General features: G+C 34.2%; 3 protein-coding genes, 1 long non-coding RNA gene and 2 pseudogenes across 4 annotated transcripts; 1 reads left to right on the top strand and 5 right to left on the bottom strand.

Annotated features, from left to right (window-relative positions):
* Nucleotides 1-2,656: 2,656 nt before the first annotated feature.
* Nucleotides 2,657-3,628, bottom strand: LOC120205376 (B-box zinc finger protein 32). Its single transcript, XM_039205265.1, has one exon. It carries the CDS (start codon nt 3,477-3,479, stop codon nt 2,817-2,819), a length of 663 nt encoding a protein of 220 aa, XP_039061196.1. The 5' UTR covers nt 3,480-3,628; the 3' UTR covers nt 2,657-2,816.
* Nucleotides 3,629-11,761: 8,133 nt separating this feature from the next.
* Nucleotides 11,762-12,472, bottom strand: LOC120205371 (Werner syndrome ATP-dependent helicase homolog). Its single transcript, XM_039205263.1, has one exon. The coding sequence runs from the start codon at nt 12,470-12,472 to the stop codon at nt 11,762-11,764; it is 711 nt and encodes a 236-aa protein (XP_039061194.1).
* Nucleotides 12,473-26,856: 14,384 nt separating this feature from the next.
* Nucleotides 26,857-29,875, bottom strand: LOC120205375. The gene is made up of 4 exons (XM_039205264.1): nt 29,324-29,875; nt 28,067-28,462; nt 27,791-27,984; nt 26,857-27,382 (listed from the first exon to the last, which is right to left on the bottom strand). The coding sequence occupies exons 1-4, from the start codon at nt 29,766-29,768 to the stop codon at nt 27,137-27,139; spliced, it is 1,281 nt and encodes a 426-aa protein (XP_039061195.1). The 5' UTR covers nt 29,769-29,875; the 3' UTR covers nt 26,857-27,136.
* A 2,894-nt stretch (nt 29,876-32,769) lies between these two features.
* LOC120205374 lies at nt 32,770-36,712 on the bottom strand (annotated as a pseudogene).
* Nucleotides 36,713-50,254: 13,542 nt separating this feature from the next.
* On the top strand, nt 50,255-65,107 carry LOC120205372 (annotated as a pseudogene).
* On the bottom strand, nt 64,328-64,824 carry LOC120205373. The gene is made up of 3 exons (XR_005524024.1): nt 64,712-64,824; nt 64,480-64,662; nt 64,328-64,338 (listed from the first exon to the last, which is right to left on the bottom strand). It is a non-coding gene; the product is annotated as an uncharacterized LOC120205373 (long non-coding RNA).
* Nucleotides 65,108-72,089: the final 6,982 nt, after the last annotated feature.

The raw sequence follows: 72,089 nt of genomic DNA, 5'->3' as shown, positions 1-72,089 counted from the left end.
TCTCTGTCTCGAAATATGTCTTTTCTTTCATCGATGGAAGTCTCTTCATCATTTGAATTGTCGAATGGAGCCCTTCATCTTCAAGAAACACAAATGTCCTGACCAATAAAATATATAAAAATATTTTATAACTTTATCTTTTAAGATTTAATAATATAACAATTTTTTATTTGTTTGGGTGAATACAAGGTGATATCTGTTTAAACACTCTCAATCATTTGATATTGAACATACATATATAGTGCTCGAACCTGAAATTTCAAAAAATAACAATTCCTTAATCACTGAGATAATTTAGTTCGTACATAATATAATAATTTGATTATTATAATAAATCAATAAATATAAATTTACTAATAATATAATAAGATGGGATATAATTTGTCCTAACTAAATTTTATCACATCTTAAAAATGAAATAGTTCCTGGGCCTAAGGAAATCACAACCAATTAAATCAAGAGTCTCAAGTTTCCTCTTCATTTCTTTTTCTTCCCAATAATCAAATAATCTTGATTAGCCATAGGTAGTCACTGGACTATTGGTGACTTTTTAGTTAAGCTAGTCGAGTTTAAAAATTATAAACTAGTCACTTAAGTTATCAAAAGTCAAAAAAATGATCATCAACCATTAATTTATATGTGTAGACACTCATTTTCTTATTATTTTTTCCTCCAAAAAAAATAGACATAAAAAGAAAATTAACTAGAGTTCATCTCCTAGGAGGACTCTTCCACCACCACATCCTTTAAACTAACAACAACCTTATCCCATGAAATCCAATATCCCACTACAACTCAACTTCCCCAAGAGTCCCATAAAATTTGAACTCTCACCATCATCTCTCATATATCCCTATTTAAACCCATCTTCACACCTTGTAAAGGGGAGGAAAATTCTTGAAGAAGAAAAACCTGCGAAAAGAGAAAAGGAAAAGCTCCATGAATCATGGGAAGTAGAATGCCAAAGCATCAAGCCGGCAAGTAAATCTTCAAATCTCGGGCGAACCAACATTCAACAGCAAATTTTTTTTTTAACTGGAAGAAGGTAACAGAACCGAAACTGTTTTCATTGTATCAACACAATTTTGGAGTTTGCATGGTTGATGGTTGAATGCTTTCAAATTCGGTGAAAGTGCTTGTAACGAGCGTGGCTTTATTTCTTTCCTTGGGTAGGATGATCAAATTCTGTATTGGTTTTTTTTTATGCATTGGAATAATTAAAATCTGCATTATCTTCATTAAACAAGACAAGAAAATCATAATTTATGGCTTTGCATTCCCTGGTTCATTTGTTTAAAACGTGATTTCCATCTCTTCTTGGCTAGCATGATTGATCTCATTTTCTTGATTTTAGTTTTTATGGTATTAATTGGTAATTAAAACATTAGCCGAAGTTTAATTAGTTTAATTTTACCAATAATCGTAATTTGATTTGGTTAATTAATTGGTAACAAACGTGACTTCTTCTTTGTATAATACGCAGGCTTTAACTTCCATAATTAGTTTAATTAATTTTAATTTTCTTTGAATTCATGATTTGGTGCTTTTTGTATTCCCTGAACTACTTGCATGAAGAAAACGTGACCATTGATTGCCATTAAGCTCCATGTTTTGATGGAGGTTTTAATTATGGTATTAATTTGGTTAATTCAGACGTTAATTGTTTTAATGGGGGTAGACTAACGTGATTAGTTTCCATGTTTGTTAATAAGTTATTAATAATTAGATCAGAATTTTTGGAACGTTTTGTTAATTGATTAATTGCTTTGTTAGTTTGGATAATTAGTTTTAAACTCACATTATTTATTAATTGGTTTTAATTGACTTTAATTTTGACACCTAGACGCTCATATTAATTATTCTTATTCGTAGTTGGACTATAGGGAAATAATTTGATGATTCAGTAATTATCTCTCTTTTTGACCTTAATTAAGAATTTGAATAATAATTTTGATGCATGATGTTGAAATTGAGTATGTTTGAATCAAATATTTTTGACTTTTTTTTCAGTAGTAATTCCAACCAATCAGAGGTAAGTAATTCGAATCGAATATTTTAAATTTAAATTTAAATTTTTAATTTTCGCAATCAAAGACAATCGGCAAATTAATTGGTACCGAAAGGGCGATTTAAGGGTGCTAATCCTTCCTTGATCGTAACCGACTCCCGAACTCGACACGTTTCTAGTACAACGCATATCAGGTAAGATGGTGTCCGATCTACCTAAATATCATTTTAAAATGATCGATGACGACTCTAACCCAATTATTTCAAGTCGAAGCCCAATTTCGAGTCCAACCAAAAGACGGTTACGACAATATAATTTTAGCATAGTATGATAGCTAGGGATCACTATTAGTTATAGATTAAAAAAACATAAATTCATCCAATTGTACTAGAACATTATTCATGATTAAATGGATGTTCCTTTTTTTTCACATATGTATAGGAGTAAGGAGGGATAAAAGATAATAGGTTATCACAATACCAAGTTGAAAATTTCGTAGGACCTCCGAATTATAAAATATTTCCGTAAAATTTGATTCAACGACCTCAATATTAAAAACCTTGTGCTCCTAATCAAATATTAACTTATAATTACCTAAATACTTTAAACATTAACTATTAAAAAGAACTGAGTTTCGAACTCATGGAATTGTAAAATTTACATGTTCTTGAAATTATAACACTGATTTCATCATGCTGATGGGTGTGAGTAATAAAAGAACAACAACGTTTAACCTAATTAAAATTCCTAAAACTAGTCCAAATTAAAAGAAGAAGAAGAAAAGTCAAATTCATCTTCATTTCGCCATTCAAACATTGCATTCAGCCCATCCTTCTTCCAAGTCCGGTTTGATTCTCTTCCTCAACCTCATCGCACGTGCCAGCCTCGGTTCCACGGCCACGATCACCTTAGCCGGCACACCCGACAGCTCCTCAACCCTCCTCAGGTTCCGCCACGACGCCACCGACGTGTCCCGGGTTGTCCTCAGCCCCAACCAAAACGCAGCTGCTAAGCTCAGCTTAAACGGCAGCCCCTTCAACCGCTCTAAACAAAACCCTAACGCGGACGCCGCCGTAGACACCACGGAGTGTTGTTTCAAACCCAACTTCTTGCACCAAACCGTCAAAACGCCCTCCATATCATTTCTATACGAAACCTCCGACTGCGAACCGTACGATCTTGATTTTACGCAAGCCCTTTTGGGTTTAGAATCGTTGGAAGAAGATTCACTGGTGGATAAACAATCAGCGGAAGAAAACGAGGGAGTCGAACAAGGCATTGGGTCGTTGGGTTTTTCACAAGAACAAAAATCCTCGCATTTTTTGCAGAGAAGTCGACGAACATGACGAGCCACAAGGAAGTTGGCACTGTGAACCTTGAAATCGCAGTTCCAACAAAGAAAAGCAGAGTCGGCAGAGCAGTAAACGGAGGCTTCTTCTTTGCAAAGCTCGCAAAGGCTGCCGGTCTTCATGTTCGATCAGAAAACAAAGGAAAGGGAAAGGTATAAGAAGAAGAAGAAGATTTAGAGGGGAATTTGAGGAGAAGATAGAAAAATAAAGGGAAAATGAGAAGATGTTTGGGGGAGAGAAAAAGGCGGTGGAAATAAAGTGTGTAAACGCATTGGCAAACATTTTGCGTTAAGAGATTTAAAAACAGAGAATTTGTGTGGGTTTTTCCTTTTCCTTTTATTTTTTATTTGTGTGGTTATTATATTGTTTATTAAATAAATGGTAATTTTTTAAAATTTATTATTGCTTTTCTCAAAAGCATCGCGTCTGATATTTCCCATCCTTTTTCTACTTGTTTTTCTGCCTCTCGTAATTATTTTTTTACACCATTTAAATTAGTATTTATTGCACAAATGATCTCTTTACTTTGAAACAAGTTTTATTTTAGCTCCTAAAATTTGAAACTTAACGATTTTATTCAAGTTTAATTCATTAAAGTCATAATGTTAAAAAATATCTTCAACGTTTGATTAGATAGTCATTTCTACTTCTAATGTTTCATTTTATTGCAAAAAGGTCACTAACTCTTGACTATATAATCTCTTTTACACTTATTCTTTTTTCGAATATTTTGACCCTTAATATTTTATTTTAGGATAAAAAACTTCTATTTTAGACCGTTCATCATTTTTGACTAACAGATTTCATCTATGAAAGAATTTTTTTCTCTAAAATAAAATATTATTGGATAAAATGCTCTAAAGAAAAAAATTGAGGCCAATGTGATTATTTACTGAAATGTTATAGATTTTTTTTGAACAAATTTAACTTTTGGTTTCGTGTGATTCATTACAAAGGAGTGAAGGTGTTTGGTTTTTTTTGGGGGGGAGGAATTGAAGAAGTTGATAACCTAAGTGAAAATAACTAAAATTTAAGAAGGATATATAAAATAAAAGCAAATTGAAAGGGTGGGGCATAAATATTAAATAAACTTATAATATAAAATAAAAGCAAATTGAAGAGGTGGGGCACAAATATGAAATAAACTTATAATATAATATAATATAATATAATATAATATAATATAATATAATATAATATAATATAATATAATATAATATAATATAATATAATATAATATAATATAATATAATATAATAATATAATATAATATATAATATAATATAATATATAATATAATATAATATATAATATAATATAATATAATATAATATAATATAATATATATGTGGTTGGACTGCAAAAATATCTTTGAAGTAGGTAGAAAAACTGCAAAAATATCTTTGAAGTGGGTAGAAAAGCAATGAGGGAGTCCCAGCGTTGATACAAATCAATCCTGACCAAGAATTGCCAATGACTTTCATCACACTACCACGTGTTCAATTTTCTCAACTCTTCTACCCAACTCGTGTCTATGAAACCTCACACACAACTTGGATCCTTTCTCTTTTGTTTTTGGTCACCGATCTACTTTATTCCTAATCATTAAATCTACCTAATATTGTTGGATATAATAATAATCGATTTTGAGCACTGTTGAATTTAATTTAACTCAAAATTTTAAAATTAAGTTTGATTTGATTAAAAATAATTTTAGCTTAAAATGTTTTATGAGCGAGTCGAAATTAAAAATTGAAACTTAAATCGAATTTAAAAAAATTTAAACTCGAAACATTCTCATACAAAACTTGAACATCAATTTTAAGTACTTGAAAGTCTTATATTATATTTTTTATAGTTATATATTTATCAAATTAATTTTTAAATTAAATCTAATTTATTTTAATTTAAATAAAAATAATATTTAACTATTAATAACGTTTATTACAATATTGACTTTAATAGCTTATGCATATTATCTTATTGTATGTTTATATAATAATTAAGGTTATCAAATTATCTTAGTATTAAAGAGACATGTTATTTCTATAAATTTTAAATTCTAACGTAATAAGAGTATTTTTTATAAAAACGGCCAATGTCACAGCGACGAACAAATATAGTTGGAAGTGAATGGGAATTTCCATATTTTATAAGGAAGTAATATTGAACATTCAAAATAGAGCGGACCCCGAATGGAAAAGGATTGGTTATAATAAAAACGCATGTCCCACGAAATAGGCGATGAGGACGTGGGAAGCTCTGCAGCGACAGAGTGTGGTGTGGTGTGGTGTGGAGCCAGAGCAACAAAAAATTATTAGATAGAATTATTTTATTATGTTATTCGTTGTTTTAATTAATAAAATTTATTTAGTTTATATTTTTTAAAATAAATTTTTATATTTTTTTACATATAAGTAAGTAGATAATAATTTAAAAATTATTTTGAAATGAATAAATTTTATTCACAAATATCTTAATAAGTAGTATTAAATAATAATTTTTCAATCACAAGGGAGTCCTATTGTGGCAGATCACCCACACGTGTAGAGAAACGGGTGATAGACGACCACGCAGTATCTACCACTACCGGTGCTTCTTGCTGGGAAGATGGCGCGGATTGAATGATTTTCTAGGGCCACCCTTTACATCAAAAACCAATCATCACCTATTGATTTATAGGCCTAACCAATTAGCCACGCGAATGTCTAAAAACAACGGGTAAATTACACATTTCCTCACTAATTTTTACTCTCTCCTATTTTCCTCACCCAACTTTTAATTTTTCTAATTTACTATCTAAACTTTACAAATTAAATCATTTTGCACACTCCCATGTTATCTCTCTAACTTTTGATGACATGTCATTTTATTATTATTTTTAAATATAAAATAATTAATAAAATAACAAAAAAATTGAAGGTGGTCGGATACCACTTTGGCCACCGTTGACCACCGCAATGGTGGTCGTTCAGTCTTAAATTACATGGGTCGCTTCACTTCGACACCGTGAGTCCGAATTGACCTCCATTTTGTCGGGACTTGTCTCAAAGTCCATGAATTTGAGATTTAAAGTGAGGAAGCCAAAAAGTTTCAATAGAGATTCACAAGTTTTGGAACATTTTTCAGTGAAACAATCACCATATTCGGACTCAGGGGGTCGAGATGAACTGACTCATGAAATTTGGGATCGAACGACCATTATTAATGATGATGGATGGTGGCCGAAATGAAAATGTGTGGTGAACCGGTTGCAAAGTAAAGAGAAAATGGGGGGAAAGAAAAAGGGAAAATAAAGAAATAAATAAGAAAAAAAGATTTATAATGGATTCCAAACGATGTTTTTAATGTATATTTGAGTTTTTCAAAATGGCGTCGTTGTAATGCTTATGTCATTTTTGTCATGTCATAACACCATTAAATAGTTAACGATAAAGTGAGAAAAATGATTCAATTTATAAAGTTCAGTGAGCAAATTAAAAAATAGAAAGTTTGATTAGAAAAATAGAAGAGATGGAAAATTCAGTGAAGAACGGTGTAATAATGTGTGCGATCGATCATTTAAAAAGTTTAACATTTTAAGTTGGTTGAAACTTAAATTATTATAAAAAATATAATATTTTTGGTTATTAATTAAAAATGTGATGAAAAAGGTAACATTTTAGGTCTAATAAAAAAATTATTAAGAAAGTAACATTATAGGCCGTGGCGGAATACAAGAGAGACTAGAGGGAGCCATGCCCCCAATATTTAAAAAATAAATTTAGACACTTCAAATTTTCAAAAGTTTAATTTGTTCCCAAAATTTTTAGAAATTTAGATTAAACTTTAAAATATTTTAATGTTCTTAATTAAATCCCCTCACATAATATTTAAAAATTCTCATTAAGCCTCTCAAAATTTTAAAAATTTTAGTTAAACCCTAATTTTTTTTGGACCTTCGTGAATTTCCGAAATAAATTAATACTCTTTTAAATTCATATTATAATTTCAAAAGTTGAGGTAATATTTATTTATTAGAAATTGATGATATAATCTCCGCTTGTGCCATGGAGGACCATTGTTAATTCCGAATAAATTGATATTATTTTCAAAAATTGCATCATAATGAATCATTATTTAAATAAAAGCTTGAAATCATAAATTTCCAAATTAAAATAAAGTGTAATCGATCAGGTACTAATTTTAGGCATTGTAAGGGTGTTAGTCATTCTTCGTTTTGTTTCTTGATTTCGCAGACCAGAACTGGTGTTTTAGTAAAATTAAAATTTTATTAAAATTATCTAATTTTATGGGTCCAATATCACTTTAAAAATAATTGATGTCCACTCTATTTTTTATAACATTTTCAAAAAACCCTCATCAGTCCCAGTAATGACATCTATGATTACACAACCATCGAACTTCCTTTAGTGGTTGAAGGCCTGAAGCTGAAACTGAACTTTATGTCGATGAAAGCCATAAGCATTTTCATGGAGCTCGTGCGTGACAGAAAATTACACAGTAAAGGTACAAATGGAGGGTGTGACACAAGCACTAACCTACGATCTCAAACATTTGCAGTAAGCGTTGCACATTGCTCTGCTTCTATATGTACTTGACGAGTAGTACTAGCAAGCATAAATATTATGCTTTTTGAATTGACATTCGATTATATGCAGTTTTTCAGTACATTCAGAATCAACTTAATTTAAATATTTATTTTATTAGAGTTTTACTAATTCCTCAATCTGATTCAGTGGCTAAATGATAGATTTCTTAGTTTAGGGTTCTAAGTTCAAGCCTCTCTAAAATTAAATTTTGGTTTTTATTTTAATTAAATAAGGTAGTGATATTCCCTGTCAACACCGTCATTAACTTTTAATAATTGATGAAATTAATAAAAAAAGAAAAACCAAAATAAAAATAAAACATAATATTAATAACACCTTTACTGAAAAAATAAGTCGAGTTTGGGGTTTTTGGGTTTACTATGGAAAAATACCCGAAATAAAACACCTTCTATTTATTAGTCATGTGTTTTGAATTTTCCGTCCAACAACAGAAAAGTATAATATATTACAATCACAATTTTAACTGTACAAAATTTTGATTAAAATTTAATTTACAAATAATTATTTAGTAACATATTATATAATTTTACAATTAATATATAAAGTAACCAGTCTGGAGTGAATTTCCATTTCCTTATTAATAGTTCGATCATCGTTGCATCGTTCGAGCTCGGATTGAATGCAAGCCAAATGGTGCAAAGGCTTTCTTTTTCCCCTTGAATATGTGCCCATAAACATCCATGTTCCAACCATTAGTAAATAAGAGAAGTCATGAAGTGTATGTATGATATTACCTTCAACAGCCCAGTTTTCTCGAACAAAAGCATGGAATTTGGGATTTTTAATCCACCCCGCCAAAAACTGGAATGGGCGGGGAGCCGTTAGGATGGAGTTCCTGCCGAATGAAGGAGCACTGACTGATGATCAGATTTGAGACGCGGAAGGTGTTGGATGAGCGTGTTCGGAGCCAGTTTAGACCACTCCTCGTTAGCTACCATGCGATCTAAGCTTTCATGAACCCCTCCTCTTGTCCACGTAAACTGGGGTCCTTAAAATCCCAGGTCGATAAGATTATGGTGGTGCAAAAACTCATGAAAATGTCTACACCCATAAGCACGTATCGCACCACCTCTCTTCTCGTTGCTCGACAAAATATCATTGAAATCGCCCGTAATAATCCACGCCATGTTTCTTGGATCCTGCACATCGTATAAATCCTTCTACAAAGCAAGACGTTTCTTCTTGTTAGGATTACCATACATTATAACAACAAGAAAAGGGTTAGTGTGATTATTTAAAATAATTTTGGCAGTGATAACTGGGGGTGGACAACCACCACTTCCACTTTAAAGGTGTTATTCCAAATGATCCAGATCCCTCCCGAGAAACCGGTAGCTTCAACTCTAAACGAGCTATTGAAACCAATCCTCTTGATGACTTGATACGCCTTCTTAGCGCTAATCCGAGTTTCAAATAAGGCAACTATATGTGATCTATGCTCATATGTATATTCCTTCAGAATCCTTGGAAACATTTTATTGCCACAGCCCTGACAATTCCATGACATTAGTCTAAAATCCATAATCAAATGGATTAGAAAAGTAACCTTAATTATCAATGCCCATGGCATCGACGTTCAGTGGCGTTGTCTGACTTTGATTCTTGGGGTGTCCTTGAAGGTTTTGCACCACTTCATTAACAACTTCACGGATGGAATGTTAACTTTGAGTATCAGCTTCAAGTCTGGGTCCTTTATTTTGAATTGCGTACAGAGCAACTCTGCCTTTAGAGGTTCTCGATCTTTTGTTACTGGGTTACGATGTGTTTCCAGTGTCATTAGAACCAGCAGTAGACTGATCTCTGTTGAATGTTATCACTTTATGATGGATTGGATCAATCGAAGAAGGCTTCTGATGTCCTTCCATACCTAAAGAATTAACGAAAATGGGGTTAGTGTTGGATTGGAAACTCGCTCCATTAATACTTACCATTTCAGCTTGTCCAGTAATGTGATACTGGGATAATGAAGATAGTTGCATGGGTTTAGGAGAACTTTCCATGTGCATGGAGTTATTTTCTTGTCCCTTATTGGGAACCATATCAATTTGAGCATATTTGGATTTGGAAATCAAAGGAGTGGGCTCTACCAAAAGATTGACACCTAACTTGGATTATTCAAGGAATTTTTATGACTCATCTGGGAAATAACTTTGTGGTTGTGTAACTCTATAGTGGTGGGTCTAGTGTGAATGATATTAAGGATCTCCACATGACCTGGGTTAAAGGTAGAAGTTGACTGGAATTTTTTTTAATAGTGGCCGAAGGATCCGTTGAAGATTTGTCCTGATAATCAGCACTATTATTTCCTGAATTAACTAGGGCCCATTTCGAATAGAGCTAGCCGTTAGGATCGCAAATCTCGATCCAGTTTCCTTCTGATTACCAGTTGTGGTATTAGCGCTAGCGTTAGCCAGAGTCTTGGCATAATATGTAGGATGATGCCGACAGCGCCTCTCCACCACCATCCAAGGTCCATAATCAGCGTTCTTTGAGCATACCTGGTTAACTTCGGGTTGATTACTAGACCTCGGGAGATGATTCTCCTTACTATTATTAGTCGTGGTATGAGGAACCTCCGAAGATAGAGCAGAGAAGCGATGGTCGGATTTGTAGAACTACATACAAGCCTCCTTCAGGTGTCCGAATTGACCACAGGAAAAGCAAATGAGTGGCAAGTTTTCTTATTCCACAATTTGATTTTTATATCCCATAACAACCTTAGAAATGAGTGGTTTAGTAAGGTTAATATAAACTACAACTACGTCGATGGCTAGTCTCGTTATGAAAATCAAGTTTAGCAACCTTACCAACCAAACTCTCAATACTATGAAGAATTTTCTTGTTATACAAATATTTGGGAAGCCCAGGGAATCAGATCCAGGCAATGACAGATGTTGGCTAAGGATGAGACGTTCGGAAATCCATTGTCCAAGATTGAACGGTGAGGTATTGGCCATAAATAATCCAGGGTCCCTCGGCCAAAACCTTAATGTAGTCTTCCTCATTCTTGAACCTATCCAAAAATATCCATTCTCAAGATCCATTAGGATGAATGGCTGAGACGGATGCCACAAACCATATACTTTATTAGAGAGGGTACTCAGCCCTATGTTCCTTCCTAACAACTTCAGGATCAACGTGTTGGCCATGCTGGCTTCCATCTTCTTATACGTACGTTCAGAGAATTGTATAGATGGTAAACTAAAACGAGTGCCAGTGATAATGTCATCATCTTCGATGACAAAGTAATCAAGGTCCTTAGTAGCAGTGTTAGCTTCACCGGTCAATATAGAGGCGTAGGATTGGTTTTGGGTAGATGGATTGTCTATGCTCATCTCTTGCAATTGTAAATCAGCCTCCGGATGGAGGAGAAAGGGGACGGAAGTCTCGGTTACCACATGGCCTTTCGGTTCTTCGCTAATAGGATCAACAATAGCCATCTCCAAATCTTGAACGTCGGCATCATGTGGAGGCTTGAGGCGAACTTTTTTGGTGATGTCGGAATCCGCCATAGTAACACGTAGGAGTTTGTCGCTATTCATTTTTTAGTACTAATTATATTACTTTCTTTTTCAACACTTCCCCTCAAGTTGGTGGTTCAAAAATGTCTTTAACCCTAAAATGTCTTCCTAATATTTTATTATAATGTAAAGTGGGTCACAAACAGGAGCATTTGCAATAGAAAACGACTTTGTAGGAATCAATTGAAGCAAAAGAACAATGAAAGAACAACACCATTCATCATTTCTTTTCAGTTAAAGCAATTGTTCATTCCATCAAAGATTGGTCATCTACTTCTTACCTTTCTTCTTGTTGTTGTTGGACTTGGATTCACTGCCATGATTCATATCATACAGCTTGAATGCAATACGGAAATAGAGATGAGCATCAGCAGTGGAATGCAAGACCTTGGCATCAGTCAATTCACCGCTCGTCTTAAACCACTCAGTCATCTTCTTAAACCTCACATGAACCCCATCTTTCCCCAGCACAGCCAAAACCAGCCCATCCAAATCATACTTTCCCCCGATGTTCAGATCCACGGCGTTCTGTATCTTAACCCTAAAATCCCTCTCCAAACGACTCGCCTTCGCCTCAATGCCCATTCCGACGACGACAACCCTGGGATTTTCGAGGAAGGAAATGAGGAACTTGGGACGCAGGTCACCTGGGTGATACAAGAGGTAAATAAGGCAGTGGGCGCCAATGCAGAGGATGATAAGCCCGTAGTAGCAAGTGTGGCGGACACGGAAGTAGTGCTTGTACTCAGGTTTGAGTTCGATGGAGAATCCGACGACGAGTTTATTGGGGAGGCAGCTGTTGTTTCGAATTTTTATGGCTTGTTTGAGCCACTTGGTGACGGTCAACTCGGAGGAGGTGACGATGGTGAGGATGCGGTGGTCGCTACCGACCTTGACGGTGTAGGCGTCGTAGATGTAGTAGGGGTCTCTGATGTCCTCCATCTTCTTCACGGAGAAGATCTCCATCTGTTTCAGAGCCATTGAAAATTTTCCTTTGTTTCTTGGAATTGATGAAAAACAAAATTCAGGAATCAGGATGAATCTTGCTTTTACAACTTACCTAAATACTTTCTGTTATGAATCTTTATCCATTTCTGTTATGAAAAAGAAAATATGTTTAATTAATCTATAAAATTATTACAAATAATTAGTTTATTTTAAAACAATTTAATTAAAATTAAAAAGTAAGCTTTTCTTTCAGATAAATAGTTATTTCCAGTTATACATAAAATAATTATGATTTATAGATAACTTTTTTTGTTTTTATTTTTTTATGTAATATATTTTTTTAATTATGAGTCTGAACTATTTACTTATATTCATCCAATAATATTGAATTAATGTAAAATTATAAAAATTACAAAAGGAGTGAATCTTACCTCATAGATATATTTAGATATAGATGACTCTATAACGAACGTCAATATGTAATACTAATTTCTTTTTATTTTTTCAAGTAAAATCTAAGAATCATGAGGACTCGTCGCACAATTAACATTTGAATTCTAAGTTGTGCCATTTTTCTCTTTATTTACTTATTAATATTATTATCCTTTTTATTATTTCTTTATTTTATCTTAAAATAAAATCTGTCACCGTATTCTTTATATTTTCATGTTAATTCACCGAAAGATTTATGAATGACAATTACCTACAAAAATGTTAAAATATTAAAATAAACTTATATAATTTAGTGAGAGAGTTTAAATAATAATTACAAATTATGGATAAAAGTTAACTCAAGAACATATAATTGATACTTATTCATACAACAATTCATATCAAACCACAAAATTTTCACTTTAATCATATTTTCTTGTTTATCAAGCAATTGAATTATATCATTTTAACAGTTAGCCCATTGTTCAAACCGTAAACTTAATAGGGCGTACCCTCCAACATTGCCAAAGACCCATTACATATACATATATATATATATATCTGACATCGTCAATAGATCAAAGTCTTACATAAACTCGTACATGAATTCAATGAAATTTATGATATGCCATGTATCTGACACTCGATTTAATTTTCAAAGAAAATATATTAACATGATTAAACTTGTTTATATTACTATCATGAATTTGATAAATATAATCAAAGTACAGTACTGTTGAACCCTAAGCTCCACAGTTAGTTTGAATTATACATCAGAATCTATTTCAAAACTTATCATATCAGAAGACTTAATATGCTTTCATTCAATTTCAACATATACATAATTTCATAGTCATTTCACAACCAAATCATTTTAGTCATAATTAAGCTTACCAAACATATATTTGTCATCCAACATTGCTCTAATTGATTCAAACATGCATTTTGTCTTAGCCATCAAATATTATTAGAAATTAAATCGAATTATAATACACGATATCATAATCAGGGACGATTACACTCATAAAATATTATTAAAAACGCCGTTATATGACTGAAAAAACGTCGCTAAAAACCTATTTTGTTGTAGTTATTAACCAAAAATTAAGATAAATTTGTAGATAATGTGAATAGCTTATGTTAATTGTGTTATAAATACACTATTTTAGGTTTAAAGTCATTTTCATTAGCATTTTTAAAATTATATTTTAATTTGTAATTAATATTATATGTAGGTTTAATTGATATAATCTTAATAATTTATTAAAAGTCTATGCTTCTTTTATACCTACAATGAAAAGAAGAAATACAGATATAATACCATATCAATCAATAATATTGTCAAAGTGTATGATTAATACTATATCACATTAAAACAACTAATGCTACCTATACATTAACACTAACTTTAACCACCCATCTGTTCTCCTCCATCAAGTGTAATACAGAAGAATTAATCCTCATTAATCATCATTCACACCCTGCCAAAGTCTACTGTGATGAGCCTAATAAGTATTTTTCAAGTGATCTTAGTATCAAAGAGAGTGTTATTCTTCTTGAAGTGACAATTGAAAAACGATTTATACGAACCCATTAAATGACTATAGTGATTAAAGAGAGTGTTATTATCTCTATAGATTCTAAATTTAAGCAGCTTTCTTCGACTACAAAATATGTGTTATCAATGATTGAATTTTTCTTTAAATAGTTACTACATTGTAATCACCTAAACTATTAAAAAAGATTTCCAGATAAATCCTAATAAATATTTTTTTAAAATATTTAAGAATAGGACTAGCCTGGAAAGTTAGGCTAAATAAATATAATATCTAAAGAATAACCCGGATTTTGGTAGCCCAAAACCCTTGTTCAGAGTTTATATAAGGGGATGATTTTTTTAAAAACGTTTTATTTTATTTTATATATGTAATCTTATTAATTTTTAATATTATTATTTTTCTTTAATAAATATTTTTAAAATCATAAAATTTAATTAATTTACCTTTACAATATCAAATCTGAATTAATTGTTCAACTACTTAAATAATAATAATATAAAGTATTCCATCAAATATTTACTACTAAACATTTTTAGAAGCAAATTAACTTATAATTTATTTTTCTAAAAATACAAATAAAGTTTAGCATAAACTTTTTTTTATAAAAAGTGAATAACAAAAGCCGTCTAAAGTCTAAACTCTAAGTTATCCTATATTCTTGAATTAGCTTATAATATATTTATTAAATTATTGGTTTAAATATTTTGAAAACTCCTTATATTATTTAGTTTTTAAAATTTAGTCTCCATATTCTTTTATAAATTTAAAGAAACAACCAGTTTCTTTTCCGCGGTTACCACATCTCTTTCTCTGTTGCAGTCAAGGGCAGTTTTCATATTTTGCGTCAAGGGCAGCTGTGGTGGTTTTACCCGGTCACTCCTTGTTATTTTTCTTTTTTCCTTTTTTGGTTTATAATTGTTCGATTTTATTAATTTTCAGTTGTATTTTATTGTATTTATAATAATATTTTATTTTGACACATTTTCTATTAAATAGTATCATGGCTACTAGTGTATTCGAACTTCTTGTGCAAGTTTCTTCTGTTTGTCTTCTTGATCTACGATTCAACATATTTCTTTGGTTGATTGCTTTTTCGATGTTTGGTTTCTTCGTTCGTTTGTATATGACATTTTATTGGCTTTAAGATATATGTATCCGATGAGACTACGGTTAAGGAAAGATTGGTTTTTCATTCGTCCGCTTTGGATTGTAACACCCCAACCCATACCCGATCCGACTATGAGTCTGAGATGTCACATTGACTTTTCAAAACCTTTACTTGAACAAAATAGTGAATAATTTTAAAACTTTTACTAAATACAATTAACTAATTTACATAAATTAGTATCATATGATTTTACAAAACCAATTCGAGTATATCGGATTCAAATCTTTATTTACATGTCAAATCCATATATTTTCTGATCTGAACTTTGTAAAGGAGATACTGACCTGTCTTGCTCCGCATTGCTCTCTATATTCTTCTCGAACCTACGTGTGAAACAATCACACGCTAAGTCGATGACTTAGTGAGGCAAATAAAACATATAATAGAAATCATAAAACATTCCATATAACAAACCACATGATCTTGTACTTATCATTTCTGTATATCATATCACACATATATCATTTCACCAAGAAACACCCATAAATCTTAATTCCTGTAACACATTTCCTATCACTAAAAGCATATACATTATATATATTGTATTTATGTTATCTCTTTGATTAGCCCATGATACACTTGTGAGAACTATAGATATGTGAGTCTATAGAGGTTGTGCACTAATGATGTCACCACAGCTTGTATAAATGCATCGAAGTGTCGCATAGAAATGCACCGTAGTGCCACGTAGAATTGCACCAAAGTGACGCGTAGAAATGCACCGTAGTACCATATAATAATGTACATAAGGACCACATATCATTCCTTAAGAATCATATACATATACTAAGGACCAAGTATGTGTCTCAAAGACCTCATAAATGTCCCAAAGAATATATATATATCCCGAAGGACCGCGTAGACCCTCGACTCTTGGCATGCCAACTATAACCCTAGCTCTCATGACACATAACATGGGCATTATCATTTATTTCATTTCAAATATTCACATAAACATGTAATTCACTTTCACATATCACGTATCACATAGCTTTTCACCTTTACTTGTATTCTTTTTCACATAACTCATAGTCATATCACTTAGATTTCATATACATCTAGTCACATAGATCACTTTTGCATAGCTTATATCAACATATATACACAGGAATCAAATGGCATATACCAAATCATATATATATATAGTTTATGCCATCACATTACTTATACTGACATGGATCCCTATCATAGAGCTTAGTTCCCTTGTACATGTTATCACACCGGCATATAATCTTATATCAATTCTATAGGTACAAGCTATTTATCTTTATCTCATTTTCCCTTTGTATCAGCTTACATGCTTTATTATACTAACATGTACAATAATATATAACCCTTATCACTTATCTCACGTAATTTAATTATGAATTATTCTATCCAGTTAATTTAGTTCTATATAGCTCCTATAACCTTCTCATAAGGTTTTATAGTTCTTCATTTTATAACTTCTATATCATAGTTTTCTTTTAAGCATATCACTTTTTCATATAGTGTTTATCATATAGGTTCGTATCATCGTTATGCTCATGTCCCCTAATTTATATATACCATTTTCATAAAGTCTTTTAATTTATTATCTTCTGATTAATATATTATTCTCTTAAATATTCTCATATTACTCTATAGTCTGGTCTTATTTAACTCATCACCCATCTCATGTAGTCATAAATATATTATACTGATTCTCATAATTGATCATCTATACCCTGTAACATGTATGGTCATATATCATATAACTTATTTCATTTCTCATGCAATCATATAGATCATTCATATTAGTTCTTATAATTGATCACACTGCATGTATTCACACAAATCATTTAACACATATTGTAATTTATATCATATATACTCAAATCAAACATATACATATGATCATAAATTTATACATTCTAATATAGGAAATAGACTCGTCACAAGTCTTATTTCCATTAAACATCATAAACTAACTTGTATGCACTCACCTGGCCTCATTTGCTTTGAATCAATCCTAATCCTTAGTTTGTTCCGGAACAAGCTTTCATTATATATCTACATAATAATACATTTATACTTATCAGTATGCTAATTAATATATTCGAAACTATTACTCCCTAGACTAAGAGAAAAGCCAATTTCATCTTTTAATGAAGGTATGCATCGATGCGCTGTACAGTGTATCGATGCATTCCCTAACGATGCATCGATGCACTACTTGTGCATCGGTGCACAAAATACATTCGATGTTTGTATTTTAAAAGAGTGCATCGATACACCTTCAAACAATTTATGGGTTTCAACCTTGATGCATCAGTGCACTATGAATATGCATCGATGCACTCTGCCCATAATCCTCTTTTTGAACCCGAAAATTCATTCTTTTTGGATTAAATCCTTCATATTCATCCCTTTTCATATTCCTAGCTTACATATACATACTTAAACTCCTTAATATTCATTTATCTCATCTTTAACCTCAAAATTCCATCTTTCATATGGAAATCAATAATCATACCCAATTTTCCATGTTATCCAAACTTAATTCTAACACTTCTAACTTCTTATTCTTATAGATGACAAGTCAAATTCATCCTCCAAATTCATTTAAACCTTCTTATTCAAAATTTCACTTAAAACCCCATTTTCTTTAATCTCTTCTAATATCTTCATCTTTGAGTTTTCACTTATCTTTAGATTTCTTTAAGCTTTCTTACTTTCCAAAGAATCAAAACCAACTTAGAATTCAAATAATAATCAACTAATAAAAATTCTCACCTTTGCTCTTGGCTTCCACGCGTGAAGAAGAAATGAGAAGAAGAAAACTCTGGAAACTCATTTCCCTCATTTCCCACGTTTTTATATCCCCTAAAAGAGAAATAAAAATCTTCTCTTAGAAAAGACCATAATACCCTTATGACTTTCAAACTTTACTATTAAATCCAACCTCAAAATTCTCCAATTAAAATTCTGAACTTTTAACTTATTTCGAAATTGAACACAATGCTTTCAAAATTCACCTTTAGGTTACTAGACCGATATTGAGGATGTTACAAATCTTCTCTCCTTAAGAAAATTCGTCCTCGAATTTTCACTGCACATCTTGATAAGAACATATGTTCTAATGTTTTCATGTTGTTTCCTTTACTTAATCTTTCCTGTCACTATCAGAAAACTTACTTTTCATTCCTTTAGTTCTTCATATACCTTTTCCCTTATACATCCATATCATATCACTTATCAGGTATACAATAACATCATTTCTAATCACTTAAAATCATAAATCAATCAATTTACTCATCAATCTCTAATTGCCTTGCAATCATACTCCAACTTTCATTCTATCATCACTTGACTGTCTCTTAATTTCTTTAATCATATAAATCATTCTTTATTTCTCTGATTACTTCTACTTGACCAAGAATCATAACTTTAAATCTTCATCTCGGATGATTAAAACATACATTTTGCAGAATCAAGCAATCTTTCACATCCTCTGACAAACCTTTCTTACTTCTAATCAACTTATAATTTATACTTCAACATAACTTTTATCATATATGATCATTTAAACTCAATCATTTCATTTCCTTATTCGATTACTTTTCCCCAATTTAAAATATTCTTATAGCATAGGTCATATCTTTTCTTCAGACTCTCATACTCGTTTAGCTTCCTTTGGATACCCAAATCCGTATCTTCTTAACTATACCACATTTATGTTATCAGAATATACTACCATATTTAAATCCACATCAGACTTGATTTACTTAACCTTACATCTTTTCCAAATCTTACAACTTTATCACTTTTACTATTACAACTCATCAATAGCAACTGTTCAATCTAGGGCACAAGCCCTAATCAATCAATCAATCAATCATATACATCATTTCTATTCGAAATTATCTCAACAATAATTTAATTAACTTATAAATCCACCTTTATTCTCATACACCATGTAATTTTCATTATTCATACTTAACATTCTAACTTCTTTGTTTTATAAACGGATTAATGATGTATCCATTCTTAAATTATTCTTATCAATCCTTAGCTTTACTCAAACATACAAATCCTCACTTCCTTCACTATATCACTTTACTATGATCACAATATACAACTGTATCCAGATTCACTTCATATTTGGTCATCATATCCTGACAATATCTTACAATCTTATAACTCTAATACATTTCATCACACAATCTTGTTAGCCAACGCTAACTCTTTCCATCTGGAATACAAACCTTTATCATATCCACCTGAAATACAAACCTTTATCATATCCACAATCTTACTTATACACAATACTACCCTTTTGATTCAAATTCATAACTCTGATTTCATTCATCTTATAAACATATCACTGATGCACTTATTCTTGAACTCTTTTACAATTCTAACCACATCATTTGATCCTTTAACGTTATTATGGTGACACTTGTTCACCATATTCTAGCTTGTCCACTTAGAAACGAAACTACTCAATTTAACTTCTCCATTTTCAAAAATGAAACCCTTCTAATCATTATCTTCATGTCATTTAACCCAAATGTCTGTAATAACAGAACCTTCCTCAAATCCACCCTTGAACTCGGGTGCTCTTCACTTTTTTCAATTACTTCGATACATTCATTCTATGAGTTAAAGAAGTGGAAAATTGAAAACACATCAAAATATTATCCAACACCATGAAGATATTTTCTAATCTTGTACAGGCATTCCCTGAGGTTTTTTTTTCGCTCTTCTCCCTCCTTGGCCAGGACAGGTGAATGCTATTACCTTCAGGTCTATCGCCTTGTGCTTCACTTTTGAAGCTCTCATTATCAAACATCTAATATAATATAACTATTGAACTCTATTAACAAGGCAACACACTCCTTACCGTTCAGACCAGAAACTTTTTCACTTCGTGTTGGCATGTACTTTTTTTTAAAACACTGTTGACTTCGATTTAAGCCTAGAATCAGCTAAACCGTAACTCTGATACCATTAAATGTAACACCCCAACCCATACCCGATCTGGCTACGAGTCTGAGATGTCACATTGACTTTTCAAACCTTTACTTGAACAAAATAGTGAATAATTTTAAAACTTTTACTAAATACAATTGACTAATTTACATAAATTAGTATCATATGATTTTACAAAACCAATTCGAGTATATCAGATTCAAATCTTTATTTACATGCCAAATCCATATATTTTTTTATCTGAACTTTGTGAAGGAGATATTGACCTGTCTTGCTCCGCATTGCTCTCTATATTCTTCTCGAACCTACGTGTGAAACAATCACACCTAAGTCGATGACTTAGTGAGGCAAATAAAACATATAATAGAAATCATAAAACATTCCATATAACAAACCACATGATCTTGTACTTATCATTTTTGTATATCATATCACACATATATCATTTCACCAAGAAACACCCATAAATCTTAATTCCTGTAACACATTTCCTATCACCAAAAGAATATACATTATATATATATTGTATTTATATTATCTCTTTGATTAGCCCATGATACACTTGTGAGAACTATAGATATGTGAGTCTATAGAGGTTGTGCACTAATGCTGTCACCACAGCTCGTATAAATGCACCGAAGTGCCGCGTAGAAATGCACCGTAGTGCCACGTAGAATTACACCGAAGTGCCGCGTAGAAATGCACTGTAGTGCCATATAATAATGTCCATAAGGACCACATATCATTCCTTAAGAATCATATACATATACTAAGGACCAAGTATGTGTCTCAAAAACCTCATAAATGTCCTAAAGAATATATATATCCCGAAGGACCGCGTAGACCCTCGACTCTTGGCATGCCAATTATACCCCTAGCTCTCATGACACATAACATGGGCATTATCATTTATTTCATTTCAAATATTCACATAAACATGTAATTCACTTTCACATATCACGTATCACATAGCTTTTCACCTTTACTTGTATTCTTTTTCACATAACTCATAGTCATATCACTTAGATTTCATATACATCTAGTCACATTGATCACTTCTGCATAGCTTATATCAACATATATACACAGGAATCAAATGGCATATACCAAATCATATAAATATACATATATATAGTTTATGCCATCACATTACTTATACTGACATGGATCCCTATCATAGAGCTTAGTTCCCTTGTACATGTTATCACACCGGCATATAATCTTATATCAATTCTATAGGTACAAGCTATTTATCTTTATCTCATTTTCCCTTTGTATCAGCTTACATGATTTATTATACTAACATGTACAATAACATATAACCCTTATCACTTATCTCACGTTATTTAATTATGAATTATTCTATCCATTTAATTTAGTTTTATATAGTTCCTATAACCTTCTCATAAGGTTTTATAGTTATTCATTTTATAACTTCTATATCATAGTTTTCTTTTAAGCATATCACTTTTTCATATAGTGTTTATCCTATAGGTTCGTATCATCGTTATGCTCATGTCCCCTAATTTATATATACCATTTTCATAAAGTCTTTTAATTTATTATCTTCTGATTAATATATTATTCTCTTAAGTATTCTCATATTACTCTATAGTCTGGTCTTATTTAACTCATCACCCATCTCATGTAGTCATAAATATATTATATTGATTCTCATAATTGATCATCTATACCCTGTAACATGTATGGTCATCTATCATATAACTTATTTCATTTCTCATGCAATCATATAGATCATTCATATTAGTTCTTATAACTGATCACACTACATGTATTCACACAAATCATTTAACACCTACTGTAATTTATATCATATATACTCAAATCAAACATATACATATGATCATAAATTTATACATTCTAATATAGGAAATAGACTCGTCGCAAGTCTTATTTCCATTAAACATCATAAACTAACTTGTATGCACTCACCTAGGCCTCGTTTGCTTTGAATCAATCATAATCCTTAGTTTGTTCTGGAACAAGCTTTCATTCTATATCTACATAATAATACATTTATACTTATCAGTATACTAATTAATATATTCGAATCTATCACTCCTTAGACTAAGAGAAAAGCCAATTTCATCTTTTAATGAAGGTATGCATCGATGCACTGTACAATGTATCGATGCATTCCCTAACGATGCATCGATGCACTACTTGTGCATCGGTGCACAAAATACATTCGATGTTTGTATTTTAAAAGAGTGCATCGATGCACTACCTGTGCATCGATACACCTTCAAACAATTTATGGGTTTCAACCTTGATGCATCGGTGCACTAAGAATATGCATCGATGCACTCTGCCCAGAATCCTCTTTTTGAACCCGAAAATTCATTCTTTTTGGATTAAATTCTTCATATTCCTCCCTTTTCATATTCCTAACTTACATATACATACTTAAACTCCTTAATATTCATTTATCTCATCTTTAACCTCAAAATTCCATCTTTCATATGGAAATCAATAATCATACCCAATTTTCTATGTTATCCAAACTTAATTCTAACGCTTCTAACTTCTTATTCTTATAGATGGTAAGTCAAATTCATCCTTTAAATTCATTTAAACCTTCTTATTCAAAATTTCACTTAAAACCCCATTTTCTTTAATCTCTTCTAACATCTTCATCTTTGAGTTTTCACTTATCTTTAGACTTCTTTAAGCTTTCTTACTTTCCAAAGAATCAAAACCAACTTAGAATTCAAATAATAATCAACTAATAAAAATTCTCACCTTTGCTCTTGGCTTCCACGCGTGAAAAGAAAGGAGTAGAAGAAAACTCTGGAAACTCATTTCCCTCATTTCCCACGTTTTTATATCCCCTAAAAGAGAAATAAAAATCTTCTCTTAGAAAAGACCATAATACCCTTATTACTTTCAAACTTTACTATTAAATCCAACCTCAAAATTCTCCAATTAAAATTCTAAACTTTTAATTTATTTCGAAATTGAACACAATGCTTTCAAAATTCACCTTTAGGTTACTAGCCCGATATTGAGGATGTTACATGGATACTCTCCAAATTTTCCTCCTTTATATCTGGTATTCGGAGATGTCATAGTGGTCTGTCTTTGTATGTCGTTGCCTCAACTGTTCATGTTTTTGCTCATCAGGCTGTCACTAGTCGCTTATCATTATATTTTATTTATGATTATCCTGATTATATATTTGATATTGTTTTACATAATACCCTTTATAACTAATACAATCTACGTACCTTTTAAAAAACTATTAGTCACCCTCTAACTTCTGTTAGATTTTGTTTTTAATTGTTGATATTGTGACTATAAAAAATAAAATAATCTTTGCAGTCTTTATATTTATAATTTTATTAATTTGATACTTAATCTTTAAAAATAAATAAAAATCATCATTAATTAAATAATACATTTTTTCAATAATCTAATTTGTAACTTTTTAAGGTTTAAATCGATAAAAGTTATAAACAAGAGGACTTAAACTCTAGTTTTGGGTCCAAATTCCAATTTACCTTTTTTTAATATGTTTATTTCTCAAACTCTAGTTTCCCCCTTGCGCACCACATTATTATTCATCTTCTCTGTCGTCGATCACTGGATATATCTGATTCTTCTCTATCGTCGATCATGAGGCATATTTGATTCTTTATATCTAATCTACTTTTTTCGCCTGTTCTTTTCCGTCTTCTTTGATTTCCACTCAGATGATATTCTCACAGGTTGGTTCTTCACCCCAATCCAATCTTATCACTATACCATGTTGGTATGGTTACTGGTTTCCTTTTTTCCCCAAGTTATCTTCCTTCCCATAGCTTGAATTTTGTCCTATGATCATTGTAACATGATGAATTTCAAGTGATTTAGGATTCATTGCATCGCATATAGGCATAGAAATGAATCATAATATACTTTTATATAATCTTATTATGCATAGTGATAATTGTAAGGGGGTGTAGCATATATCATATGGCTAATGGAATATTTGAGGTTGAACCATTGTTGGATGGAGTAGATAGGGAACTGAACTCTATGTTGTTCATTATAGTTTATAATGATTAACACAGCCACAAACGTTGCTCTCTCTGATTCAAGTTTCAGTATTTTAGTGATTCTCGATGGCTGATAATCGGAATAGGAATGTCAAGCCTGTAAGTCACAAGCCACCGACGGTTGCTGCTGCCAACCCCTTCACTATCAATCTGGATAACTTCAGCAAGCGGTTGAAGATTTTATATTTGCATTGGAATAAACACAGTCAGCCAGTACGTTTACATGTGTGTGGCCTGTGATACGTTGCATGGTTTCAAAAATTGAGTGCCCCACGCATGAATACTATTCAGGCCTGTCTATGTACAACATATATGCCCTAACAACATTTTCGTTTAAACGAAAACAAACTTTTCGTTTGGTTCTCGGGAAAGTAACAGAGAGAATTGCAAACGAAGATTTTGACAGTATCTTTAATCGTTCTTTACAATCAATTTTGGTAAAAAGACCTCGTAGATTCCTCATAATTTTTAAATTTAATAATTAATCCGTATTATAAAATATTTTTAGAATCTCATCTTAAAAAGTAACACAGTACTAATCTGTGGGACGATTCTAGTGCTCTGCTCATTTGGACTCCCCCTGTTTCGCAGGTACTTGAAACCTTCGGCACTAAATATTTTGTTGGTAGGCTATGAAATTCCAGAGACCCTTATGGTTTTCTTGAAGAAACAAAGCCATTTCTTGTGTACCCATTATGAAGTTGATTGTTTCATGTTCATTTGGTGATTGGCGACAGAAAAAGATAAATAGTAATGGGGTGTGTGACGCAAGTGAGAAATTTAGGTTTCAGCAAAACATATTGAAAAAAGGAATACAATAAAATGTTATCTCTAAATTATTTAGGTTTATAAGAGAGTTTATAATTAGTATTTTATCTGAAGTTTAGAGTTAAAATAAAATTAAACTCTTTTATTATCGCGTCACATCATTAAATTAACGATATTTAATGTTCCCGTTAAGTTAGTGTTTAAAACATTGTGTTGGCAAGTCAGTGTTTAAAAGCAACAGTGGTGTCCGTAGGCATCACTAAAATATGATTTTGTAATATTTCAGTCAATATATTGACGTCCAACTCGGACAAAAGTCAATTTTTTAACATAAAGTGATGATTTTGGAACATCTGAATAGTTGAGTGACCATTTTATAACTTTTAATAGTCAATGGACTCAACAAAACATCTTATAATCGTGAGATCATTTTATAACTTCTAATAGTCAAGGACTCAACAAAATAATATTCTATAATCCAAGGATTATTTTTGTACTTTACCCTTCTTTCTAATAATTCACTGCAAAATTCTGAGTTACCTTCAAAGTGAAAAATTGTGTATGAAAATCCTGACAGATTATTGAAAGTGAAATCCATTTTGTAGTGAAAATGAAATCAATAAAAAACCATTAACCGGCATATTTTTACTTGGCATAACTGAACCAAAATACCATATATCTACTTGTGAAAAATAACATCACAATTATTGAACTCTCTTATTATTAAAAATTATAAAAAGGTCTTTTGATTATATGATATTTTGTTAAGTGTCTGTCTATTAAAAATTATAAAATGATCACTCGATTATTTGTATGTTCAAAACTTGCTCTTTTCCATTAAAAAATTAAAGACCATACGAACTGAAAGTTATAAAAGTACGAGGGGATAAAAACATTTTTCATTAGAAAATACATAAACAAATCTAAAATATATTATAATTTTAATTTTTCAAAAGAGACGATTACCCCACCCGCCCCCTCCAATCCATCCCTATTTGGATTATCTAAGAGGTTTTATGTAGAAAAAAATGAAATGGGAAAAACATTTGATTATCATTGGCCATGTAAAAATTTCCTATGTTGAAATGTAAATTATATTAATTTTTTATCATGTATTTAAAATTTACTTTTAAAAAAAATACATTTCATATATAAATTATATTAAACTTGATAAATAAATTATATCAATCCCTTAATATGTATTTAAAACTTATTTTTTAACAAATATTCATGTATAAAAATATTAATGATGAGCTACCATGACTTTTTATTTGATTTTATTATTATTTAAATTGATACATTTCATCAACCTTAATCCAATTAAAAATGAACTCTTCTCTTTTTGTTAAGCTGTCCCGTTCAAATAAGTAATTATTTTATTATAAATCAAACTGAACGATGAGAAAACTAAAACAGAAGAATAGTTTACCGAATATATTACTTAGCAGACAACATTCATCTGAATTCTGAAACATGTAAAAGGTTGATCAAGTTCAAATGTCCTAAATACAACTTAAACACAATACTTGCTTAATGGACAACTAAAGTTACCTGGGAAAATATTGCAGCAAGGCCACTCTACTTTTCGAAAATTTCGGTTACTAGTGTCATTGAACAGATCAGTAGATTACAAGTAGTTTAATCAACAAAAACCGGAAAAACGGCAATGCAGCATGTTAACAGCATTCCCTGGAGAAAATCAGTAGGGGTCTTTCAGCAGCTATCCGTCCATTAAACCGCTCTGTTGATCAAACAGCAATCAGCATGGGAAGAGGATGGGTGACGGGTCTCTCTGCAACTTCCCGTCGCACAGATCTAGTTTTTTAATCTTTTCTTCGCACCAGAACAACTGCTCTTTACTGATCTTTTCCATTCTGAGAACCCGGGATATAATCTTGACGTCAATGAGACCAAACAACAACGGAACATCTTCAGGTGTTAGTGGCCAGGATTTCTTTTTCCACCCTTTCCTCTTTTTACGCAGTTCCTTCAGCTTCATCCCTTTCTGCAGATAGAAAATAAAACATTGTAGGACATCATAGGTTATAACGAGCAAATCCATATGGTTGGTCGTATGAACATCGCCATTTCCTTGACCGATGAGAGATGCATGTTTGAATGTGTCGAATATGGTGCCAGGCACAAACAAGGAAAATGAAGAGTCGATGCAACATATTCGAATACAAATAATGCAGGTGATGGATTAGTAAAGTGATGTCTGTAGACCAAAAAACTTGCATAGATCAAAGCAAGCAAAGCAAATGAACTACTGATAATGAAGGGGCAGGAGTTGATCTGCAATTCACATGGAACGTGATAGTCCATATAGCTAGTTCGAAGTGTGGTACTGCAGGCCGTGCTGTGTAATCAAGTGATTCTAGGAGATGAAATGGATAATGTAGAATGAAGTTACCTTTTCTAATAAAGATTTAACTTGTTGAAGAGGGGTAGCCATCGGATTCTGATTTCCGAACAAAGTATGTTTTTTCTTGTCAATTTTTACAAACAGATGGAATGTAAGGATTACGCTCTCAATAATCCTGATGATATCAGGAGCAAAGACCAAATAATCTGATTCATCTTCCACCTTAGCCTTTTGATCCAAACCTGAAATGATTCGGAAAATTAACCTAGAAGCAAAAGATATCAAATTTTCCTACTTTTGCCTGATCGATCCTCAAAGATTTACCTTGTATGTTTGGAATTTGAAGCAGCTTAGGCAAAACATGCCTAGCACGGGCATATATTTCAGCTCTAGGACCATCCTGAAAAGGTTCATTTTCGATGAACCTTTGTAATAAGACGTGGAACTGTTGAAGGAGCTGAGCACTGTGGTTGTAACTAGCGGGATTATCGGGTTGGCACAAAACTAATTGGCTAAGTTGTGTGTATTGGCAATGAAATGCTTCCCATGTTAAGCTAATTTGAGCTACATATGCTACCTCAAGGTCATGATACGGATCATTCGTTGATTGCTGCATGTGCCTGGTTTCTTCATCGGGTTCTTCGATCTTCTTCAAGGAAAGGCAACTAAGAGGTGATGCAAGTTTCTTAGATCCAGATTTTGGTGAAGGATTTATAGAGCCTGTAAGCCAATTGATTATTTGCAATGAGAATTAAGGATTTAGCACTAACAATAAAAACTACAATGCTAAAACTAAACAAAAGGGTGAAAGCGACTCCCAAAAAATACGAAAAAAAGAATGACACATCTATTCTATGCAACAGCACAAGTAAAAAACTTTTATGCCCCAATGATCCTACAAGTTAGTACTATACTTCTTGGAGGAAAAATTTTTTGAAGAAAAAAGGACACTGCCAACAAATGTATTCATTGTTTCTGCATCTACCTGTGCTGTATGATCTCATCAAGACAGAAAAATGTATCCGATTCATGGACATAAATAAGGTAACAGCCTGAAGGCAAAGAGTGAAGTAGGAAAATGATAAAATACAAAAAACGACCGAGTATGACAGCAATTAACCTAGGATTGATCCCTATTCCCAACATTTAAGTGAACCATCACAAATCAAAATGTATTGAGTTCCGGGAAAATACTTCTAGATCTGTAGGATATAATAGAAATTGGTAATTTAGAATAAGGTCAAGAAACCTGGTTCTGAGTCTAAGCAGATGGCATCGCTCAATAACCCAATACTCAACATAGTTGCATTCCTCGCAAGATGGTTCGAGTTTACTGATTTAACAATATTGTTTCTCAAGTAACTTGAAGGAGACTCATCACACTAAGACTTTATATATTTGGGCATCCTAAATTGTTCTTCATGCTAGTGCAAAACAAAATTCAACTTAGAATTAAAATTTTCAATCAATCAGGAAACAACATATGCAGCTAACAATATGTTCATTCCGTATTAAAGGTTAGTAGCTCGCTTCATACGGTATAAGATTCAACAATGCAACAGAGAAAATGGAAATATTTACCAGCATTCTTGACCTGCTGTGCAATTATCCTATCAAAGAACAGCATTCGCTCGCAATACTTTTCATAAACGGCATCAAACCCACCCCACCATTGTCTGCCTTCTGCTTCCACATCCCTCCACTCACTCGAGCTGGTTTCACCAGCCTCAGCTTCGTCCTCGAGGTACAGCTCCTCTTCTTCCTCCTCCGGAATCAACACCATAAAACTGTTTCTTCTTAGTTCTTTCAATCTCCTCTTCACCTCATTCGTTATAAAATCATCATCATCGTCATCCTCGACGTCGGCTGCAGTAAGAGCAGGTTTGGAAGATCCATTTACACCAATGTCACCACCACCATTATCATTCTTCGGTTCTTCTGGTTGTGTCACATTATTATCCGCCAAACCCTTCTCAGGATCTGGCTTGTGGACTTTCCTAAACTTCTTAATTTTCAAAAAATCCATCTCTTACACTTTCTAGCAGCCAACTAAAAATTAAACCTCTAGATCCCAGAATTATACCAAGATACTTGGCAACTTTTTAACTAAACAACAATATTCTGATTCCAGAAAATGTAAAAAGCTTTGGTTAGAAAAATGTCAGACCTTCAAGCCAAAATGCCAAGTGTAAAAACAGTTACTTGAGCCACAGAATGTCTAGAAGTAAAATCCAGACTCTTTGAACATAATTTAAGCAAGCAACTGATGAACTAACCCTGAAGATCTCACCTTAAAACAAGAAAATCAACTGAATAGCTTCTTAGATGCAATTGATACATGAGAAGAAGCAATTAAACAGGGGAGAAAAAAAATTATTCCTCCCTCAAAACCTTTAAAAACAGCAATGCAGCAGAGACATTCACTTCAAAACTTCCATTAAACCCTTAAATCCTCCCAAGTTATGTGATTTCCTCAACATTGAAGCTTTTGCAAAGGAAGCACGTCACTAAGCAACTAATCAAAAAATACAAGCATAAAAACCCCAAAGATCGCCTTTTTACTAGGATCCAAGTCCCCAGCAACAGAATTTACAGTGACGAAAAGTTCAAACCCGACACCCCCAAAGCCATGAAAGAAAAAAAAATTGAAATCACAAGTGTTTTACTTCAGCACTTCAAAATAAAAGTCAGACATTTGTAACCGAAAAATACACTTGATGGAAAAAACCCAACAAAGTTTCCAATCACAACAAACTTAAATCAACCACAGTTTTAACCCACTTTTTTTAACAGCCCAAAAGCTTATTTTATATTTAATAAAAACCAAAGACCCACGAGAAAAATCTGTGAACAGTGAAACATAAGCTACATATAAACACAAGGTTGCCTTTTTGAAAGAGAAAAACACTGCAATGTGTACTAGTGTGATGAGTGAGGAGGGAAGAGTGATATTTCTCTTTTTGGGGAGTAGAAAAGAGTAATAAATGTCAAACAATCCTAATAAATTGTTCTTTCATCTTCACTTTCTAGCCTTTTCAGATGCAAATGTAGTTCCGTTTATAAATTAAATCAATCAAGAATTAAATAATAATTCTGGGTTAAATTAGAACATTTCTTTATATAAAGAAAAGAAAAGATAAGCACGAGAGCCAAGAAACAGTGAGGGAATATTGTCAGAAATGAGTAAGAAAAAGCACCAACTCTCTCTGCAACTAAACCAAGGCCCCGCCAAATCTGGGCTTCTTTGATTAGTGCGCCTTTTTCCTGTTTCCCCATTTTACCCTTCCTTTCTTTGTTTCCAAAAAAAAAATTCCCTCCGCCAACTTTCTCAATCTGTTTTCGGACTGCATTGCGCTGATGCTGCTTGGATTTGATTCTGTCTACTCAATCCTCGTCTAACTTGATGCAAAAGTTTTAAATCTTTTAAATGAAATTAGTTTTAAATTTAAATATTCCAGTTTCGAATAAAATACAAAAATAATTCAGGGTTATAAAATATTTTTTATTTGGTATAAGAGTATTTAAGCTCTTTATACTTTTTTTAAAAAATATGTCCTCAAATTATTTTTACATTAAATATAACACTCAAATTTTGAAAAAAAATCTAATATGATTCTTTAACCAACGATTTATTTCGTTGACTTACAATATTAACGTGTTGATTTACGGTAATTGATGATGTGATAAATAATATAAATTAAATTTTTAATTAAATTCGATGACCAAATTTATTTTTTAAGTTCAAGGGCTTTTTAATTTTTTTAAATAAAAATATTTTAAATTTTATATTAAAAATAAATATAATAAAATATCAAAAATTAAATTGCTAAAAATTAAAAATATATATTATTATATTTTACACTAAATTTAACCTGATTTTTATTTATATAAATTTAAACTCGTTTATACTACACAAATTTTATTTTATATATTTACCTCTAATTATTTTAAATTCCAAATGCCTTTCTAATTCATTTCACTAAGGGATCGTTTAGTTCGGGAAAAATATCATTACCAGTGAATAATCTTTTTTCAGAATCACATGCTCACATTTAGTTTAAAAACATTCATTTCCGAGGTAATGACGTATTTCCTATAATAGCAATTTTGAGTCTTTTTTCCGAGAATGTCAATCCCTCCAATTTTTTTTTTTTATGTATTAGCTAATTCTCTCCCCTTAGAATAATGATACCCCTGAATTTTTTTTCTTTTAAAAATAATCATTCCTTTTATTTGTAATTACAGGAGTATAAATCTATTTTTTATGCACTTGTTATAAAATAATAAGATACATATAAAATAAAAGTATATCAATTTTTTACTTTTTATTATGTTTACTTTTTAGGATTATTTTTCTATGTACATTTTATTATGTTTACTTTTTAGGATTAATTTTTATAAAAACTTATATAATATTTTTTATGTTGCTATTAGTTTTGTCTAATTATTTAATATGATATTCTATTGTACAACTCATACGTGTAGTATGAATAAAATAAAAAAATTGTATCGATTAACACATACATATACCGGTGTAAGTACGTACATATCACAATATCTTAATATCTAAAAATAAACATATAATTATACTGACGTAAATATGTTTCTATATTTTATAAAAATAATAAATAATAAATATATATATATAATAATTTTCTATGAACTCTCGTGTAAATATTTTGACTTTAATATTGAAAATTCAACTTATTAAAAAATATATTTCAAGGATAATTTGGTACAACATACATTTTTCTATTTTATATTCTTTCGACCAAACACTGTAATCTTATATTCCTACCAAACAACATAATGCAACATTACCAAACATAATATAACATTTTAGTAACATGTTGAGTAATATAACATTTCGTAATTTTATTCCCAAACATAATATTATAATCCGTGAATTAAACGAGGTTAAGGGTAAGATAGTTGTAAGTCCTAAAATTCAAACCCAAACCTATTGGATTACACCTTAAATAGGTGCATGAACCCACCAAATAAAATTCCAAAATAATGAGGAAAAAAGTTTTTCTTTCAATTTTATGGTATACATTCCAATATCGAAAAGCATATATTTTGTAAAGCAATAACAAACATTACAGAACAATGGCAACAACTGTAAGGTAAAATATTATACTTTAAAGGACCATACTCTTCTAAATGACAAAAGCAATATATATGAATTAAAAACAACGAGGAAGATGTATGGATTACAATTTCAAAGCAGCAATTGCTTCAGGTTTGAAATCAACCCTCAAACTCAGAACTCTCCTAACCTCTGCTGGGGTCAGTCTCCAGGTCATAGGTCCTGCGTTTTCGCCCCAGAAATCCAGAATCTCTGAGACCTTTTCCAAGTTGAGGATGGTTGCCATCTGCGTAAGACGAGCGAATTTGTCTCTCACGGTCCTCTGCGTCATCCCTGAAAAATGGCTTACCAAAGCTCGGGTATCTCTGTCAAGCTGAAGACCGCCAAGTTGACTAAACCGTTTCTGCATCATAATCACTTCCAGGCCTTCCAGCCTCTTCACAATGAAATCGATCACCAAATGCACGAATGAATCATAGTTGTTTGTAGTCATTAGGGGTTGAAGCCAAGCCACATTGATTTCAACAGAAGTCTCTGTACCCATGGATCATTCACCTCATTCTCAGCATAGTCACTCTCTGATAGCTCATAGCTGATGGATGCTACACTGTCTAGTACTGGACGGATTTGAGGTGTCACAGTAGCCACTAATTGTTCCATTCCAGCATTCTGGGCTTGCTTGAAAGTGTTGCTTAAGTCAGACAACTCAGACAAACAAGATTTTACCCTTTCCCTTTCAGTTGGTGCAGGAAAGACCTGAAGAGAATGAAAACAGCATATAAAATCCAGTACTGCGCACTTACCCCCTGTTTTATTTTAATTTCATTTATACCATGCTTTATTGACTCATTTCATATCATGGACCAAAGAAAAGAAGTTAAATTCAAAATCGGCAGGGTATGCCCAGCAAGAAGCAAAGAATTAGCACCAAAAGCTAGCCCAAGAGAAACAGCCTTAGAAAATTATCAAGTTCTTACTTGCATTATATTCAACAAGATGACATTCTCGTACTACTCTTCAGGAACTTTTGGATACATTAGCGCTAACCATTTTACTCTTACAATGCACAATTATAAGATAGGTTATGTAGCTTGAAACATTAGGGAAACAAGTTCAATTTTGAAGCCATTGTTGCAAGGGGCACAAGGCACACTCTAGGTGCTAGAACACTAATATTGCCAGAGTGAAAACTGCCAAAAAAGAGTGTCCTCCTGGGTAAAGTAAGGCGCAATATGTATGTGCATATGTCTGTGTATGTATATAAAATAAGCTTAAGATATATAATTATGTCAATGGACTCTGAATGGCCCAATATATTAGCAAAACATGCAAAATTTCCTTTTCCTTTTGCTAGCCAATATGCATGGTTCAGTTTTGGTCCCATCTTGGCTGCTGAATACTCAAAATTAAGAAGTAGAGAGGTTTGTATCATCGTCTTTCTTATTAGTAAACGCAAAATTAGTAGGAAAAAAGTTACAAGTAAAAGAAATTAAAGACCACCAATCAAGCAGGATTGTTTTTGGCTTCTATTGCCTTGCAAAAAACACGTCACACTTTCTTGCATATCATTCAAAAAGGAACATTGAATCAAACCTAGAGTATGGTCCTGATGATTTGCATGCCACCTTTAGGCGGAAGACTTACTGTTAACCTGGGGTTCTATTGCCAGCTCCTATGTATCCCAGAAGTCAGCCTAACACTTGCAACAAAACTCCCTAAGTTATCAGAACATTAGCCAGTTGATACAAACATGAGATCATTATCCAACCCACCATTTGTGGTTAAAAAATATAAATTTTAAATCCAATGTAAAAGGAGATAATAACGGTCCTTTATGAATTTTGTTTTAATAGTTAATTTCCTCTTTTCCACTCCTTTCTGAGTTTCTAAGAACATTGCCCCTAAATCTACGCCTTCTTAAACAGTAATGCTTCTATGCAATAAGGAGAACCAGCAATGTTTCACAACTCGTAACACTAGAAAGAAATATGCAATCTACTTCAAAAAAGTATACAAAAAACTTGAAAAATCAATAATACGTATGCAGCAGCTGACTGAAACACAAGCAATTCGATGCACGACAGCATGAGCGAATTAGAAGAACAAAATGCAACTATACAACTGACCTCTGTGCACTGCTCTTCAATTTCATGTTTTAGTTTCAGGACATACTCACTGCTGAGATCTATATTATTGAGGGCTGTAGCTATCTCCGTCCCAGTCTTTTGAACGCCGACAGCTCCCAAGAACAGCTTCCCCCCGAGATTCGGTTCTCTTAATTTCATTTGCAAGGCTTCGTAATATTCATTATTCAGCAGGCTACCAGCACTACTCAGTACGGCAACCACAGAGCTAATATTCGAAGTATAAATAGCCCTTCGCAAGCAGCTTTGCAGAACATAAAACACATCGTCCACCATTGAAGTAGTAAGGCTATCAGGTACAAGCTCATCGATTCCTATAGCTTTCCTCACATTTTCCACCATAAAGAACCCCTCTAAAATCACATAAAACCCAGTAATCTCTTGAGCAGCTTTGCTAAAACTTCCAGTACTAAAAGCTTTCGTAGCCCGTGGGACTAAATCCGGACCCACGGTTGTCATCCCCTTGATCTTTGAAATCATGTATTGGGTGTAATCTTCACCAAGTTGCATCAGTGACAATATTTCTTCCAAATACAACTCAATTTCTCTTGGGTTCGGTCCTTCGAGTGCTTCAACCGTTAACAAGTTCTTATTTTGGGAATTGATTTCAGATGACAACTTAGCCAATTTCCGAAATTCCATATATTTTTTCAAGATCAAAGAACCCCTAGAATCACATTCCTCTTGCAGATCAAAAATGGCATACACCACTCCATCTTCTCCACAAAGACTCCTTAAAATATCATCATTTTCCTCAACAGCCAAAACTATATCTTTAAACAAATTAATCAAACACGCAATAAAATTTACCTGGTTATTCTGATTTTGCCCATTACTTTGTTCCATCAACTCGACCAAATTCTCATACTCTAACCTTGATCTCATCCCGATCACTTTCTTCAAATACCAAACATAAATTTGCAACCCTTCTTCCTCGAGTCCCAAAGGCGAATAAAGTTTAATGAATCTCAGAATTGTAGGATGATCCCTTCGATCCACTGCTTCCATTAGTTTTTCCTTGACAATCCCTTCCAGCTGCTTCTTAGACGCTAACAACTGTTCCCTCTGGTCTGATCCAGAATCCTGAAACTTATTATCGATCTCCAGAAATGTCCTCACGTAGTTAGTGGCAGACTCGTAGTCCCCAGCATCGAGAGCGCCTTTGACGCCGTCGATGCAATTCCCTCTCTCAACAATAGCGTCGATGCGGTGGAGCGTGGAGTTGACGCGTGACTGAGCGAGGTCGAGCTCGCGAACCTTGCGGCTGACCTGGTCGGCGAGGTCGCAGGTGGAGGTGACGTTGGAGAGCATGTGGTCAGCTTCAGCCTCGACAATGTCGAGAACGTCGGCAGATCTTTGGAGGTTGTCGAGGCTCTTGTCGAGATCGGTGCGCTGGGAGAGGAGGGTGTCGAGGTCAACATCGAGGGCGCGTTGGTAGGCGATGCACTCGTGGAGGAGGCGTGTCATAGTTCCGACGTCGGTGAGGGAACGAACATAGTCGACGGCCTCCGGAGTCCCGAATTTGATTGAGGATGATGCGGAAGTGTCGTCCTGCTGCTCCGTCGCTTCAAGGGCTTTGGTGAGGGACCCGTGCGGTGTTGACGCCATTTTTCTCTATCTCTTTGTAATTAATAAGAATCAAATTTACGAGCAATCGGAGTTTCAGATTCAGATTTGGGGATGTAAAGGAGGTGCTGTGCAGTGCCCGTGCACTATGATGGTTATCATGGCTAATCCTAGGTACATTGCCCGGCTCTATTTTTTTCTTAATCATCATTACATATTTAATTAATTTAAATTTAAATTATAACTTTTTTTAATTTAATTTGTTCTATTCATGAGCTTTCTATTTAAATTAATATTATAAGCACAAATCAAACGGTTTCAGTATCTAAGGGGTTATTTATTTACTTCAGAATGATTAAACGGTGAATGATTCAAATGTTGAATGATTTAAATGCTCTGAATGATTTGGCTTTGAATATGACATGTTTGATAACTATTGTTTAATAACTAACTCTGAATGATTCAGAATGTACTTCTGTGCTGAATCATTCAGCACTGTTTTGCTGAATCAATCAGCACTGAATCATTTAAAGGTGCGAAAAAAACGCGCTGAATGTTGAACCGTTCAGCATTCACCGCTGAATGGTTTCATTAAGAGGCAAACAAACAGCCCCTAAGTGTCTTGTTGTTGCTTTTTGAATTCTCAATTTTAAACATCGTATATATCAAGGGTATAAACGTGTCAAATAGTTAAAAAGTCTTTAAATAGATAATAACTTATATACACATCATATTAATAACAGGGTCGATGTTAGGACGTTGGAGACCCCTTTGCAAAATTCTTAAAAAGAAGCTATTAAATCTCAATTTTTTTAAAGAATTTTATTGAATTTCTATATCTTATAATTTACTTAGTAAAAAATACAAAGCTTGAATGCAATATATATAGGGAGATTGGTGATATTACTAACTCAAATCCTAACGGTGTGGGATAGAGAGATTATGAAGATGAGTTCATTTCTCGTAAAGTGGAGTTAAACTCCAAAAAAATGAGATTTTTATTCTAATAAATCTTTTTTTTTTTGCCCTTGCAATTCCGGAACCTTGTTCTATCACGCAAGTTGTACTGCCTCTAGCCCCGCCTCTGATTAATAAAAAAAACAATACTATAAAAATTATTATAAAAATCATCGTTACATACAAATTTGACGTTTTTCCCGAAATATCACCGGTGATCGGTATATTTACCGATCTAACACCGGTCAAATTATATTTCCCGATCTAACACCCGTAGCAGTAAAGCGCGCCCCCTGCACCGCACTATACGCTGATTGGGTTACACGTGGCTATAGCGCGCCCCCTGCTCCGCGCTATACCTATTTATCTGACACGTGGGGTATAGCGCGGTGCAGGGGCGCGCTATAGCTTTAATTACCCGGTCGTTCACACCATAGCCTTCCCTATAAATACCTCATTCTCAATAACTTTCATTACACCAAATTCTCTCAAGTACTTATCGTTTAAGGTATATTTTATAATACTTTTAATATTATGTATTTAATTTATTTAAGTATTTTACTTTATTTAATATTTTACTAATATAAATTTTTTACAGATATATAATGGAAGGCGATCTACTTCACTTAGATGAAAATCATATATCTCGACACTTTGCTGGTACGGTAACATTTTAACGTTTTAAATTAATTTAAATTATTAGTAATAATTTGTTGATTTATTTAATGCATGATTATTAGATTAAGAATTAGTTTTTGTAATTATTTATTTTTAGGAGAATAACCGTATATTAGATCCTTTTATTAGGAATCTTAAGTTAGTGATACCTAGCCGTGTCTTGCCGTATTTAGTAGAGGCTGGATTTGGTTACATAGGTAGATATCAGGGTCACTGTAAGATAGAACCAGACCTTATTTCTGCCTTAGTAGAGCGGTGGAGGCCGGAGACCCACACATTCCATCTTCCGTGCGGAGAGTACACAATCACGCTTGAGGATGTTTTCTATGCACCTGGGGCTTCCTGTGGATGGAGGTGTGATAGCAGAGATAGCTTCCGGTTTTTGGACTTCTTTGTGCCGGAAAAATCTAGGATGTGTCCCGGAAAGTTTTATTGGAAGTAGGATACCGTTAAATTGGTTAGATGCTAATTTTCGGGAGTTGAGCGCAGACGCCTATGAGGATGAGTTTAAGATGTATGCACGGGCATGCATATTGCAGTTGATAGGAGGGTTACTGATGCTAGATAAATCGCGCAACCTAGTTCATTGCATTTGGTTGCGACATCTTAGCGACTTTCGTCTCGCTGGATCATTCAGTTGGGGCTCGACAGTTTTGGCTTTGCTATACATGGAGATGTGTGGAGCCATTGACTACAGGCGTAATGCTATCGGCGGATGTCTCCTACTGCTGCAGTCTTGGGCATGGTATCGATTGCCCTTTTTATGCCCCGTTGTGAAGAACCCATTCGTATTTCCACTACTTCTGAGGTAATTATAAAACTGATTTTGTATATTAATAATTTTATACAGCGTATAATAATTTTTTTTCCTTGAATAGGTGGTCTACTGATAGGAAAAATCATCAGGAGCTACCAGATGATTTAGAAAAAATTAGGATGCTAATCGATCAGAAGGCTAGCACACAGGTATGAATTTTAATGTTTAAAAATCGATTTTAGATTTTAGTTATATAATTATATTATTACTTTGATAAAAATTATATATTATTTGTTTTAGTTTGAATGGGTGTCATATTATACTGATGATGTGAGGGCGGTGATCCCACTTGAGTTGAGGGGTCCATTAGATGTTTGGATGGCGATGGTCCCTCTGATTTGTTATGCGACCGTCGAGTGGCACTCCACTGATCTCGTGCTCCGACAGTTTGGTTGTTTTCAACCAATTCCGGATACACCGCGCAATATGGACGAGTTGCATAGCACAGATAGACGCAGCAAGACAGATACAGATTGGCTGGTGAGACATCATGCATGGGTCGTGTTGTGGGAGGATCGACATCGGTACCTTCCCCGTAGAGAGCCCATTTTTAATGATCTCTTGATGGTTGCTGAGGGTTATTATGAGTGGTTCAACAGTAACGGGAAACCGTTTCTGCTTCTCGAGGATGCACGAGGGCAGACCTTTTCGCGACGTCAACAGAGACGTGATCCGACACAGCACCATCGTCCCCCGACTCGTGGACGGAGAGCAGGTGCTTTCGGTTCATCCTTAGCTGCACCAGCAGGACCTTCACAGCAGCCACCGCAGCCATATATGATGCCGCCATCGCCTTTCCATTACCAGATGTCACCGCCGCCTTCACCTGGTTTTATGACCCCGCCGTCGCCGCCGTCACATATGACCCCTCCTGGAGGCTATTATGGGCCTATGTTTGCATATCTGATACATGCATCACAAGGTTCACATCAAAGGAAGAAGTAATAACTCTTCCAAATGATCCACTCGTCCAAGCTTTGGAAAAGAAGATCAGAACAACAGCAGACTTGCGACGACTTTTTGAATGGGATCCTGATCTTATTTGGTCAACATGTCTTCTGTATATACAACCGTCTGTCTCTTATCTTTCCAACGGTTCTTGAATCGCATCAATCCGATATCGGTAACTCAAGATATGATCATTTTACTGAAGACGGTGCATGCAGGAAATACTATACGGGATTAATACGTTATTTTGTAAATATTACGAATTTTCAATATTTATATTGATTATTTGTAATATAACTTAATATAGGATGATGCATTATCTTTTAGGATTATATTTATTATTTTATTAGGAATTAAGGTTGGGTTAAAATATTATCTTTAGTTATTATTATTTTATTAGGAATTAGAGTTAAAACATGTTTAGTTTATTATTATTTTATTCATTAGTTATCTAGGACCTTTAGAACTCAGTCCCTATATAAAGGAGGCTTCATTCAACTTTGTAATTCAGATTTCTTTGATTAATAATACAACGAGAGTTCGTTTTTGCAAGTGTTGATTGCCTTGTGCCTTCGAAGCTTCTTCTCCTATAGTTCTTTCCAGTTCTTGTGAAGGAGATTAATCTTCACACTCCAATTTGCCTTTTCATCACGACTAGGAGGGTTGGTTAGAGCCATTTATCGTGTTTGCCTTTTCATTGCGACTAGGAGGGCTCGATAGGACACTTATCCATCTATTATCCACAAATCCATTCGTACCATCAATCATCTTTACCGTTCACCTTCATAAGGGAGATCTTCTGATTTCTTTATTATCTTATTTCATCTTCCATTTATTTATCTTTTGTTTATTTTATTCTAATCTTATTGCCTTGATTATAGCACATAAAAGAAACCCTAAAGAATCCTAGCCGCTGCCGCCACCTTCCCCTATTCATCCCCTTTGTTCTTCATCGGGTCTAGAGCTTTCTAGGTTTCATTCTTCAACAAGAGCAACGTTCATTAACCCGCCACCGCTTCCCTATCAATTGGTATCAGATTTGGGCCGATTCTTGGAGAGAAAAAAGCAATCTTGCTTGTTCTTGCACACAAAACCGTCAAGGTACCCCAACGGAGCTAGTTCACAAACGATTCAGCATTTCAAGTTCTTTTTATTTAATTTTAATTTAGATTTAAATCATTCTTGTTAGTTTGCTATTTTTTTTCCAAAAAAACAAAAAAAAAAAGCAAAAAAAAAAGCCAAAAAATCCAAAATTTCAAAAAAATTGCAAATGAAGGTATTTAGGGCTGATTTTATCCATATATTATATTCATTCTAAGAGTAATCCCCAGTCCAAATTTCAACCCAATCGGAGTTCATTGGAGCCTTCAAATACATCATTCAAGTTTCATCGGCAGATTCGGTTTAGAATCTTGTCGAATTTCTTGAAAATTTTACAGGAGGAATTTCGTGGTGAAAATTTTCAGATTGAAACTTCATATATTGGAGATCATTCAAACAAAATATCAGAATTTTTGGAGATCAAGAACAACTTCGAAAAAAAGTGATCAAGAAAAACAGATTGTTTGAGGACTCACCGTTCAACAGAGTCTACTGGATACTACTGAAGGTATTTGGTTCTGAAATTTTACAGGTGGTTTCTTGACGTATCGAAAGACATTCAAGAAATTTTTCAGAATTTTTGGACACCGGTAACCCCCTCAAAAACGTTGCTCAAGTTGATCCAACGTTTTCTAGGTTTTCTGGTTTGGTCCCTTTTTCTTTGACTCTTAGTGCTTTAGGTTCTTTTGTTTTTCCTTGTTATTGTTCTTTTGCATTATCTAACACATTATCTTCTTTGTGTTAGTAGGACTAAAGAGTTTGCATACTTCTTCCTTCTTTGCATTCTCGTTCTCTTGGAGTCTAACCTTTGTTTGGCCTCTTAGAGCTTTTAGGTTTTTCTTATCGCCTTTGCTAGTAATCAAACTCCGATACGAACTGTGGAAGACTACTTGGTAAAGTGAGTTTTAAAGAGTACAAGATTGGCTTACTTGCCTCGCGTTGTGTTACTTTCTTGGAGTGACTTGTGAGGTTTCTTGCTTTGTTGAATTTTCTTTCTTTTATTTTTATTTTACTTTAATTTTTTTTTGAGTGTTATGATTTCAGGATGGGCGACAATAACAACAAGACACTTACGGCTATCTTAGCCACACTTTCCCGACTCACGACTCAAGTTGAAAGATTTGATGAAATTGTGAGAGAATGACAAGAACCACAACTGGATCTACCAAACCAGAATCCAAGACCAAACAATGCTGAACTTTTGGTACCCGAGGAAGAACAACCACGTTTCCAAGCACCCAAACTCTCTACAAAACCAAAGTTCACGATCCCGTCTTTCAAAGGAGACAACGATCCAGACAGGTACATCAAATGGGAAGGAAAATTTGATCTCATGTTCGCATACCATGACTGCCCCCAAGCTAAACAAGTTCACCTCATCACCATACAATTTGAAGGATATGCTCGAACTTGGTGGATTCAAACAAGAAAAAAAGATCCAGAACTTCCAAATTCCAACAATCACTTCTTAGACCGACCTCAAACAAACTATGAGAAACCGATCCCTACCGACACATTATACACGAGAAGTTAAACAACGACTACACCGACTTCGACAAGGTAGAAGTTCAGTTGAAGATTACTACAAGGAGATGCAGTCCTTACTCAATAGGGCTAACATAACCGAAAAAGAAGAAGTCACCATGTCAAGATTCGTCGTCGGCTTAAACTCAAACATCACTGATCTTCTTGATCTACAAGGGTACGAAAACCTTGAAGATACACTAAAGAAAGCAATGACAATCGAAGCACAAATCCAAAGGAGATCTCGAATTAGTGAACATTACCAAGGTACTTCATCCTCTTACCAAGGTAATCCTTCAAATCCTTCCTCATCTTCTACTCCATCTTCTCTGAAAAAGCCAAGAGATGACAAACCTGACAATGAGAAAGAACGACCAGCAAAGAATGACACACTTCCAGCCCCTAAAGATCAAATTTGTGAGGAGATAGGGAAATCAAAAAAAAGAAAAAGTTGAGAAAGAGGCAAAATAAAAAGAGGTCACTAGTTACAAAAGCCAAAAGCATAATGACCCATGGGAGGTGAGTGAACCTAATTGTGAGAAGAAAAGAGTGACTCAAAATCTACGTGTGAGCACAAAAGAATTGAGAGAGAACATTCTTTACAAACAACCTTTCATCCTTGTTCGCTTTAGAGAATCAATTGTTTCGATTTCTAACATTAACAAGGATTTGCCTAGTGTGTTTTCATCTTTGTTACAGGATTTTCGAGAAGTGTTAGGTGATCCACCTGACGGATTACCACTGGAAAAAGGAAAACAACACCAAACCAATCTAATTCAAGGTTCCATCATACCTCGTCAAACATACAATCTCGAAGAAACAAAAGAGTTAGATTTGTTACAAAAATGATACATCCATGAAAGCCTTAGTCGTAACGTCATCTTAATGACGAAACATGACTTGAACAACTCCACATGCTTTATAGTTCGTGCACAAGGAATCCATGTAAATGATGAGAAAGTAAAAGCAACACGAGACTGGCCCACACCATCTTCCATCGCCAAGAGTTGTCGAATAGTGCTAGGTGACCCTCCTGACGGGTTACCACCTGAAACCCCTAATCATTATGCCATACCAATGAAGAGTCACGATTTACGAGAGTCCAAAGGTAAATATTTTATTACTCATTTTAATGACATTGTAACGTACTTCTTCTCCTTCTTACAAGGTAAGGCTCGTGAAGTTGTCATCCATACTAAACACAACTCCTTTAAGTGCGTAACATACCGAGGTAAGCAAAACACAGTAGACGATACACTACCACGAAGGTATACTCTTACCTATCAAACTCATACTACTATTCCGAGAATTGAACATATCAAAGATGTATATCACGATAACTCGGATATTTCTGATATTTCTACCCATACATTTAAAAGTGCTTTTAATGAGCTTTATCTTGTATATGAGTTTCCTTGCCAACTAAACAGGTTATACAGTCCATAAATCTCCTTCTGGGAATCATTAATTCATGAACCACACTTAGGAGACTTAAGGGATTACGTTAACAAACCAGTTGACATGGTTTTTAAACACTCATTCTCGCCACACACGAATAAAACCATGGAGAAATTATCTGAAATAATCATACAGAAAGCCAACAGTGACCGGCGCCATGTTGAAATTCAACCAAAACATCAGATTACAAGACTTGTATGCAAAAGAGGATTTCAATAGTACAAGAAATCAGTTCCTACAAAGAAGAAACCTCGACTAAAACGCATAAAGACACATCACATTGATCCTGATAAATGTTTCACAAGTTTTTATTTCAACACATCTAATTCTCTTTCTTTTAGATTTTCAGATCCGATGACGAATCCTTTTGAGGAGTGGGGGAATGATACATGCACCAGATTCCATAATACATGCTTCTTTGGACTAATGTTTCTACTCGAACCTATTAGAAGAACAAAGTCTCGAAGATTCAAAGCATATCTATTCGGTAAGCATAATGTGAATGAATTATTAAACTATTCTAATGTTGCTCCCTTTAATGTTTCAGATTCGAGGTCGAATCTTTTTGAAGAAAGGGAGGATGATACATGCATCACAAGGTTCACATCAAAGGAAGAAGTAATAACTCTTCCAAATGATCCACTCGTCCAAGCTTTGGAAAAGAAGATCAGAACAGTAGCAGACTTGCGACGACTTTTTGAATGGGATCCTGATCTTATTTGGTCGACATGTCTTCTGGAGATACAACTGTCTGTCTCTTATCTTTCCAAAGGTTCTTGAATCGCATCAATCCGATATCGGGAACTCAATATATGGTCATTTTACTGAAGACGGTGCATGCATGAAATACTATACGGGATTAATACGTTATTTTGTAAATATTACGAATTTTCAATATTTATATTGATTATTTGTAATATAACTTAATATATGATGATGCATTATCTTTTAGGATTAGATTTATTATTTTATTAGGAATTAAGGTTGGGTTAAAATATTATCTTTAGTTATTATTATTTTATTAGGAATTAGAGTTAAAACATGTTTAGTTTATTATTATTTTATTCATTAGTTATCTAGGACCTTTAGAACTCAGTCCCTATATAAAGGAGGCTTCATTCAACTTTGTAATTCAGATTTCTTTGATTAATAATACAACGAGAGTTCGTTTTTGCAAGTGCTGATTGCCTTGTGCCTTCGAAGCTTCTTCTCCTAGAGTTCTTTCAAGTTCTTGTGAGGGAGATTAATCTTCACACTCCAATTTGCCTTTTCATCACTACTAGGAGGGTTGGTTAGAGCCATTTATCGTGTTTGCCTTTTCATTGCGACTAGGAGGGCTCGATAGGACACTTATCCATCTATTATCCACAAATCCATTCGCACCATCAATCATCTTTACAGTTCACCTTCATAAGGGAGATCTTCTGATTTCTTTATTATCTTATTTCATCTTCCATTTATTTATCTTTTGTTTATTTTATTCTAATCTTATTGCCTTGATTCTAGCACATAAAAGAAACCCTAAAGAATCTTAGCCGCTGTCGCCACCTTCCCCTATTCATCCCCTTTGTTCTTCATCGAGTCTAGAGCTTTCTAGGTTTGATTCTTCAACAAGAGCAACGTTCATTAACCCGCCACTGCTTCCTTATCAATATCTGACTTGGGGTTCATATGCTGGATATTTGGCGGGTTCAGTCTCATCACTCATGGCCGCAGCACAGACACCTCATGTACAGTTTTCACACTCAGCGATGTCTGGGTTTTATGAGTTTTACCAGTTTTCGCAGGCCGGTGGGATAGTCAGTCATACACCTCCAGGGGTCCTTATTCTATAGAGGTGTTTCATTGTCATCAGCTCCTCATCAACCTAATGTACCTGCTCGGGACGACGACGATGATGGTGATGACAGCGAGGAGTCAGAACCAGTGATACGAAGAAATCCTCCTCGAGACCAACAGTCACCGCCTTGCAGAACACATTCGTGTCGCAGGCATCGATAGATTTGGTTTTTTATTATATTTGTATTTACTTTATTTTGTTAAATTGTAATTTTTTATTATTTAATTTAATATTTACTTTATTTTGTTAAATTTGTTGGACTTTTTTTAATGTATTTCAGTTCATTTTGTTTATTACAATTTAATATTAGTTATTGCAATTTGGTTATCATTTATCATTTAATACTTATTGTAAGTTTGTTGTATTTAAAATTATATTCAAATACCAAATTGTTATTAGTTTAATAAAATTTAATGATTGTGTTCGTTTTTTTAATCTTCATCATCGATTATCGAATGACATTAACTTGAAGTAAATGCAAATTAAAGTTCGAACGATGTATAAGTTAATGGAAACATTGATGTTGGAAATTTGTACTGCAACGACGACATTCTTCTACTACTTCCAACATGAATCTTCCTCGAAATCTTCGTTATTAGCTCCTCAAGAGTTATGTTTCTCTTGAATGATATTTTAACACGCTCATTTGATACGAAAACAACGCCGGTTTCATCTTCTCGAATTTCACCATCATAATAAACAATAGCTGAAAGTCGCACCATTCTTTGAGTTTAAAAGTGCGACAATATTATATCTGTAAAAAATAACAAAAACAAACATGATTAAATAAATTATATATGAACGAAAATATAATACAATAAATTTTTACACATCAACGTAAATATTTTAAATAATATAATTTTATATTATTATCTGCACCGTAAAACTATTTCGACGTATACTCTCGCTTTTCAATTTTACAAACATAAAAATTAATTGAAAATAATTAGTATAATATTTTTTCAAATAATCATAATAAATAATAAGTATAATAAAAAAAATTATAACAAAATTATCTTATAACGAAAAATCGCACGAACTTCTAAACTAAATATGAGAAAATTGTCAAAATTATTGACTCGTTGACGGAATTATTATATTAATTTATAAGTTGATAGGAGAGATGTGAGGAACATAACCGAGGGAGGAGGGTATATATAGCCCTACAAGGTGTGGTATCTGCACTGCGATATATGTAATTATGGTATAGCGCAGATCAGGGTCCATGCTAAATATAATTGTGTAGGTACACAGATATAGTGCGGAGAAGGGGCGCGCTATAGCCACGTGTAACCCAGTCAGCGTATAGCGCGGTGCAGGGGGGCCCGCTTTACTGCTATAGGTGTTAGATCGAGAAATATAATATGACTTGTGTTAGATCGGTAAATATACCGGTCACCGGTGATATTTCGAGAAAAAAGCCTACAAATTTACCTATAAATTTATAGACTTATATTATAATTTCACGCATAAACTTTTGAAATAGACGAGTATACAAACGAATGTTACACATCAAAATACATGATTAATGTCATATATTTATATACACTATTAAATAAATTGTTCTTGTCAAAAAAATAATAATTGAAAATTTAAGGAAATCATCGCCTGATTAATCTCTTATAAAAATTTAACGGTAACTCTAATAAAGTCTAGTTAAATTATGCATTTTTACTGTAAAATATATTGGTTTAATATTAAAAAAATCTTAAATTAAATTTAAGTTTTAATCTCGGTGTCTAATTCTTTTTATCAATTTAAGTATCTAATGTACCAATATTATCATTTAAGTGTCGCATTTATAAACTTTTTAAAAAAATTAAAAACTTAAAAATGTTATTATTATTTAAAAAATCCAAAATATATTTAAAATCTTAAAATATCCCAAAGTTATTAATCCCAAAGCATCCACTCCACTTGTCGGCTGTCCATTGCCGCTGCTATCTCCATTGGTTGCCTACCCATCTATCGTCGTCTACCCACCCATCATCGGCCATCAATCGTAGCTTTAAACTCCCAAGATTCTTAAACTCAAATTCTAAATCCCTAAATTCCAGCCAAATTTATCTTAATCGGTAGGTGAGTGGCCGGTGAGTGAACTAGTGATCACCGACGATAGTAGTGGTAGATGATATATTTGAAAGTCTTTGAGTATTTAATGAAAAATAGGAAAAGTTGAATTTTTTTAATTTATGAATTTTATATTTTAAAAATAAAAGAAATAAAAAATCAGGTCATGTGTCAAAATTGATTGGTTGACTATTTTTAACGGTATTTATAATGTAGGTACCTAAATGATAATATTGAACGTTATACACCTAATTTGACCAAATAATATTTATACACCTAAATGAGAAAAAAATACAATTTAAACGTATTTTTTATGTTGAGCCAAACATATTAAATATATTACTTTAATTTTGTTTTAAAATAAAATAGAAATCATTAAATTCAAAGTTTTTTTATCTTCCGTTATCGATTAAACTTATCTCAGTAATTTTAATGCAAATAAATATTACTGGCTGAAAATTTATTTTTTCATTAATATCTGTCACCATTAACCCATATAAAAAAAGAATATATTGTTTTCTTGTCACCAAACATCCAATTCACCAATACCCTAAATCCCATGCACCCAACTTTTATGGAAAACTAATTGTATTGGTTCCACCGACTCTGTCTTTAGCTAACTTATATCTCGGCAAAGTCTCTTTACCGGAGACTTTTGGGGTGCATCTATAATTGACACCGGTGATGTAGCTGGGGCAACATATGCTCTCGGAATCACTGAAACGATATGTCGAAGTGCTATCGTCAAGTCACGAAAGAAGGTCGCTTCTTCAACCTCCGCTTCTCATTGGATCCTTTTATCTCAAGCATTTCTAAGTCATCAGTATTTGGCATGAAATAGTTACCTATGTCATCGACGTACAAGTAACAGCTCTCATCGCGGCTCTTAAAGTTATGTGTAGAATCGTCAATCATAATATTTGCAATTCAAGAGAACATGAGTCACTATCGTCATTCCAGACTTAAAAATACTCTTAACACTCTATGGTGATGTACTCAATGAAACATACTAACACTGATCCGCAAATCATAGGAACGACTCGACTTGAAGCTTTGATCCACTAAATATAACACCTTAATTCGATCAATCTCAAATATAGAGAATTCAAGTGTGAAACAGAATCATCAAAGTGACAAATCATTTTTTCTTTAAAACATTTTTCTCAAATGTCCACAAAGCATAATAACATAACCTTAATCCAAAAATAAATAACATAGTTTAAGTTTACAAAATATGAATCTCCAAATAGTACATGTCGAATCATTAAAATAAATTTATAAAGTAGGGATGAGTTTTCTCTGAGTACTCAAAACGATCTCTAAGAGGTCGCCTTGGCATTCTATACCCTATAGATACTAGAATTACATCGATTAGAAATTATGTATTTGCATGTGGTTGTCTTTTCACTAATGTTTGTGTGAGAGGTAGAGGAGACGTTGCGTGGCTCGAATGAGGAAAGTCTCGTTGCATTAGGGTCTTTTTCTCGGGTAAACTCACGAAATAATGCACTCAAAATAAATAATTCACAAAATAACGTTCTCCTAATATTATTTGTTGAAATAGGGCGAAATCAACAGTGGCCGTAGGTCGCCATGCACTCCCAGCGACCTCCTAGGTTGCCATGCACGCCCGGCGACCAAGGAGGTCGCCATGCACTCGCGGCGACATCCCCTGCTGCATGCTCGCCTGCTCGCGACCTTGCCGAGACTCCATGGCGACCTACACATGCACAATCTCCCCATTCTTCCCATGCATGAACCGATCCTTGGTCGCCCCGAGTGCCCCATGCATGAACCGTTCCTTGGTCATCCTTGGTCGACTCGAGTGCCCCATGCATGAACCGAGCCCCGAGTGCATGGCACGATCTCCCCATGCATGAATCCTTGGTCGCCCCGAGTGCATGGCGACCTATGGTTGGGTTGTGCATGTCCCATGCACAGAAGCAAGCCACGTCGTAGGTCGCCCGGAAGGCATGGCGACCTACGGCCACACTGTTGATTTCGCCCTATTTCAGCAAATAATGTTGGGAGAACGTTATTTCGTGAATTATTTATTTTGAGTGCATTATATCGTGAGTTTAGCCTGGAAGAATGAAGAAAAAGTTATTGTTGCCACGTCAGAAAAGTTAATGGGTTAAATGCCAGTCATTTCTAATTAGCGGAAGGTACCGACATGGACCTAACCGAAAACGAACTAAAAGTTTAATGACTGAATTGCAAGTTTTAAAAGTTGAGTGACCAAAATGCAAGTTCCCTAAAAGTTTGATGACTATTTTTATAGTTTACTCTTATTATTAAAAAAATTTAAAAAATTGGAAGTCTAAAACTTCAAACCCTCGGGGTTAAATAAAACTTAGGCAATCTCTGCAAGTAAAGATTTTGCTTTCTCAATCGAAGCAACAAACCTTCTATTTTGCTAAAGCCTGCGCTTTTGGTTTAGTTGGCATTTTCATAAGTCTACCAAGTCTTCAACAGATTTGGTGAAGAGTTGTTGTTTCAATCTCCCAAGGTGTGTCTTTTAACGTTTGGAAACTCGTATTTCTGGTTGGTATTGTTTTTGGCTGTTTAGTGTTTCTGGGATTGGGTTGATTGTTGAGTAAAAGGTAGTTTTTTTTTTTGCTTTAAGATCAGTGGGTTTTGTTTAATTTTATTGAATATGGCTCTTGGATGATATGTTTCTTTAAGCATATGGGTCTAACTGTGAGGTTTTTAGTTAATGAAAGACGGGTTTCTTTGTGGGGTGCTATTGTTAAGACTATTGATAAAGGTTGACTTGTTTTTTCTTGGATTTATTTACTATTTTTTTGTTAGTTTTTCTTAGGGTCTGAAATGAAAATTCATCACTACTGTATATGTATACTGGTCGATAGCTGTTAGCTTTGCCTGTATGGAGTTTTGGAATAATTTGGAACCGGAATCTGAACTATATGAGCCAAACAGCTGGTCCGGTTGAATGATTTTATGTATAAATTATAATGTGGATTTACCATTTTGCATGTGTGAATTGGTTTGTTTGTTTATTTATTTATTTCTTGAGTACCATCTTCTTTCTTTGATTCTTTTATCTTTTCTAATCACATAATATCATTAAAGTCGTATCTTGATTGGCTAATTTATCAGTTTATGGTTTAGTATTGGTCTGTGCTTCTGTCTTGTTACAGATATCAATATTTGTATTTTAGTTTCAGTCTTCCTGGTTTTGGAATGCATAGTTGCTTGTGTGGAAATTAACCCTATATTCAAGTCCTGGCTGACCCATAAATATACCTCGCATCTAATAAACCCATTTTGTCGGATACCATACAAGATATTGACTTCTAAATTTTTCTATAATACTTTTCTGGTATCTGGGGAATCTATATGCCAAAGGAAGATATAAACTAATCATATTTCCTCTTATACATAGAAGATTGACACTGTTTTCGAATATGATTTGAGATTTATTAGCTTATGTGCTTTGCTAAGCATGATGCCCTTCTGGTGGGAATTGTCTTATAACAATGGTGTTTGGCATTGTTGTGAACTTGGTGATATTGTCAACATACTTGAGACTATGACCTTCTAAGAATATGTTTATTTGAAAGATAATAAAAATTCTCTAAATGTTTAGTTTTTTGGATTGGTTAGTTGTTGACAGGAATCAGAATTTAGGAAAAAGGTTGATTAATTCTCACAAGCATTGGATTGATTAAAATCTTATTTCGTATTTTATTAACCATTTTGGGTTGGTATTATTTTCTTATATTTTTACGGGTTTGTATAATATTTTGAACGATGTTGTCAAGGGCACAAGGCACGCTCTAGGGGCCAGAACCCTTATGTTGCCTCAAGCACAAGATACATAATAAGTGCAATGCAAAAAATAAAAGAACTTGCCTAAGTGAAGTGAGGTGCAATATGTATATATGTTTGGTTTTTGTATGTGTATGTTGCATGCATTTGCATGCATTTATTTAGCATATTATATATAAGCTTAAGAAATATTATTATAACAATAAACTCTATGTTGCTCGGTTCTTCTTTTTTATTGAAGTGCCTGTATTCAACACTCGTCTATAACACATGTATATAGGGATATGGCCTCCAAGGATCCTCCAAATACATGGGAAAATTTAGAATGATAATCTGGCCATAATTTTGTCGGATGCATACCCTTATTTGGCACTCATACTCAAAGTTTGAGTAACATAGCTCTAATGAGTGGTGCGGTTTATCTACAAAACATACAATTTTTTTTGTGGTTCGATATTTGTTGTTGAATACTAAAAATACTTAAATATCGAGAAATTGGGAGCTTGATATAATCCCTTTTCTTACTAGTAAGGTACATTTAATGAAAAAGAAAAAAGAAATATAAAATAAATTAGGGAGAACTTCTATTAAGCAGGCTTTTTTGTCCTATCACCTTACTGAAAAAGCTTGTATGTGCACTAGTCTTGCACTTGATAATATGCACAACGCCCAAAAATGTTGAGTTTGATGTGATTTTGTTGTTGGAGTGCATACCTTGAAAATAATGATTTGGACAATGTAATATAATAGTTATATTTGCTTATTTTCCAAATATTAGGGCAAAATTTAATATTCAGTATTTTTATACCCCCAAGGGTGAACCCGGTAGTTTGGAACTGGAGACTCCCATTTCGAGATTTAACCTAGTACTTAAATTTGCTTGCTTTACTAATGTTGCTTTACTAATGTTGTTATGGAGACTGCACATATATGATAACCCTACCCAATATAGAAACAGAACGAAAGCACAAAATGCTATTTTTCTTTTATGTTAAAAGGTGCTTTCATATATGTGCTAATGGTTGTTGATGTTTAGTGAGTTTTAATTAATAGACAATGCATTACATCTATGCTTGCTAGATCACTTAAAGAGAATAATGTGAATCTTACTGCTATTAGGAAAAGGAAGTTTTAGATGATCTTTCTCCATAGAACATGGCAACAGAGAGCCCGATGCAAATGATAGAAAGTAGTGCGGTCACAAAGTGGCACTCTTCAAAGGATGCTCTAGTATTTTGTTCGCAATTGAAGGATATGGAAGTGGAGGAGTTGAGAATGCTTTTGAAAGGGCAAAGAGTCCATGAAGATCAAATAGACAAAGTGCCAAATCGAAGTGGTAGTGCTCCACCAAGCATGGAGGGTTCATTTACAGCTCTTGGCAACCTTCTGGCTCAACAGAATTCTAGCCTAAATTCAAGCTTGGCAAGTTTGAGCAGTGTCATTGACAAGTGTGAGTCCGAGGAGCAACTGCGATCTCACCCGGCCTATTTTGCTTACTACTGCTCCAACATCAACTTAAATCCAAGGCTTCCGCCACCTCTGATCTCACATGAAAATCGACGTTTGGTGCGCCATATTGGTGGTTTTGGTAATAACTGGAGAGGAACTTCCATGGATGATAGTGGCAATGGGTCCTTACCTTTTTATCGAACTTCACTCGCTACACATAAGGAGGAAGTTGAGGATGATAGATCATTCCCCAGACAAGCTTTAGACACGTGGGAAGAAGATGGTAATGGGCCTTTGCTTGAACAAGACTTGGCATCTTTCACTGGTCGCCACAAGAGTTTGGTTGATCTGATACAGGTATAAAACCTTTCTTATCTTTTTCCTTTTTTATAATTATTTTTTTCATTTTTTCTTCTATTTACTTACTGCTTTATTATATTGTCTGCCATTCTGAATACATGGTGGTGAGAGTTAACTCTCCAGTATGTACCATAATATTGACGAGAGTCCATTTTACTTAATATTTGTCCATCATGCTTCTACTAATACAATATTTAGATGTCAATGCACTACTACTAGTGTGCGCAATTGATCATCTTGGTTATGGAGACCTAAATGAAATGAACTCTCAGCACTTTTGTGTGCTATAATCTGTCTTGACGCAACATGTAATGGAATATATGTTGGACCCTGCGCTGCATATTCGACTTGCCATTTTTCAGTTGTGAGAGTTGGGTGCTTATGTCGTTGACAGTGGTGGTTTACAGCAGCAACGGCTGTTTTGAAGCTTCAAAAGGGAGAGGAGGAAGAGCAAATAGTGAGGACTAGTATACATAAAATTTTGATTTTTGGAGCTATGAGATGGGATTTTTTTTCTTCTGGTAACTTCTATGGAGATTCTAGTTCTAGGCATTTTGTTTTATATTTTGTTATTGAAGAAACGGAAAGAGTAGATAAAGGGGAGTATGTGGGTGAAATTCGGTGAAAATCTGATGCCAGTTGTTGGAGATTGGCTTTCAGGATGGCAACCAAATTCTAGGTTTTTTGATGCTGCTGTGGACAGAGTTCGGAGAGAAAAGAGAGGTGAGGAAAAGGGGGTAGGAGGTGAGGAAAAGGAAGGAAGAAATAAGAAAAGGATGCAAATAAAGAGAGTGAAGAATAATTATTCTCTGGACCCATAAGGAAAAAAAAAAGGAGTTTTATGCTTCTATATTTTGGGCTTGTGTATTGTATCAAATCTTATAATCTAGGATTTAAGGTGACTAACACATGTGTATTTAATATTTAAAATTAACATTAATTATAAAAATTTGAATTCAAGGATAATTGATTTTAATGGTAGCAAAAATTATTAATATATTTTTGTAATATTTTAAAATAAAGTACCCCCATATATGTATGTGTATGTCCTGTTTCCAAGTTTATTTTAGATTGCTGCATGTCCACAATACAAACTAGCCAGTCCAACCCATAGATACATCTGTATCGGACATTCAAACCTGAGTCGATGTAGCATAGATAGAGATCAAACAAAAGGCATAAAATTTAGTAAACTAGAACTACGGGTATATGATACCTATTTCAACGAAACTGAAATTGATGGTTTAGCATTAAGTATCAGAATTAAATTGGAACTTATATTGAACTTAATTAGCAAGGACCGTGGGTTTAATCTTTTTGTTTTCTATTTCAATAAAAACATTAAATACGAGGAGCTACTGTGGATGTATCTTCTGCTACTTCTAAGACTTCTGCCGTTGCTTCTTTGGCATCAATCTAGTTTCATATCCTTATTGTTGTTGTTGGAGATAGTTGGCATAAAATAATCCTAAAAACAAAAATGACGTCTCATCTGTTGTGCTTGTTTGCTTTCAATGCATGTGACTTGCATCTTTGTTTGAATTGACAGACTCTGTAGGATGATGTTGGTTTAAAACATTTTTCCACACATTTCCTTCTCAAATTTCTGAATAAACTACATGCAGCATTATATCTTTGCTTGTGGATTTGCATAGAATCTAAGAAAACAAAGTCGCAAACATTTAAATGACTCGTGTGTTCTTATATAATGCTGCACCTCATCTCTTGTACAGTGCTATAATGTATCTTAGCAGGCCTTATTTGTTTTTTTCACCCTCTTGGGTGTTTCTTACATTCATTTCTTCCTTCTGCCCCAATTTTAATAAATTCATTCTGTTGTAATTTTTATTTGAGGTCAACTTAAGGACAATGCGTAAGGGTGTTAAAATTCTGTACTTAAACATGGCCGTGTTGCTTTCTCATTGATTATGTGGGATACAAACATTAATTTTTTTGGCTCCACGGCACCCATCAGTTTTTAATAGAAAACTGTTTTTTGTTTGAGTTAATCAAATAATTATTCATGATTTTATTAAAAGAAAATATGATCTTTATAGACTAATAAGTACAGTGTAACGAAAAAAATTAATCCTGCAGGTTATTACCAGAACGGCAAACCATATAAGTTTAAAGGTAATATCTTAATGTTGTCAGCAATTATCTGTAAATTTGCTTTTAATAAAAGTATATGGAGTAAATTCATTAGAATTGAGATAGAGAACTAAAATCGTTGAATATAAATTGAAGGATCAATTCAAACTTCAACCTCTGATAAATATACTCTTATGCAGCCATGGATGCTTCTATGATGTTTGATACAAAGTTGTCCGAACTGTGCTTTACATGTATTGTTTGTTAGTTTCTTTTTCATTATCAGCATGTGTTGATTTAGTATTCAGTATTTTTCATTTCAATCTTTTATTTGTATCATCATATTTGATGGTATGCTTCTTTTCTTGGTAAATGTGCAGGAAGATTTCCCCCGGACCCCTTCACCGGTATATAGTTTGTCACGTTCATCAGGCATCGCAACAGCAGATGAACCAATAGATCATGATGTTAATGCAATCTCATCAAACTTTTCTTCCATCAATACTTCTTCAAAAGTACCAGAATTGATTTTAGGTTCTGCTGATGTATGCGTGGATAAAAGTGCCCTAGATGCTCATGCTACCAGTTTGATACCCCACAAGGATTCTTCAGTGACCTCTATTCAGAGCTCACAATGTCCTGAACAGGCAGGGAGATTATCAGTATCTTTGAAAGATGATACAAACTTGAAAGATGCTAGGCCGGATGCTGATGTTCCACAGTCGGTTGTACTTTCCACTTCAAAAATGAGAAAAAAACAAGAGCAGAACAATCTCATGGAAAGAATATGCCACGAGAGTATTATTCATCCATTCAACTAGCTTCTGCACAGCAAGCCCAAGGATTTGCAGCACAGGCCATTTCTCAAGGATTGAGCCATATGTATAGCCATCCCAAGTTCTCTTCTATGGGGTCACAACCATTATTGCATTCTTCTGGACTCACACCCCCCATATATGCAACGGCAGCACCATATATGACTTCCGGGAATCCGCTGTATGCCAATATTCAGCCATCTGGTCTATATGCTCCACAATACAATACCAGCGGATACCCCATGAATCCTGCATTTCTTCCCCCATTTATGGGAGGATATCCTTCTCATACTGCTGTTTCTTTGCCATTTGATTCTACTGCATCTGGTCCAAGCTTCAATAATCAAACTTATGGTGCTTCAATTGGGGGAAACACTCCAAATACAAGTGATTTGCAGCATCTTGCCCACTTTTATGGGCACCACGGCTTAGTGCTTCCACCTTCCTTAGTTGATCCACTTCATATGCAATACCTCCAACATTCTTTTAGCAACATATATGGTGCTTCTGCTCAGCATGGTCATTTGGCATCAACTGGTGTTTCTGGGGGACAAGTTGATCCTTTTGTGCCGAAAGAGGCAAGTGGTACTGCTTATATTAGTGATCCAAAACTTGATCCTTTAATTAATGAGAGGCTAAGCATTCCAAGTCCCGGAAAAGTTGGAAATATTGGTGGTGGCTATTATGGAGGTCACCAAAGCATGGGTGTTATTTCCCAATACCCAACATCACCTCTTGCCAGTCCACTGATGCCATCATCACCAGCAGGTGGAATGACTCCTCTAGGTCATAGAAATGAAATTAGGTTTCCTCCAAAAGCTGGACCATATTCTGGTTGGCAAGGACAGAGAATCAACAGCTTTGAGGACTTCAAAAGGCATTCTTTTCTCGAAGAACTTAAATCCAGCAATTCCCGGAAATTTGAGCTCTCTGATATATCTGGGCGTATAGTTGAATTCAGGCAGTTTTCTCTATCAAGTTTGTTTTCATTCTCTATTTATACTGTGATTATTATCTCCAGTTGAAAAAATAATTTAAAACCTGTTTGACTTCAGTGTTGATCAACATGGGAGTCGATTTATCCAACAGAAGCTGGAGCATTGCTGTGTTGAGGACAAGGAGTCTGTTTACAAAGAAGTCCTTCCACATGCTTCAAGATTAATGACCGATGTTTTTGGTAATTATGTTATTCAAAAGGTATGATTTTATGTTGTTTATGAATGCTTCAAGTAATTTACTTTTGATGGGAATTGTAAACAATTTGGATAACATATTTTTGGAGGGCCTAATCGTGTTGCTGTGTTGCAGTTTTTTGAGCATGGAAGTCCCGAGCAGCGGAATGAACTTGCTGATCAACTGGTTGGAAATATGTTAAACTTTAGTCTGCAAATGTATGGTTGTCGTGTGATACAGAAGGTATGTGGACCATTTTAAAAATATGATGTTTGCAGTGGTTGAGTTTGAATATTTCAGTGGACGCTAGATATGGTCACGTATGCGGAGATTGGTTTTTTTTTTTGATAAAATAAGGCCTCATTAAAAAACCCCTTCTTATCCTACATGTTACAAACATAACATGAAGGACATTGGAAGGAGGAAAAGAGTGCCTCTGACTTTTATTAATTAGAACAATAATACACCTCCACACCTCAACAGCTAACAACTTCTTACAAAACAGAAAACCATAATTCTGAAAACATAACACACCCTAATATTCCCTAAATAAGAACAACCAAGGCATAACACCTTAACCATTACACAAACCTAAAAATCAGCCTATACCAGCTTTGGCTAATTCATCTGCTTCCCAATTTGCTGTTCTCGAGATGAGCCTTGTGATAATACCCTTCCTCTCCACAGTAGAAGCTATATCCCTTACCAAGGATTGAAACAAAGTAGTACTAAGGTTCGGATTATTAATCCACTTCAGAGCATTAGAAGAATCCGATTCCAAAATGATCCTCTGATTTGAACAGAAATCAGCTTCAACTTCCTCAATAAGAATCAACCCTCTATTGATCGCCAAAAGCTCTGCGAGTAAGGGAGGACCTCCCCTACCTTCTCTGAAAATGACCCAAGCACCAACCCACTGCCATCCCTAATCAAGCCACCTATTCCACCCTTATCCCAACCTTTGACCATTGCACCATCTACATTTACTTTTAAAAACCCTTCCGGAGGAGGACTCCACCTAGAAGAAGGAAGATACCTCTTATTCAGATTGATATGTTGATCTGCTAGTTTTAAATCCCCCATCAAGGAATCGAAATGAAAATGAACATCCTTAACTGAAGTTTCAAACCAAGAAACAGTTCTGAAACGTGAAATGAAGAACAACAACGATGAATCTACCTTTCCATTCTGAAAAATCACCTCATTCCTACATTTCCAAACAAACCACAACACTGCTCTTGAAATAAACTTCCATATATGAGATCGCGACACTAGGTCATCCCAGGCAATTAAGAAATCCATCAACGAACCAGGAACCACAAAGAAAACATTCCATAACTTTAAAAACTTAGGCCACAAAACCCATACCACTTCACAGTGAAGAAACAAATGAGAGACCGACTCATTGTACTTCCTGCACATAGGGCAGACAGAGTCTTCAACCGACTCATTGGTTACTACTTATTTGATGCATCCTAGCTTATCTTTGGCCTTGGGGTCATAAAATAGTTGAGCATCACTTGAAGTGTATAAAAATAATAAATAGTCTGTCATCTCAAAGTGTATTTTAGAATGGGTTTCAGTTGTTGTTTTTTTTATAAGAAAGGGAGTCCTCGTTAAACCCCCCTTCATAACCGTCAAAACACTAAGGTATCTAGACGGACATTGGAAGGAGGAAAAGAGTGCCTCAAAAATTTATTACCAACCAAGAAAATCAATACAAAATGACCGTTACAACAACTTACATACGAAGAAACCTCCTAGAAAAACCCAAAAAAAAAACACAAACTCATCCAATTCCTATCTTAGCTAATTCATCTGCTTCACAATTCACAACTCTACTGACATGTCTTACAATGACATTCCTATCTACTACCAAAGACCCAATTTCCTTCACTAGCGAACTAAATAAAGCAGGACAAGAACCCGAATCTTGATCCAATCTAACGCTTTGTTGCAATCACTCTCCAAAAAAAAGTCTTCCCCTTGAGTTCCAATTCGAATTCATGAAGAATAATATACTTGCTTTTATAGCCAACAGTTCGGCCAAAATTGGAGGGCACAAACCAACACTTTCAGAAAATGTCCCCAACACTGAACCATCTTCATCCCTTAGTAAACTACCTATTCTCCCTTTAGCCCGAAACTTATCCACAGCTCCATCTACATTTATCTTGAAGAAACCCTTAGGAGGAGGGCACCAAGACACCGAGCTAGCGCGAGTTTTATTACAACACACCCATGAATCAGCTAAAGTAGGATTACCCACAAGACAATCGAAAAGAATTGGGATAGCAGGAAATTTCGCCAAGAACCAAGAAACCAATATGTATCTTGTTAAGAAAAGCAATAGTGTGTTGTCTAGCTTCCTACCTTTAAAAATTATCTCATTCCTATACTTTCAGTCCGACCATAAAATCGCTCTTGGAATAAACACCCAATTTTTTGAGGCACTAGTAGCATCCAAACTGAAACTAGAGTAGCCGAACTTTATGGAGCAGTAAAAGGGACTTCCTACATCTTCAAAAAAATGGACCATAATTTCCAAACTATCGAGCAAGCCACAAACAAATGAGAAACCGTATAGGGGGCAAAGGTTGCTCACGATCCCGGGGACTCTACGTTTTAGCAGCTCAACTTTAACTCCTACCTTCATACGCAAAACTTACCAGACAAAAACTTCCACCCGAGGAGGGCCCCCCCAAGCCATACAAGATTTGACCAATCTAGCTCCACATTCTCTTTCTCATTTAATAATTTTAAACAAGATTTAATGGAATAAACGCCTTCTCCATTTCCTATCCACACAAAGTGTCTTCCAATGAAGCATCAACATAAAACTTGTAGAGAATAGAATTTAATTCGAGACAAAGCTCCAACTCTTACTCCGCAAGGTTTCTCCTCACCTGGATGTCCCAAAACCATCCTGCCTGCCTTTGTTTTCTGAAATAAGAATTTCTTCCCCATTTGTTAACCGAAAAAGCATACATCCTTGGATATCGGTCTTTTAAAGGCACGCTCCCTACCCAAACATCATGCCAAAAGAGTATATCATCCCCTTTATCCACTTTTAAACGAAAATGCTTTCTGATACAATCCTCAAAATCATCCTTAGCCAAGGACCTTTTAACCACCCGTTTCCAAATCCAAGAAGCTTTACAAAAACCTCATCTCTCGACTAAAATTGCCCTCGGATCCACATCGTTCTTGCAGCAAATCACCCTTTTCCACCACGAACTAGATTCGCTTACAAATCTCCACGACCATTTACCCAAGAGCGCTCTATTCAACAAATTAAGATCAGTAATCCCTAAACCGCCTCGCTCCTTAGGCTTACAAACAGACGACCAATTGACCCAATGAATCTTTCTCTTATCATTCGAATCTCCCCATTAAAATTTCGTCATAATTGAATTCAGCCTTGATAGGACACAAGATGGAAACCTGAAAATAGACAAAAAAATAAATAGGTAGTGAACATAAAACCGATTTAATCAATACCACCCTCCCCGCAAGAGAACGGGAAGCTGCTTTCCAACCCCAGAGCTTCTTATAAAACCTCTGAATAACCGGTTCCCATAGAGCCAACAAACTCTTCCTCGCTCCAAGGGGTAGCCCTAAATAGTTTGACGGAAGAGAACCCACTGAACAACCAATCGGGTTACACCACTCTTTCAAAACAATAGCTTTCGCATTAATACCAAAAATTCTGCTTTTTGACAAGTTTAATTTCATCCCAGACGTCAACTCAAACAAGAAGAGAACCCTAAACACAATCTTTAATTCCCCACCTCTCCATTACAGAAAATGACAAAGTCTTCAGCAAACTGTAAATGTAACAGCATAAAGGAATTATCCGAGTCGCCAATCTCGAAACCCCTAGAAATAATTTCATCCCAGACGTCAACTCAAACAAGAAGAGAACCCTAAACACAATCTTTAATTCCCCACCCTCTCCATTACAGAAAATGACAAAGTCTTCAGCAAACTGTAAATGTAACAGCATAAAGGAATTATCCGAGTCGCCAATCTCGAAACCCCTAGAAAGCCCAACATTAACCGCCTTAGTCAGCATTAAACTCAACACCTCTCCAACCAAATTGAATAGCAACGGAGACAATGAACAACCTTGACGAAGACCTCTAGCAATCGAAAACTCCTCCAAAGGATCCGAAGGAGACTCGTTCACTAGAACAGAGATAGATGCCGAAGATATACAAGATTTTATCCAAGAACACCACCTTTATCTGAAACCCATATATTCCATTGTTTTCAACAAAAAATTCCAATTTACCGAATCATAAGCTCTTTTGAAATCAACCTTAAAAACAATACCTTTTCGACTTTTCTTCCTCCAATTTTCGATTCCTTCGTTTGCAATCAGCGAACAGTCTAATATTTGCCTTCCTGGAATAAAAGCAAATTGAGAAGTTCCAATTATCGAATCGATGCACACCCTTAACCTTCTCGACAACACCTTGGACAAAATCTTGTAAAGTCCTCCGACCAAACTAATAGGCCTGTAGTCTTCCACACTAGCCAAATTATCCTTCTTGGGGATGAGGGTTATAAAGAAATGGTTAACGCCCTTTTCCTATTGTTTCCCCCTGAAAAATGGGTTTCAGTTGTGGATGATGACAAAGCACATGTTCATCAGTTTAGTTCAGTTTTCTGACAGTCATTTTTTCAATATTTTCCAGGCATTAGAAGTGATTGAACTTGATCAGAAAATACGACTTGTTGAGGAGCTTGACGATCATGTTATGAAATGTGTGCGTGACCAAAATGGGAATCACGTGATACAGAAGTGTATAGAGTGTATCCCTATAGATAGAATTGGTTTTGTTATTTCGGCTTTTCGTGGTCAAGTTGCAACACTTTCTACTCATCCCTATGGTTGCCGTGTCATTCAGGTAAAATTACATTTTGTTTGTTTTTCAAGACTTTGGCTGAACATAGTCTTATTTTAAATACCTTTTATGTCATGTTCTTATCATTTGCTATTCTTTTGAATTTATGATAGAGAATTTTGGAGCATTGTTCAAACGAACTGCAAAGCCAATGCATCATTGATGAAATTTTGGATGCTGCTTATGACCTTTCTCAAGATCAGTATGGAAACTATGTTACGCAGGTTCACTTTTAATTTCTGATTGTCAATTTATTGACGGCTGATTGGATACTTCCTATTAATGCTGTATTTGCATCTCAAAATTGAGAATTGTCTTTAGTGGGCGCCTAGGGCAACTTATTTGTTTTGCCAATTTGTTGACCTGCTGTCTAGTGAATGCAAATGACCATGTTACTCGGACTAGGGTGTGTTTGAAATGAGTATTTGTTCGACTCTGGTATATTCAATTTTCTCTAGGTTTTTCTATGTAGGAGGGTCATGTCTCTATACCCATTTCTGGATATGTGTCTAATTCAGGTGTCGGGCACGGTATTTCAAAAAGAGAGTTGGAGCAATGTAGGTGCTTGACAGATCTGTTACTGCTTTCTATTCCTTTTTCACTTCAAAGAAAGAAAAAATGAAAAGAAAAAGAAATCCTTTTTCACCTTTTTTTGATTAAGCTAAAGGTGATTACTAAGTAGTATCTGTTCTAAATACTCTCAACCATTTGACAATGAACGATCAATCACCCTTGTAGTCGCTGGTGCTCGAACCCGTTTCCATTTTTTGATGGCTCGTATATTGGTAGTTATATTCTGTGGAAGTTGGTGGTAGTGGAAATCTATCCTCCAATAATATTGACTATAGGAAAACTCGATAAAATCAATACCTCTTCGTTGGTTCCTAACTATTTTTCTTTTGTACTTTTTCACTTACCTTAGTTTCTGATCTCTTGACTGATTAACTTTCTGTTGCATTTTACTATTCATAGCATATTTTGGAGAGGGGAAAGCCGCATGAACGAAGCCGCACTATTAGCAAGTTGGCTGGGAAAATTGTACAATTGAGTCAACATAAATATGCGTCAAATGTTGTTGAGAAGTGTTTGGAGTATGGCGATAGTGCTGAACAAGAGTGTTTGGTTGAGGAGATCATCGGACAATCTGATGAAAATGATTCTTTATTGGTGAGTAGTGTAAAAAACATTTATCACAACCAACTATGCTCTTAGCTTCACTGCTCGGCAAGATCTACAACTCTTTTCTTATTTGATTTTTTCTTTCAACTGCTCGATAATTAGTTTCTCTCGAGTTTTTCCAATTTTATCCATTTTCTTTGTTCATTTTAAACCTTAGTGCTTCCACCTTTATATAATCTTGAAGATCTAACTGATATCTTATGAAACATTAAATGAATAACTGGGTACGAATTGAACCAGATTGTGCAGGGATGAAAATAATAGCCAGTTAAAGCAGTTTGTATTTGTTTTTCCCCTTGTTTTCTGTAACACTACATTCTTACTTTCCTCGGGGATCGATAAACTGCAGTGTGCTTTTAGATTGAGCTCTCTTCTGGTGCAGGTTGTCAAACCCTCAAACAATAAATAATTTCTGTTCTTTGTTTTTCCCAGAACTTTTTACAATTGTATTTGGTGTTATAATGCAATGCTTCGATTATGAATCATCGATGGAGGATGACTGTTTATGTTGAATACCTTTGTCCTTTTCTACTGTCATAGTTCTCTTTGACCTAAGTAAAAATGTACTACTCTTGGAAGCCAACATCTTTACTTTCTTTTCCTTTGGTTTGTCCCTTATGTAAATCTTTATGGACCTACTATAGAGATTACGACGCCTTATCGAGCATGAAGATTTAGGGAATGTTGCTAGTTTTCTGGTGTTTTTTCAACTTTCAAACGTATTATATTACGAACTGAAGCTCACGAACTTTTGTTCCGACTTTTCTATGGTAGACTATGATGAAGGACCAATTCGCGAATTATGTTGTTCAGAAGGTTCTTCAAGTAAGCAATGACAGACAACGGCAACTATTGCTGGATGGGGTAAGAGTTCATCTCAATGCTCTGAAGAAATATACATATGGGAAACACATTGCTGCTCGGTTCGAACAACTGCTTGGTGAAGGTGCGTGGATTTTCTATTCATTAATGTGCATAAATTTTGAGATCATAGATAACTTTCTCTACTTCCTGTCCAAATTAAGATGAAAAGTAGTTTGTGCTCTTGTTTATTTGGTTACAGGATATAGGTTTACTTTTGTCTTTGCTCTATTTCTGTTTTCGTGATTTTAACGAAAGCAGACGAAGTAAAGGAATGATTAATACTTGATCATTTATGCAGAAAGCGGTGCCTCGGAGAAGGCATGAAAGGTCTTTATCGATGTTAGAAGCTGGAACTGTTACAGGGCATCTTGATAAATAGCTACTTAAGAAGCTGGGGAATAAATGTATTACTGTATGTTTCAAAACTGTTTTTGTGTCTATGTATAGAAATTAAACAACTTAAAGCTTGCAGTGATTGCTTTGAAATTTGACAAATGCTTGCAGCTTAAAATTTCAATGACTAAAGATATTATTTTAACGTAGTATAGTGATCCTTATATGCTAAATATATTATTGCATTCTTGAATTGATTATTATTAGATTAAAATATTATGTTACATTTGATCAAATCGAATTGTATAGATCATTATTTTTAAATTAGAAATAGGGCAAATTATTTATTTGGTCATCCATTTATTAGGAATGGCAACGGGGCGGGTTTTGCTCGTCCCGTCCTTGAACCCGAAATGAATCCCCGACCCCGACCCGATCCCCGACGGGTTTTTTATCGGGGCGTCCCGTCGGGGATTTTTTTTTGCCCGTCCTCGAACCCGACCGAAAAATTATACACGAACTTGAACTCGAAAATATTTTATATATAATTAATATAAAAATATAAAATATTATATATAATTAATATAAAAATATAAAATATAATATATATATATATAATCGGGTTGGGGATATCTTACCCTGAACCCGATCCGAAAAAATCTCCGAAAAAAATCTTCGATACCCGACCCGATCCGAACTTGATCGGGTTTCGGATTTCCTGTCAGGTTCGGGTTATACTGACCATTTATCCTTTTTTTTTTCAAAATCAGAACTTCCTTAGAAGGGGTCAGGTGCCTAGCCCGCAAGTTATTTGTGTTAATTTCATCAAATTACTCCTAAAAAAACTTATACTAAAGTATCACTATTAAATAAATGATTTTTTTTTGAATTTGAGATTCAAATATAAGATATTTCACAAAATTATCCAAATGCTTAACCACCAAGCTAGGCTAAGAATTTATTTATGTTTAATCAAAATTATAACATAACTTATATAACTCTTAAATTAAAGATTGAATAATTTTAGATAAATATAAATTTTAGATTATTTATGATGTAACATGATTTTTTATTTATTCTTTTAAATAACTTAAAATTGATATTTTATTATAAATAAATAATATAAATTTACTTTTTTTAGAATGATTTAATGTTAATCTTATAAAAATATAATTAGTTATTTTCTTATTTTAAGTGGAAAATTTATTTAAATATTTAATTTAACAATCGTGTAAGTTAAATAATAAATTTGGTGCAATAAAAATAAATTCTTAGCTTAGCTTGATGTCTAAGCTTTTGGATAATTTTGTGAAATGTCTTAGGTTCAAATCTCAAATTCAAATATATATATTATGGTGATAATTTAGTATAGTTAAATATATGTTTTGGTGAAACTAATACAAGTAACATGCTTAGTCTAATGATTAGGTGCATAACCCTCTTTCAAAGGGTTAAGGTTTGAATCTCTATCCCAATAAATGAAATTTTCTTTGATTTTATTTTATGGGTTGAATAAAATCAATTAAAAATGCCATTAGGTTACTAACAATGAAAGAAAAAATATTTAGAAATTTTAAAAATTAAAAAATATCACATCGATGTTTTCGTTAATTTTTTAATATGTGATCACAATAGAAAAAAAAGTAATATTAAATATGGTTTTAAAAAAAATATTTAAATGACCAAAACAGGAATATAAGAATAGAGGAGTGATCAAATAAATAGTTTACTTTTAAAATAATAATTACATTTATTTTTTGTTGGAGGAAGAAATGAGATTGTGGTAGTTCTTGATGGCTCACCCCTTCTTATTTGTATGGAGAGCTGAAGAGGATAGTTCAGTGGAGGAGATGACCTAAAAAAGATGATAAAGAGAGTGTCACCTCCTTTCTTCATTATTGCACGGTCATATATACACATACCCTTAGTGTTGGTATTAGACCTAAGTTGATGATGGCTATTTATAGGCAAATAAGGTAGTAGATTTAGCTGGTAGATCATATGAGTCTTCTTGCGGTCACGTCAAAGGATTTTAGTTAGCCAGAGGATATGAAACTCCAGAAGTTTTAGGATTCAATAGGCGGAAGAATGGCAGTAAAGGTGTGACTCACAAACGAAGTCCGCAGAATGTGCGAAAATATCTTTACCTTTGTAGAAGTAATAAGGATTCCCATACTAAGACAAAGACATCTTAACACTCATAAAAGCAATGTAGAAATTCCTATCGTTGAACCAAAGGCATCTCAACACTCTTTTAAGAATTCCTTAAGAGATCACTATAAGATAAGCGAAGACATCTTGACGTTCTCTAAAGAAACGTTGTAAAAAAGGATGGAGGCATTTCAACACTTTGTGAGCAGAAATAAAAAGACTCATATTGCTAGAGCGAATGCATCTAGACTCTCTTTATCTAGATTATGATGAAACAACGAGGAAATTCCTTTAGTTAGAATGGAGCGAAGGTATCTCAACACTTTTGACTAGAGATGAGGCAACTCAATATCCTTAGAGAAGCACTCCAGAATGAGCGGAGACATCTTGATGATATTTAGATAAACATCGTAGAATGGACGAAAACATCTCCGCCTTGGTAAAAGTAATGTGGGATTTCCCCTCGCTATGGAAAAGATATATCGATGCTATTTAAAACACAATGGAGAAAATCCTATTGCTGGAGAGAAGGTAAATCGACCCTAGGTGAATTCTGTAAGGTTGGATAGAGGCAACTATATACCTTTGTAGAGACACTACATAATGAACATAGACATCTTGATGCTCTTTGGAAAAACACTATAGAAAATGGATTGAGGCATCTCCACGTTATATATGTATAACAATGACATCTCAACTCTCTTAGCTAGACGGTGAAGGAACAATAGAGAAATTCTTTTAGTTAGAGTAGAGCGAATGTATCTTAATCCTCTTGGCCAGAGAGGAGACATCTCGATCCCCTCAGAGAAGCATCATAGAATAAGTGGAGAAATCTTGAGGCTCTCTAGAGAAAAACTATAGAATGGATGGATGCATCTCAACTCTATATGTACATACAAAGAATTTTAACGTTCTTGAAGAGACAAGAAGAACTAGAACTCCAGAGTTTGCATGCATTTGAAATGATTCATTACTACCCAATATGTTAAAAGGAAGTTTTTTACAATACATGTGTAAGAAATAGTTCCCTCATAGGGTCATTGTGAGAGCTCTTCCTGTCATCATAGGCTAGACGTCTATTATCAAGGTGCAATTCCTTGTATGTCTGAGAAAGTTCCCTCATTGTGTCTTTGTTGAAGCTTTTCGAAGCTACTTTAGGTGATATAGTAACATTATGGTAATGAACATCCATTGTAGTAACATCCATTAGGACTCATGGAACCTTGACGGAGGTCCTTGATACCTCATAGTTCGTTGGCTCTACGAGGTAGATTGCGGGGGAGTTGAACTCTGGCCATTAATAGCTATAGATCTCATTTCCTCTACATCGACATACATGCTGGCTACCTCATACGTTTGGTTGAACTTTGTTTGCCCACTGTCTATCAAGGCACACTTCAAAGGCTCGTGCCAAAGTCCGTAGATGTACACGAAGACTACTTAATTATTCGAAAGGTCATGAATGTTGTGGGTAGCTGAAGAGAATCTCCTCGTATAGTCCCTTAAAAGCTCACCAAGTCTCTGGGCCACACTAAACATGCTGACCTTTGAGCGAATGATGACTCTGTTGGCTAAAAACTACCCAACGAACATATGAGTCAATTGTTTGAATTCCCCCATAGTTTCGGCTGACAAGGAGTTGTATCAATTCTTGGCTCGCCTTCACAGAGTAGTCAAGAAGACTTTACATTTCAGCTTTTCGAAGGCCCCATAATATCCATATAGTTTTTATACTAGGACACGTGCTCAATGAGGTCTCTAGTCCCATCATAAGTCTTTTTGGGAAACTTAGGGGCTATTTGTTTGTCTCTTAATGAAATCATTCAGCGTTGAATGCTGAATCGTTCAGCATTCAGCACGTTTGTTTCGCACCTCTGAATGATTTAGTGCTGACTGTTTCAGCACAGAAGTACATTCTGAATGATTCAAAGCCATTATCAAACAACATATCATATTCAGAGTTAATTCATTCAGAGCCTCTGAATCATTCAGCGCTTAAACAGCCCATTAAAGTGCGAAAGGTCGGACGTTGCTAGCATGAGAGGGCATTAGATGACTTTGCTCTTCTGTAGCCCAATCTCCTCTAGAGCTATTTGAAGCCTAAAGATCCTCAATATGCCTTTGCATGATTTCTATTCTTCTCCATTATTGTTCTCTAGTGTCAACATCCTGATATGCGATGTTTTACCTCCTTTGGTCAGACCCTAGGGGGAGAACTCTATCATCTGAAGTACTCAGACTAGCAGCAACCTGTTCTTGTTGACAACTCTATTTGGTATTGAAGGTTCCATCTTTTTCCTCCCATCGTTGCCTACTTCTTTAACGTTGGGAGATCAATAGCTCTTTAAAAGTTTTCTGGATTAACTTGTACTGTTTTTAGTTTTGTTGCTGCAACTATAGTTGCGGCACCTGTGAGGCTTGGAACTGTGCATTCAGACTTCACAATTCGTTCTGCAAGTTATAAACTTGTAGGATGTTTTGGTTATTCGTGTCTATGGGTTGCTGGTGTTACTTATGGGGTAATGTCAACCGGTTTGGTCATTTGTATTGTGATAAGATTGGTAGTACGCCAGGTTGTACACAATTTGTTGTTGTTGGTCGAAAAACCAGACACATCAAGGAGATTTTGGGAAGAATATGAGAGGTAAGACTCATTATTTTGTTCTTGGGATTCATCTTGACTGATTCTTTTTTATTGAGAGATGCTCTATGCTCATCACATCAATTGTTGAGCGGAAAAATAGAGTTGTGATTTTTTGAGATTCACTTTTTTTGATTTGGACGAAGAGCTGCATATAATTGTTATGTGAAGGGGAAAAAGAAAATAAACAGATGAAGAAGATAATAGAGAGTGTCATATCCCTTCTTTAGCTTTGCATGACTATTTATATACGTCTTTAGTATTGGTGTCAGATCTAAAGTGATGATGACTATTTGTAAGTTAACAAGGAAAATAAATCTAGATGTCAGATGGTAGATTTAGTTAATGATCACATGAACATATTAACAGTCACGTCAAACGACTATAGTTGGTCGAAAGATACGAAATTGCAGAGACTTTAATGTTTGATAGACGGAGAAATGATAACAAAAGCAACACTTGTAAAGGTTCAAAAAAAAAGTACAACATTTTAATATTATTTATTATTATATTTTAATCAAATTCTAAATCAATCTATATTGATTAAATACGAAATCGTTAAGATTTGAAAACCATTTAAATTGATTCATTGAAACATAAAACAACTCAACCTAAATTTAATCAGTCTAAAACCAATACGATGCGTTTAACTGAATGCTTTTTTTTAACTGAATGCTTGATAAGTACAAGACATGCAATGCTTTTTATTATTATTATTAGATGCATTTATGGATGGAATAAATCCACATGAATCATAAAGCGAGTTTACAGTTAATGATTTCTAAGGAAATATTTAATTTATTTTTAAAAAAAGGGTAAACATTGGGAAAGAAGTAATTTGACCCTCGGAAGACATTAATAGTTCAAAAAAAGCAAAGCTTTACATATCTTACTACAGAAGTAAACTCAGATTCATGTGATAATGCCCAATTTTTTTATTATTAGTAATCTGGAATAAGTATAAAGTAGTATTGTTCCATAATAATTTTTAATCATTTAATATTATAATCCTGACATTTGTAGTATTTAAACCTAAAACCTCAAAATATAATTATAATTTATTTACCACTGAAATCGTTTAATTCGATAATACCAAAAATATTAAAACATTAGTTTTTAGGCACATTATATTTGCAATTGTCATCAACTTTGTCTGCCGGCATTTGTGTAATTTTCTTCCCCCTGTCCTTTAAACTAAATCGGGTCGAACCGCAGTTCAGTGTCTCTGAGTTTTTGACCCGATTCACTGCTTAATGCTTTCAAGTATATATGCAATGTATACATACTAGTGACAAATTCAAAATTTTAAAAATAGGGTTAAAAATTTTGATATAGAAGTATTATGTAAACTGAAATTTATTTATTAGAATAAACTGTTGCATAAAAACTACAAATGCGGGTTAAATTTATTTTTTATCTAAAATAATCTTGTACTGTTTCAGTCTATCTTTCGGTCTTTTAATATATTAATAATTTTAATTTTTAAATTTTTACATCTCTTTAGAATATTTTATTTTTACTGTTAATTTTTAAAAAGAAAAAAATTTATTACTTTATATTTATATTTAATTACGCTTAATATAAACTGAAAATGTTATTTTAAATTGTCGCATTCCATGGGGCAACAAAGAAGAAGAAAGAACCTAGAAATTGTGAATGGCATAGTTCATGCCCAACCACCCACAATCAAATTATCGCATTCCATGGGGGCAACGAAGAAGAATAAACACTTTCCGAGACAAATCCAGAAAATCTCCTTGAAGAAGAAATCGATTGAAACAAATCGCTAGCACGATTTCTCTATGGGTAAAACTCAGCTAAGTTGGGAAAAGCTGCCCCACTGGGCGGAACAGAGGGCAAAGAAAATGATGGTGAACCATCCGGAGGAGAACGAAGAACAAATAGTGTGGGTACACTTGCGCATACGTCCGTCATAGTGGTGTGCATAACTGTAGAATCTGTAAGAGTAGCAGTATCACCTGCACACCAAAATTCATTCATATCCATAAAAACCAACACGTCAATACCAGTAACACATAAAATAATGTAATTTCAAAAACAAGTCCACCAAACTTAGGCGGACGTAAAAATAAGAGTACTCCACGAAATTGCATTGAAAAGGGGCAGACAAGCAAGAAGAGGGACAATCATCTCAATGTAAATATTCAGCTTCTTCCCTATCCCCTTATCCTGATCATCAGCAGGCGGTAGTGCCGCTTCACTCTGCCCAACAAAACACTTTTAGCAACATCCTTCGCGTTAAAAGTATGCGAGCTTGACCCTGCACCAAGGCTAGAACTGACAGAAGAGGGGCCAACCGAAATCGTAACAGAAAGCAAACTACACTCAACAACACAGGTTATAGGAAGTTTGCTGGCAGAACTCACAAGGACTACA

This window comes from Hibiscus syriacus, unplaced genomic scaffold (genome assembly GCF_006381635.1).
Source record: "Hibiscus syriacus cultivar Baekdansim isolate YM2019G1 unplaced genomic scaffold, ASM638163v2 tig00012385_pilon, whole genome shotgun sequence".
Classification (NCBI taxonomy): Eukaryota; Viridiplantae; Streptophyta; class Magnoliopsida; order Malvales; family Malvaceae; genus Hibiscus; species Hibiscus syriacus.
The sequence above is the reverse complement of the archived record's forward strand: the minus strand, read 5'-3'. Positions and strand labels throughout refer to the sequence as shown.

What these genes read in the sequence shown, in the direction of transcription:
- LOC120205376 (XM_039205265.1), bottom strand. Translation starts at nt 3,479, where the DNA reads ATGAAGACCGGCAGCCTTTGCGAGCTTTGCAAAGAAGAAGCCTCCGTT.
- LOC120205371 (XM_039205263.1), bottom strand. Translation starts at nt 12,472, where the DNA reads ATGGCTCTGAAACAGATGGAGATCTTCTCCGTGAAGAAGATGGAGGAC.
- LOC120205375 (XM_039205264.1), bottom strand. Translation starts at nt 29,768, where the DNA reads ATGGATTTTTTGAAAATTAAGAAGTTTAGGAAAGTCCACAAGCCAGAT. An exon ending in TCAAATTCCAAACATACAAG is followed by an intron (nt 27,985 to 28,066) that starts GTAAATCTTTGA and finishes GAATCATTTCAG; the next exon opens with GTTTGGATCAAAAGGCTAAG. An exon ending in TTAAATCTTTATTAGAAAAG is followed by an intron (nt 27,383 to 27,790) that starts GTAACTTCATTC and finishes TTCTATCTGCAG; the next exon opens with AAAGGGATGAAGCTGAAGGA.